The sequence below is a fragment of the Phascolarctos cinereus genome, unplaced genomic scaffold (assembly GCF_003287225.1).
Source record: "Phascolarctos cinereus isolate Bilbo 61053 unplaced genomic scaffold, phaCin_HiC Scaffold_9;HRSCAF=440, whole genome shotgun sequence".
In the NCBI taxonomy this organism is placed as follows: domain Eukaryota; kingdom Metazoa; phylum Chordata; class Mammalia; order Diprotodontia; family Phascolarctidae; genus Phascolarctos; species Phascolarctos cinereus.
Genome location: NW_027556402.1, coordinates 18,446,765 through 18,518,853, shown reverse-complemented (window position 1 = coordinate 18,518,853; position 72,089 = coordinate 18,446,765). Strand labels below are relative to the sequence as shown.

At 37.8% G+C, this 72,089-nt stretch overlaps 1 protein-coding gene across 1 annotated transcript; it reads right to left on the bottom strand.

Annotated features, from left to right (window-relative positions):
- Window positions 1-27,559: 27,559 nt before the first annotated feature.
- EREG (epiregulin) lies at window positions 27,560-55,470 on the bottom strand. The gene is made up of 7 exons (XM_078148836.1): window positions 55,464-55,470; window positions 54,104-54,513; window positions 53,835-53,952; window positions 36,434-36,520; window positions 30,255-30,378; window positions 28,843-28,992; window positions 27,560-27,781 (listed from the first exon to the last, which is right to left on the bottom strand). The coding sequence occupies exons 1-7, from the start codon at window positions 55,468-55,470 to the stop codon at window positions 27,691-27,693; spliced, it is 987 nt and encodes a 328-aa protein (XP_078004962.1). The 3' UTR covers window positions 27,560-27,690.
- Window positions 55,471-72,089: the final 16,619 nt, after the last annotated feature.

The window sequence follows — 72,089 nt, the reverse complement described above, 5'->3', positions numbered from 1 at the left end:
TCACTTAATTTAATGTAAAGCCTTGTTTAACTCTAAGTATAACTTTAGCTTCACTCTTTCCTTGCTATTTATTTTTTCCAATTACATATAAAGATAGTTTTCAACATTCAACTTTAGTAAAGTTAGATGTGATAGACCTCTGGAGAAAATTGAATGGGGATAGGAAGGAATATACCTTTTTCTCAGCAATACATGGCACCTACACCAAAACTGACCACAGAACCCTCACAACCAAGTACAGAAAAGCAGAAATATTAAATGCATCCTTTTCAGACCATAATGCAATAAAATTACATTCCATAAAGGGCCATGGAAACATAGATTAAAAGTTAATTGGAGGGGCTGCTGGGTGGTGCAGTGGATAGAGCTCTGGACTTGGAGTCAAGAGGACCTGAGTTCAAATCAAGCCTCAGTCCCTTGACACTTACTAGCTGTGTGACCCTGGCCAAGTCACTTAACCCTGATTGTCTCACCAAAAAGCAAAAAAAAAAAAAGTTACTTGGAAACTATATAATCTAATCTTAAAGAATGATGGGTCAAAGAACAAATAATAGAAGCAATTAATAATTTCATTAAAAAGAATGACAACCATATACCAAATACCAAAATTTATGACATGTAACCAAAGCAGTACTTAGGGTAAATTTCTTTTCTCTAAATGCTTACATCAATAAAATAGAAAAAGACCACATCAGAGAATTGGGCATGCAACTAAAAAAATAAGCTAGAAAAAGAACAAATTAAAAATCTCCAGATAAACATCAAATTTGAAATCTTGAAAATCAAAGGAGAGATTTAATAAAATCAAAAGTAAGAAAACCATTAAACTAACAAATAAAACTAGGAGCTTGTTTTATGGGGGAGAACAACAAAACAGACAAACCACTAGATAATTTGATTTTTAAAAAAGAAAACCAAATTACTGGTATCAAAAAAGAAAAGAGTAAATTCATCACCAATGAAGAAGAAATTAAAGCACTTATTAGGGACTATTTTATTCAATTATATAACAATAATTCTAACAATCTAAGTGAAATGGAGGAATATTCATAAAAATATAAATTGCTCAGATTAATAGAAGAGGAAATAGAATTCTTAAATAATCCCATCTTAGAAAAAGAAATAGAACAAGCCCTCAATGAGCTCCATGAGGAAAAATCCAGAGGACCAGATGGATTCACAAGTGAATTCTACTAAACATTTATAGTGCAATTAGTTCTAGTACTATATAAACTAGTTAGTAAAATAGTCCTACTATTTTATACAAAAGAGTCCTACCCAATTCCTTTTGTGACACAAATATGGTACTATTACTTAAACAGGAAGAGCGAAAACAGAGAAAGAAAACTATAGACTGAGTTCCTTAATGAATATTGATACAAAAATTTTAAATAAAAGACTAGCAAAGAGATTACAGCAACATAGCACCAAGATTATACACTATGACCAGGTGGGATTTATACCAGAAATTCAGGGCTGGTTCAATATTAGGAAAATATCAGCATAATTGACCATATCAATAACAAAACCAATAGTAATCATATGATTATCTCAATAGATTCAGAACAAGCTTTTGACAAAGTACAATATCCATTCCTATTTAAAAAAAATTAGAGACATAGGAATAAATGGAGCTTTTCTTAAAATGATAAACTATCTATCTAAAACCATCGGCAAATATTGTCTGTAATGGGGTACGCTAGAAGCCTTCCCACTAAGATCAGGAGTGAAGCACCACTATTAACACTATTATTCAATATTGTACTAGAAATGCTAGTTATAGCAATAAGAGAAGAACACCATAACAAAATACTTTTCACATGAAGTCAGATCTGAACAGTATTGGGAAAATATTAATTGCTCATGGGTAGGCTGAGCCAATATAATACAAACGACAATTATTTCTAAGTTAATTTGCTTATTTAGTGCAATACCAATCAAACTGCCAAAAATATTTTGCAGTTAGAAAAAAATAACAACATTCATTTAGAAGGACAAAAAGTCGAGGGGCGGAGCCAAGATGGTGGAGTGAAAGCAGTGACTTGCTTGAGCTCTCCTCCAAACCCCTCCAGATACTCATAAAGAATGGCTCCGGACAAATTCTGGGGCAGCGGAACCCACGAAAAGACAGAGTGAAACAAGTTTCTAGCCCAGGACAACCTGGATGATTGATCGGAAGGGTGTATCACGCCGGGCTGGGAGCGCAGTGCAGCGCGACGTGGGGGTGCAGGCCACAGCGAACCTGGAGCAGGCCTCAGAGGACTGAATCTCAGGCAGCTGTGTCAGTTTCCAGACTCCTCAATCCACGAATGCCAAAGACAACTTAGAAGGACCTGCTTCGTAAGCTGTGGAAACTTCTAAGAAAAAGAGAAACTGGGACTTCCGCTTCCGGGAGCCAAGATGGCGGAGTGAAAAGGTAGTCGCTCTCACTCTCCCCTATCAACCTCTGAAAACCCAGAAAATATCACCCCAGAAAAAAAAAACCCTGGAACACCTGAACTAGAAGAAAGACAAGGAGCAGCAGTGCAGCAGCCCAGCAAAGGTCTCCCAGTGCCTCAGCAAAAACAAGGGGCCCAGGGGATAAGTACCCTGTGGCATTCATCTGAAAGGAGGTGAAGAAAACAACCTAAAGGCTTCCTAAAGCCCGTCTTGCTGATTCCAACCCAACACCAGGTGAGCTGTAGGAGCCCTGAAGCCTCCAATTGTGAAGAAATCCTGAAGCCCAGGTGGTAGAGCAGGCAAACACCAACACCTGGACCTCCAGTGCCTCAGTGAGGGCGGGGGAACGGTGGAAACCAGCTCAGAAAACCACCAGGAGCCTCGGCATCCACTGCAAAGGAATCTCCCAGTGCATTAGCAGAAACGAGGGAGACAACACTGCAGGGGGCCCCAGGCAGATAAACATCCTGCAGCACCCATCTAAAAGGAGCTGAAGAAAGCTAAAGGAAAGGAAAAGCAGGCAACCTAGAATTGCCTGAAAGTTCCAGCCTTGCTGATTCCAGCCCAACACAAGGTAAGCTGCCAGAAACCTACAGCCTCCAATTCCCAGCATAAGAGGCCCCAGAACACAAAGCCAGTGACCAAGACCTAGGCTCCCAACACAAGAAGCTTGGGTCAGTACCCTCTGTTCCCCAGCAGGAGAGCTCAATCTCTTTAAAGGCCAGGGAATAAAGAAACACCATGAGTAAAAAGAAACGTACCATAGATTCATATTATGAGAAGAGTGAAGATCAAGACAGAAATTCTGAAGAGGACAACATTGTCAACAAACCCACATCTGCAACAACAAAAGGGAATATGAACTGGTCTGAAGCCCAAAAAGCCTTCTTAGAAGAGCTCAAGAAGGATTTTAATAGTCAAATGAGAGAGGTAAAAGAGTCCTTCAAAAATACAATTGGCCATTGGAAAAAAAATACACTGAAGAAAACAAGTCCCTAAAAAACACAATTGGCCAATTGAAGAAGGAAGGACAAAAACTAACAGAAGAGTACACTGAAGAAACAAGTCCCTAAAAAACACAATTGGCCAGTTGAAGAAGGAAGTACAAAAACTAACAGAAGAAAACAATCTGTTAAAAACTAGAATTGGACAAATGGAAACTAATGTCTCTATGAGAGAGCAAGAATCAGTCAAACAGAAACAAAAAAATGAAAAAATAGATGAAAATGTAAAATACCTCATCAGTAAAACAACCGACCTGGAAAATCGACTCAGGAGAGACAATTTAAAAATTATTGGACTACCTGAAAATCATGATGAAAAAAAGAGCCTGGACAGTATCTTTCAGGAAATCATAAAGGAAAACTGCCCAGAAGTCCTAGAACCAGAAGGGAAAATAACCATAGAAAGAATCCACCGATCACCACCTGAAAGAGATCCCAAATTGACAATGCCAAGAAATATAATAGCAAAATTCCAAAATTACCAGATGAAAGAGAAGGTGCTGCAAGCAGCCAGAAAGAAAGAATTTAAATATCATGGAACCACAGTCAGGATTACACAGGACCTTGCAGCTTCTACATTAAAAGACCGCAGGGCATGGAACATGATATTCCATAAGGCAAAGGAGCTTGGAATGCAGCCAAGGATCAATTACCCAGCAAAAATGAGCATCATTTTTCAAGGGAGGAGGTGGATATTCAATGAAATAGGAGACTTCCAAACTTTCCTGATAAAAAGACCAGAGCTCAACAAAAAATTTGATCTTCAAGTACAGGACTCAAGAAGGACTTAAAAAGGTAAATGGGACAGAAGGATACAATATGTTGTTAATAAGGGGGGGGCTGTTTAAACCCCTACAAGGGAATATGAGACTTGCAACCCTTGAGAACTGTATTGTTATTACACCTTGTTAAAGGAGTATACATAAAGAGGGTGGATATTAGTTGACTTTGATGTAATGATAAAAAAAAATCTAATCAAGTGGGTTAAATGGATCCAAATAAGTGGATCAATCTGATCTTAGAAAATGTACTGAGAAAGGAGGAGGCAGACAAGGGTAAATTACATTACAGGAAAAGACACAAAATCCTATTACAGCAGAGGGAAGGGGGGGAGCATTGTTTGAACCTTACTCTCATCAGATTTGGCTCAAGAAGGGCATAATATAATCAGTTAGGTATAGAAATCTAACTTGCCCTATAGGCAGTAGGAGGGAAAAGGGGAAAGAAAAGGGAGGGGGAAAGAAAAGGGAGGGGGAAAGAAGGGAGGGAAGAAGCAGTAAGATAAAGGGAAGAAAAGGGAAAGGGATAATAAAAGGGAAGGAATAAAAGGGGGAAGGGACTGAAGGAGGCTGGTCAAAAGCAAAACACTAGTGAAGGGGAGAAAGGAAAAAGGAGAAAGAAAAGCATAAATAGGGGGAAAGGATGGAGAAAAAGACACAGATAGTAATCATAACTGTGAATGTGAATGGGATGAACTCTCCCATAAAACGGAAATGGATTGCAGAATGGATTAAAAACCATAATCCTACAATATGTTGTTTACAGGAAACACATTTGAAAAAGAGTGACACATACAGGGTAAAGGTAAAAGGCTGGAGCAGAATATATTATGCGTCAGCTGAAGTAAAAAAAGCAGGGGTAGCAATCCTGATCTCAGACAAAGCAAAAGCAAAAATAGATCTAATCAAAAGAGATAAGGAAGGAAACTACATCCTGCTAAAAGGCACCATAGACAATGAAGTAATATCATTACTAAATATATATGCACCAAATGGTATAGCATCCAAATTCTTACAGGAGAAGTTCAGGGAGTTACAGGAAGAAATAGACAGCAAAACTATACTAGTGGGGGACCTGAACCTCCCCCTCTGCACTAGATAAGTCTAACCACAAAATAAACAAGAAAGAAGTTAAGGAGGTGAATAGAACATTAGAAAAGTTAGGTATGATAGACCTCTGGAGAAAACTGAATGGGGATAGAAAGGAATATACTTTTTTCTGCAGTACATGGCACATACACAAAAATTGACCATGTACTAGGGCATAAAAACCTCACAATCCAATGCAGAAAGGCAGAAATATTAAATGCATCCTTTTCAGATCATGATGCAATAAAAATTATATGTAATAAAGGGCCATGGAAAGATAGACTAAAAAATAATTGGAAACTAAATAATCTAATCCTAAAAAATGATTGGGTCAAACAACAAATCATAGAAACAATCAATAATTTCATTCAAGAGAATGACAATAATGAGACAACATACCAAAACCTATGGGATGCAGCGAAAGCAGTTCTTAGGGGAAGTTTTATATCTCTAAATGCTTACATAAATAAAATAGAAAAAGAGGAGATTAATGAATTGGGCATACAACTAAAAAAACTAGAAAAAGAACAAATTAAAAATCCTCAACTAAACACCAAATTAGAAATATTGAAAACCAAAGGAAAAATTAAAAAATTGAAATTAAGAAAACTATTGAACTAATAAATAAAACTAAGAGCTGGTTTTATGAAAAAACAATAAAATAGATAAGCCTTTGGTTAATTTAATTAAAAAAAAGAAAGAAGAAAACCAAATTACTAGTATCAAGAATGAAAAGGGAAGCTACCACCAAGGAAGAGGAAATTAAAACAATAATTAGGAATTATTTTGCCCAACTATATGCCAACAAATTTGACAATCTTAGTGAAATGGATACATATTTACAAAAATATAAATTGCCCAGATTAACGAAGAGGAAGTAAAATACTTAAATAACCCCATCTCAGAAAAAGAAATTGAACAAGCCATTGATGAACTCCCTAGGAAAAAATCTCCAGGGCCAGATGGATTTACATGCGAATTCTATCAAACATTTAAAGAACAATTAATTCCAATACTATATAGACTATTTGGGAAAATAGGTGAAGAAGGAGTCTTACCAAATTCTTTTTATGATACAAATATGGTGTTGATACCTAAACCAGGAAGAGTCAAAATAGAGAAAGAAAATTATAGACCAATTTCTCTAATGAATATAGATGCAAAAATTTTAAACAAAATACTAGCAAGTAGATTGCAGCAACTTATCACAAGAATAATACACTATGACCAGGTAGGATTTATACCAGGAATGCAGGGTTGGTTCAATATTAGGAAAACTATCAGCATCATTGAGCATATCAACAAAACCAACAGAAACCACATGATCATCTCAATAGATGCAGAAAAAGCTTTTGATAAAATACAACACCCATTCCTATTAAAAACACTAGAAAGCATAGGTATAAATGGAGTCTTCCTTAAAATAATAAATAGCATATATCTAAAACCTTCAGCAAGCATTATATGTAATGGGGACAGGCTAGAAGCATTTCCAATAAGATCGGGGTGAAACAAGGATGTCCATTATCACCACTGTTATTCAATATTGTACTGGAAACCTTAGCTTTAGCAATAAGAGAAGAAAAAGAAATTGAAGGCATTAGAATAGGCAAAGAAGAAACAAAGCTATCACTCTTTGCAGATGAATGATGATGATATACTTAGAGAATCCTAGAGAATCAAGTAAAAAACTACTTGAAATAATAAACAACTTTAGCAAAGTTGCAGGCTATAAAATAAACCCACATAAATCATCAGCATTTCTATATATTACCAACAAAGCCCAACAGCAAGAGATAGAAAGAGAAATCCCATTTAAACTTACTGTAGACATTATAAAATATTTAGGAGTCTACCTCCGAAACAAACCCAGGAACTCTATGAACACAATTACAAAACACTTTTCACACAAATAAAATCAGATCTAAATAATTGGAAAAACATCAGTTGCTCATGGGTAGGCCGAGCTAATATAATAAAAATGACAATCCTACCTAAGCTAATTTACTTATTCAGTGCCATACCAATCAAACTACCAAAAAATTATTTTATAGAGTTAGAAAAAATAATAACAAGATTCATTTGGAAAAACAAAAGGTCCAGAATATCAAAGGAACTAATGAAAAGAAATGCAGGGGAAGGTGGCCTAGCAATTCCAGATCTTAAATTGTATTATAAAGCAGCAATCATCAAAACTGCTTGGTACTGGCTAAGAAATAGGGAGGTGGATCAGTGGAATAGGTTAAATATGCAAGACACAGTAGTCAATGACTATAGTAATCTATTATTTGATAAACCCAAAGACCCCAGCTTCTGGGATAAGAACCCACTCTTTGAAAAAAACTGCTGGGAAAACTGGAAAAGAGTATGGCAGAAACTAGGCATAGACCCAAATCTCACACCATATACCAAAATAAAGTCAAAATGGGTTCAGGACTTAGATATAAAGGCTGATACCATAAGTAAACTGGGAGAACAAGGAATAGTTTACCTATCAGATCTATGGAGAACAGAAGAATTCATGACCAAACAGGAGATAGAGAACATTATGAAAAGCAAAATGGATAATTTTGATTACATTAAATTGAAAAGTTTTTGCACAAACAAAGCCAATGCAACTAAGATTAGAAGGAAGGTAGAAAATTGGGAAAGAATTTTTACAACCAGTCTCTCTGATAAAGGCCTCATTTCTAAAATATATAGAGAATTAAGACAAATTTATAAGAACACAAGCCATTCCCCAATTGATAAATGGTCAAAGGATATGAACAGACAGTTCTCAGATGAAGAAATTAAAGCCATCTATAGTCATATGAAAAAATGCTCTAAATCGTTATTGATTAGAGAAATGCAAATCAAAACAACTCTGAGGTACCACATCACACCTATCAGATTGGCCAACATGACAAAACAGGAAAATGATAAATGTTGGAGAGATGTGGGAAAATTGGAACACTAATACATTGTTGGTGGAGTTGTGAAATGATCCAACCATTTTGGAGAACAATTTGGAACTATGCCCAAAGGGCTACAAAAATGTGCATACCCTTTGATCCAGCAATAGCACTTCTAGGGCTATATCCCAAAGAGATCAAACAAATGGGAAAAGGACCCATTTGTACAAAAATATTCATAGCAGCTCTTTGTGTGGTGGCAAAGAATTGGAAATTGAGAGGATACCCATCCATTGGGGAATGGCTGAGCAAGTTGTGGTATATGAATGTAATGGAATACTATTGTGCTGTAAGAAATGATGAACAGGCTGACTTCAGAAAAACCTGGAAAGACTTATATGGTCTGATGCTGAATGAAGTGAGCAGAAGCCAGAGGACTTTGTATACAATAGCAGCCACGTTATGCAATGACTAAGATTGTTAAACTGAACCCTTCTCAGCATTACGAGGATCTAAGACATCTCCAGAGGCCTCGGATGGAAAATGCTGTCCACATCCAAAGAAAGAACTATGGAAGTCGAATCGCTATCACTTATTTTTACCTTCTGTTGAGTTTTGTTTCATCTTTCTGATGGTTCCTCCTATTGGTTTTAATTTTTACTTACAACTTCACTAATGTGAAAATATGTTTAATGGGTATGTAAATGTAAAGCCTATATCAGATTGTGCCATCTTGGGAGGGGGAGGAAAAGGAGAAAAATTTTCAACTCAAAAGCATATGGGAAAAAAATTTAAAAAAAAAAGAACAAAAAGTCAAGATTATTAAGGGACTTAAAAGAAAATCTCAAGGAAGCTGGTCTAGCCTTACCAGACCTCAAATTATATTATAAAGTGGTAATCATTAAAACAATCTGGCACTGGCTAATAAATAGTGTGGTGGATCGGTGGAATAGATTAGGAGCTTATATTCAGCCAAAGGAAAAGAAGATGTATGTGTGTGCATATATAAATGCATACAAAAGTATAAAGTGATTTCGAGAGGAGACATTAGCAGCTGAAGAAATCAGGAAAGATGTCATGAAGGAGGTGACTTAGGGGCTGAGCTTGGAAGGAAATCAGCAATGCAAAGATTTGGTGGTGAGGAAGGCTTGCATTCCAGTATAGAGGGCAGCTTGTGAAAAGGCAGAGAGATGAGAGAAGGAATTGTCGTGTGTGGGGAATAGTATGGCTGGATTAAAGAGTACATCAAGGGAGGAAAGTATGCTATCTGGAAAGTTAAGTTAGAGCCACATCATAAAGGACTTTAAGTACTCAGAGGAATTCATATTTGAACCTAAAAGTAATGAGAAGTTCCTGTAATTTATTGAATTGGGGAGGTGACATGGTCATACCTTTGCTTTTGGAAGACTACTTTTGCAGGTGAAAGGAGAATGGATTGGAGAGAGGACAGATGAGTCAAGAGAACTTAGGACCTATTACAGTAGTCAAGGCCAGAGGTGATGGGGGCCTGAACTAAGGTGGTGGCTGTGTGAGTGAAGAGAAGAGGAAGGATTTTTGAAGGATATTGTGAAGGTAGAAACAACAGAATTTGACAGCTGACTAAATCTGTGGGCTAAGGGACAGTAAGAGTCAAGAATAATGTTGAGGTTATGGATTTAGTTGATTGGAAAAATGGTGGTGCCCTGGACAGACAGAAAAATTTGGGAGAAGGGAGAGAAAATCTGAGTTATGTTTTGGACTTGTTAAGCTTTAGATACCTACAGGAGATCAAAGTACAGAAGAGATGGTTGACCTCTGTGGCTGATCAGTGTAAGTAATCTAACACAGTCATTGAGATAATGGAAAATTCCAGTCTGTTTCAAAAGTTTCTTTGGAATTGATCCTATAGGAAGACTGAATCAAATGGCTATTTCATATGATGCCACTAGGTGACTAGTTATTAATCTGCAGCATCCATAGCCTAGGACTGCTGCCCATGATTATCTACCCTAGAGTTGTGTTTGTGTCTCCAAAGGTTCCTAGTTTATATGCCAGGAGTAACTTACTCATCCAGGAGATTCTGGCCCATTAAAAGCTGGCAGGAGGCAAACAACTACCTCCTCATGCCCTACCCAATGTCATGCAAGAATGTCCTTCCTCCCATGTCATTATCTGACCTACAAATTCTTGTTCTTTTTTTTCTTTCCGACAAGAGATAGGAGTTTGCCCAACCTTACTTTGGAAGGATAACAGTGGTTTTATACCAAACAAAAGCTGGTTGAACTAGTAGAATATTTCTCAATGTTTCACACGCAGTTCTCAGAATTCCCATAGTCATTGTGTTTAGGCCTCTGTGGATGCCAAGAAAACATTTCAATGGGTGGAATGGAATTATATAATGATGATTATGTCTGTCTGCCTACCTCCTATCTACCTGTTATTGAGACTACCAATTGGTTTATGCCACCAGATGCTACTCAGGAGTGAGTCTCCCTGTGAGACGGATAGTGGTGAATATCGTTTCTCAGACTACAACAATGATTTCAACTAGATCTTTCCTTACGGCCACACTCAGCCTAAATAGTTAGTCTGCAAGTACATCTGTTCATGCTTTCAATATATTTCAGTCACTCTGATGGTAATAAAATACCCCCTCACTCTGGCATTTATTAATCATATGAGAAATTGGACAAAAGTCTGCACGGAGCAGGCAAGTGGATTGGGACAATTCTATTGAAATAGGTCAATAGCATCACTACATATAAAGAACAAAACTTATGTATATTTACATAAAATGTATACCTGTGCATCATTGTTATTGTTCAGTCATTCAGATTCTTTGTGACCCCATGGACCATAGCACTCCAGGCCCTCGTAATCCGTGGGTTTTCTTGGCAGAGATACCGGAGTGGTTTGCCATTTCTTTCTTTAGTGAATCACCTTTTGTTGGAACTCTCTACTATGACCTGTCCATCTTAGGGAATCCTGCACAGTGTAATTCATCATTTCATTGAGCTGCACAAGCTTCTCTGCCACAAGGGGATACTCCCACCCACATATACAGGTCTCAGTGCAGTTTTATTATAAAGCTTTCTAATTTTACTTAAGTCGTATAAAATTTTATAGCCTAAAACTGCTTGAAGACTTTTGGGATAACTTGTATGTGTTTATCTGTTAATCGGGAAGGTTTATGAAGAAACTGCGGAAAAGACAAGAAAAAGGTGAAGAGAAACCTCTCCTTTTTGGAACTATCTTGACTACTGTGTTATAAGGCAATTTTATAAGTAATTTTAAGAAGAGTCCATGAGGAACTAGTGGGACACTATATTTTATGAATACTGTTTTCTGTGCTTATTGAAGAGAAGATAAGGATAATGCTGAAGAACGAGATGAGGAAAATACTTAGTAGGGTTTAATCATTATCTGAACGAACTGAATGATTTGAGACTGTTAGCAAAAGTGGAGTCAACTACTGATGTTTAAAGGGTCTGAGTGTCAGTGACAGTGACACAGATTATAGCCAAATTACTGTAAACATACACATATGTGTATATATCTATACACACGGAGACATACACACATATTGCTGTCTAAGCATAATGACTATGGGAATTTGGGGAACTTTACATTTATTATAGATTCCATTGTTTACAAATCACATATACTTTGTCATTTTAATATTTATTTAAATATAAAGAAAGAAAAGAAATTACTGGAGTTAATTTAGATACTCTAGTCACTGAATAATTGATAGTTAAACAACTGGAATCAGATCCTGAGCTAATTAATTAATTTCTTTCCCTCTCTCCCTCCCTCCTTCCCTTCCCTTCCCTTACATTCCATTTCTTTCTTCCTCATTCCCTCCCTTTCTTCTTCCCTCCCTTCTTTCCTTCCTCCCTTTCTTCCTCCTTCCCTCCCTACTGTGCATCCTTATTGCGGGCATCAGTGGAACTGGGATGATTTGAGTGAACCACAACACTTACCAAGCATTGCCATTGTAAACCAAGACTTTGGAATAGACCTGGGACAGTTTTAGTTAATTTTGCCTCCAGATTGATTTGCCCAAGATCCAGCTTTGGGCCCTTTAGGCAAGGATAATGTAAAGACAGGTTTAGAACCTTGACAGAAGCTCCTAAAACCTCAGGGACTCTTTTGTTTTCTTTTCTTTTGTTTTGTTTTTTTTCCCCAGATAACTTTTATGTTCTTTTCAGCAGATTTTACCTTCAGGTGGAACTTTCACCTGGGGGGGTTAGTGAATGTGTTCTTACTAATAGAATTGCTTATCTAAACCCTCTGGCTCTAAGTAATCCACTTCACCAGAGATGAAAATGCATCAGAGACACTCCCCTTCCCCTACAATCCTCCTCTAAGGCCTAATTGGTGCATGATGACCTTAGTCTGACTCCTGGAAGCAGCACTAGTGGAGCACAAGTTCTGACAGGCCCTACCAAGCTGGAAACATTTGGAGTTTAGACCTGAGGATAGACTGTATGTCTGTTGCCCAACGACCAGAGATGCCCATCACATAGTATGATTTTTCTACCACAGCAACTTTAAAAGACCATGTGTAATAAGTACAGTCCCTGTCTCCATGCTAATACTACTAACCCACAGATTGGAGAGTGTTGGGACATGATGTTCAACTTCTACGAAATAATCCTTTTACCACAAGGTTTCATTCACAAGAACAGCTGGGTTCCACTTTAAGATTCTAACTCAAGACTGGCTTGCTCTCCTACCAAGAAATCTGAGACTTGAAGTCTCCTAGGTACTTTGGCACCTTCTTACCATTTCCTCATTTTCAAGCACATGTTCTGAAGTGTAATGCCACCTTAGAAAATTGAAGATGGTGCCCAAAAGGCACCCAAAAGCTCATAAGATGGGTAAAAGTTCAGGGATAGGATTTATGAATGTGAATAATAGAAATGATGATGGTTATGATAATGATAATTATAATAATGATAGTGATTGTCTCCAACAAGCATGTAGTTAAGGTTTCCAAAGTTTCTTTTTTCAAATATTATCTTATTATCTTAATAATTTGGGAGATACTACAATTGCTATTTTCCAGATGAAGAAACTGAGGCAAATAGGGCTAAGTGACTTGCCCAGAGTCACAAACTATTAATTGTCTGAGGTCAAATTTGAGCTCAGAAATTCATTCACTCCATCACCAAACTGCCAAATAGCAGTGGCATCCTGATGTCTTTTAAAAAAAATATTTATTTTTAGTTTACAACATTCACTTCCATAAGATTTTGAGTTCCAAATTTTCTTCCCCCTCTCTCTCATCACCCCACCTGAAGACAGAGGGCAATCTGATATAGGCTATACATATACATTCATAGTAAGCATATTTTCACATTAATCACGTTGTAAAGAAGAATTAGAACCAATGGGAGGAACCATGAAAAAGAAGAAACAAGCAAGAGAGAGACAGAGAGAGAGACAGAGAAAGAGAGACAGCAAATAGTATGCTTCAAGCTGCACTCAGACTCCAGAGTTCTTTCCATCACGAGTCTTTCAGAGTTGTCTTAGATCCTTGCATTGCTAAGAAGAGGGAAGTTTATCAATGTTAGTCATTGCACAATGTCTCTATTACTGTGTACAATGTTCTCCTGATCCTGTTCATTTCACTCAGCATCAGTTCATGTAAATCTTTCCAGGTTCTTCTGGAGTTCTGGAAGTTCACCTGCTCCTGATATCTTTTAATAAGCAAAACTCAACATCATAGTCATTTTACATTTTTATATTAAGAAATACAATTGAACCAAAAAGCTGAGGTGCTTCCCATTCCAAGGGTGATTTTAGTATGATTTTTACTCTTCCTCTACAAAAGGTCTGGATTAGCAACTCTCTCACTCCATTTGCGGTACAATTTATCTCTTGTTGTTTGAGATCTTTTAGGTCAACATAACTGTTTCTGTTAAATCTGCTGCAGTTTTCACAGGAGAGGGCAGGATTAAATCTACTACACACCCATTTAATGAATAAGACTGGTTTTAATCTTGAGTCTCCAAGTCTTAAGAGAATTGGCCAAAACAATCTTCTAGCTTCTGCAACCATGTTGAGAAAAATGCGAGAAACAAATATTCAGTGTCCATTTGGGTAAAGATTGTTGCATGGCCAGAGGTACTTGTAAGCTACATCGTAACATGTTCCATGTACTCTGCAAGAAAGGATAATCTCCACACTATGCATTTATATGTTTACTGTTGACATAGACATTGTTTCTGACAAAAGAGTAAAGAGGTTGTCCAACAGGCTTTGTTGACAATTGATTGTTCTTCCCATAAATACTCAGGAAGGTAGGTCAGTCTTGTTGTTTGTCCTTCATTTTTGAAGAGGACCAATGACATCACAGGTGATGTCTTGACTTGTGTGTGAATTGGGTTTAAGTGAGGCATGGTCAGTCTCCCTCTTTCTTCCTGAGTCATCAGAGTCCAGTGGCAAAACAAAAGTCAAGACAGATGGGGATGGCCCAGGGTGCAGTGGCTGACCTTGGTGACTTCGATGTCTGAGCAAGCTCTAAGCACTTTGGTTGCTTTGGCACAAATTGTTCTCATCCTCCTATTCCACCAGGGAAAGTCTTCATATTATTGAGGTAGACACCTCCCTAACTCACCAATAGGTTTGAAGCCTGTCAATTTCCCTCAACCTGGTTTAGCCAGTCTGTTGAGATGGTTTACCCAAGGATGGTTGCTGCATATGCTACAGCTTCTTGGAGCGACAGATGAGAGTTGGGTCAAGGCAGACACCAAAGATGGATGAACAGCCCTGAAAAGGGCTCAGCAAGGCCTTCCAGCAGAGGTGCTAGTTCTCTCTGAACATCTCATACATCACAGGTATGGAAATATATTTCACTCAGTAGGGAAACAGGAAGGAGAGGCAGAAAAAAGAAAGAGCAGATGAAGGGACAGATTAGTCCTGAGGAACATAAACTCTAAGGATGTACAAATATATTTATAGCAATCTCTTTTTGAAGTGGCAAAGAACTGGAAACTGAGGGTTGTTCAGCAATTGGAATGACTGAGCAAATTATGGCATAAAAAGGTGATGAAATACTATTATGTTGTAGATGAAGGGAATGGTTTCAGAGAAACCTGGAAAGACTTACACGAAGTGATGCAAAGTGAAGTGAGCAGAACCAGGAGAAAAAAAATATGTAATATTGGGAAAAAACCCAACTTTGAAAGATTTTGGGACTGTAACCAATGTGATGATCAAATATGATGCTAGATGACTCCTAACAGAGAGGTGATAGCTTTGGAGTATGGATTGAAACATTTTTGGACATGGACAATGTAGGCATTTCTTTTGTTTGGCTATGTATGTTTGCACCAGGGGTTTTTATTTTTCTTTCTTTCTCGAAAAGTGGTTGGAGGATGGGAGTGCGAAAAGGTGGATTTTTGTTGCTTATCAGGTTTAGTGTTTATGTAAGTGGAATAAAGGAGAAAGATGCAAGAGATGTAAGAGAGGGTCAACAAGATTTGGTAGCTGGTGAGACACAAAGGGTGAAGGAAAGTGAAAAGGAAAGCATGATTCTGAGGTTGGCCACCTGGATTACTAGAAGAAGGGTGGTACTCTTGATGGAAATAGAGAAGTTAAGAAAAGAGTATCTAGGGGAAAATATGAGCTCGGTTTGGACATGTTTAGTCCAAGAAGTCTATGGGACATATAGTAGGAAGTGTTCTAGTGATATGACATGGGAGCTCAGGAGAGCTATGTAGCTCTCAGAGTCACCTACCTGGAGATGACAGATGAGCGCTCGGCAATGAATATAAAAAGAGAAAAAAGAGCTTAGGACAAACCTGGGATACAGATGATGGTTCAGCAAAAGTGATTGAGAAGGAACAGGCAGGTAGATAGGAAGTGAACCAGGTAAGTCCAGGGAAAAGAACACATAGGGGCTGGGGAGATGTTATCATTGCTAAATGTTATAGAGAGGTCAAGAGGGATGAGTACTGAGAAGGGGCTCTCATATTTGCCAGTTAAGAATTGTGGTGAAACCATTTCGATGAAGGAGCCTCCAGGAAAGCACGACGTGTAGCACTGGGCACAGCAAGGAGCAATGATCAGTTCCCATAGCAGGGAGAGAGAAGCATGGATCAGGACAGGTAAAGAAGACCACCACAAGCACAGCATACTCTTATGCTTTCTTCATGAGAATCTGCCAAGAACAACACAAGGACCTACATCAGGGGTGGAGAATTTGTGGCCTCGAGGCCACCTGTGGCCCTCTAGGTCCTCAAGTGCAGCTTTTTGACTGAATCCAAACTTCACGGAACAAATGAAGTTTGGATTCAGTCAGAGGTCCACACGTGAGGACCCAGAGGGCCACAGGTGGCCCCGAGGCTGCAGGTTCCCCGCCCTTACTAGATACTCCTGTATACTATGCAGAGTTCTCCCAAAAGTGTTTTGAGAAATGGAAGACCATGTCTAAAAAAGAAAAATCAAAATCTGAAGACCTTGCAAAAAGTAACAAAGTTCATTATGACCTGGAGATGAAAATTTATATTTCTCCCAAAGGTGATAAGGAAGAAAAAGAATCCAAATGCCCCTACAATGATCATCACCCTCATCATTCTTCTGCTCTAAACATTGTTCAAATATCAAAGTGTAAATCCAGGCCTACCTATTAGAGACATTTCTAACTGGGTGAACCATGACATCTAAACAGTCAGAGAAAGACAAGTGAAAATAACTAAACAAAAGGAAAAATATGAAAAGAATACTGCAGCCAAGGACAAGGGAGGTATCAAAAAGCAGAGCCTGACAGATCTAAGAAGAATGGAACAGATGAGGATAAAGAGCAAATTAATATGTTGCCAGAAAGATTTTTTTGTGTATGTGCAGCAAAGGTCATTTTGAAGAGAATATGAAATCAAATACAACTCACTGTTAGCTTCAGCATAAAAATTGTGCAGACTTGTATATAGGAGAGGTGATTGATGCATTATAGGCAGAACCTCTAGCCTTTAAAGTGGGACCTTTTGAGGGACCACCGCTGATAGAGTTTAAATCTTCTGATGTTGAAGCTTCTGCATATTCCATAGTTCTTTTTGGGTTTCCTGTCAGTAACTGTTCTAGCTCAGTAAAGCCCTAGGGAAGTAGTATTATGGTAAATCTAAAGTTTTGTAGAATGTTGCATTTTGATTTAAAATAGAATTATTATGATTAAATTTATAAATTTAAGTCTGAAATAAATTTCCTAAAGGTGAAGAGGTGGAAACCATGTGAACCTTGGGGAATTTTACTGTCCCTGAGCTTAAATCAGCTAATTAGTATAACAAATTGTAAAGACTTTTAAATGCTAGAGGATTGTCTATTTGATCCCAGAAGATAACGAGCAGCCACTGGAGTTCATTGAATGGAAGGTTCCAACAGACATAATTGAGCTTTAGGAAAATCACTTTCACAACAGTGGGGAGGATGGGTTGGAATGGGGAGAAATGTGAGACAGGGAAACCAGTTAGAAGATATGGCAGTTTATCAGACGTGTTAAATGGGCAGGAAGGGTCAAGGATGACAGTGAGGTTGTAAACTTGGGTGGCTAGAAGGATGGCCATACCCTTGATAATAATAGGGAAGTTTGGAAGATGATCTTTTTTTTGGGGAAAGATAATGAGTTTTGTTTTGGACATGCTGAATTTGATATGGGACATCCAGTTCAAGATGTCCAAAGAGAGTTGATGATGCAGAAATAGAACTCCAGAGAGATACCAGGGAATCATCTGCATAGAGATGATTGTTGCATCCATGGGAGAGCGTGAGATCACCAAATGAGAGAGCATAGAGAAAAGAAAAAGAGCTATGCTGATCATAAATTTTGTTATAATTTAGAGAATTATCTGGAGTACTGAGAGGTTAAGTGATTTAAACACACACAGTTACATAGAAGAGAATTCAATAATTTCTGGCTCTGAGGTTATTCTTCAGTGCACTATGACATGATAACTATTACAGGACAAGAATGCAGAGGAAAATGAAAGAGATAAAAAATTGAAATTGATCCTGTGTTGTTTTCTTGTGGGTCCTATTTACAATCAATTGATTTTGTCCTGTAACTGCCTAAGTCACGGTTCTCGGTCTCTGAACTTAGTTCAGAATTCAAGCTAGCCTGTAATGGGTTAAGTTTAGAGATCCAGTTCTCTTGCTAATTCCCATTCTACTCTTGCCTTAAGGAATTCTGCTAATCTTGAAGAATATGGCTTGCATAAAGGAGTCAGACCTAGTATCTTTACATCACCAAGCTATCCTTGAAGGATGTCTGGTTTGCTGTCAAAAGATGTATGGAGCCTTATCTTTGGCCTTGTGGGTGGATTCAAATATCAACACTTCTTCATCTCAGGAGAGAAGGAGGGTGTTCTTACTTGCCCCCCCCACAAACTTCTAACCAATCATATTGGTCCCTTCCCCTATGTTACCAATCATGTTGCCCTCAAGCCATGATGTCACTTACTCTGTTCTGGTCTTTGTTTTATGCTCCTCAAAACCCACAAAAGAGGAGAGATCCTTTTGCTCAGGGCCTTTGGCTAGAACCTGAGGTAGCCGTTGTTCCTTTATTAACAGGTGTGGTGAGTAGAGCAGGCAAGACTGTGTGAAAACAATGAGAAACATCTATGACATCTAATCAGATTGAGAAGAAAAGGTAGAGACTAATGCCTTTTTAGACAAGTGATTTAAATATCAGGAAGTTTCCAACAAATGTCTCTTCTGATGGAGAAAATTGTTGAGGTCTGAAGATGCCTAAGAAACCACATCTACATTAGCTAGCCCTTTGGGTTTGCAAAGTGCTTTACAAATATTATCTCATTTTATCTTTACAACAATTCTTTGAGGCAGATACTATAATTATATCCATTTTACATATGAGGAAACTGAGGCAGACAGAATTTAAGTAGCTTGCCTAGGGTCACACTGCTAGTAATTATCTGAAGCCAGATTTTTAACTCAAGCTTCTTGACTCCATGTCCAGTGTTTTCTGTCATCTTGTACCATGATTACAACCAAATCAAGAGACTTATCTCTATTAGCTCAAATACAGGCTGACATCATGTGGCACGAAGGTTCCTAGCCAACATATAACAAAAAAATTGTGGGCAAGAATAGGTACTTTTTGGTGTCTTTGGTTTCATGCACTGTACCCTAGAAGGGAAATTTATGAATCAAAAGTTCAGTGAACTTCTAATAATGTCTGATTTCCTAGAAAGCCGTAAGATGAGACCTTTAGCAAGAGGTTATCTGATGCCTCCAGAGGAGGTCTCACCCTTATGAGTGTCTGTTATTGCAAGCCATTTCCATGTCCTCAATTTACTAATATCCAGAAATGTTAAATTATTCATGTAAAACCCAGACCATCTATCTCCCTATAAATCTACCATTCTTTCTCTTACGTTGATTTGAGTATTCCTAAGAAAAATCATTTTGCATAGTTACAATTGATTAGGAAGTAAAATATATATGTATTTTGAGTTCCATGAGGCTTTTTTTTAACAACAAAACTCTGTCAATTCTCTTATCATCTAAAGATATTAATAAAGGCAGGAAGTAGGGTTTTATTTATTAAGCCAACAGAAAGCATAAGTTTAGTGTCACCTTCGAATTTGCCAAGCATTTATCTTTGCTTCAGATTTTCATTGTAATATCAGCATGAATGATTTTTGTTTGCTTGTTTTGGAAGCAAAGTATTTTCTTACGGAAGTTTAGCTAGTAGTATTTGTCTTAGTGGAGTCAGTCTTAAACTCAAACTCATTCCCCCCAAAATCTTTTCTTCCCCGTTGATTTTGGTCACTTCTCTTGGTGTTCCATATTCTCTTCCCTTATTCTCCCTAAACAAATTCACACAATTCTGCAGGTTGTCTCACAGATATCATCATACAACCAGCAAATGGCAGGCTTTAGCACTGCAATGGAGAGGGATTCACGGTCCGTGGAGATAAAGAAGGCCAGAACATTCCAATCGTACAGTATATAATTGGCTCCAGCTACAAACAAGAATTTTTTGAAAAAAATCTTAGTATTTTATTTTTTCCAATTGCGTGTAAAAACAATTTTAATCAATTTTTTAAAATAATTTTGAGTCCTGAAATCTCTTTCATTCTGTCTCCCCTCTTGCATCACTGAGAAGGCAAGTAATTTGATGAAGGTTATATATATGCAGTCATGCAAAACGTATTTCCATATTAGTCATGTTGTGAAAGGAAACACAGACCAAAAAAAACCTAAAACCCGAGAAAAATGAAGAAAGTAAAATAACAGTATGTTTCAATCTGCATTCAGATTCCATAAATGATTTCTCTGGAGGTCCTTCAGAATTATCTTGGATCATTGTATTGCGAAGAATAGCTAAGTCACTCCCGGTTCATCACTGTATAGTATTGCTGTTACTATGTACGATGTTCTGGTTCTATTTGCTTCATTTTGTGTCAGTTTGTATAAATCTTTCCAGGTTTTTCTGAAAGCATTTTGCTCATCATTTCTTATAGCACCATTGTATTCCAGCACAATCATATACCACAATTTGTTCAGCCATTCCCCAATTGATAGACATCCACTCAATTTCCAATTCTTTTTGACACAAAAAAAGAGCTGCTATGACTGTTTTTGCACATATAAGTACGTTTTCTTTTTCCTTTTTTTAAAAATCTGTTTGGGATACAGATGTAATAGTGTTGTTGCTGGGTCAAAGCATATGGGTCAAAGCAAGGGGTGGGGAGCCTATGGCCTCAAGGCCACATGTGGCCTTCTAGATCCTCAAAAGTGGCCCTTTTACTGAACCTAAACTTCACAGAACAAATCCCCTTAATAAAAGGATTTATTCTGTGAAGTTTGGATTCAGTTAAAGGGCCACACTTGAGGACCTAGAAGGTCATGTTTGGCCTTGAGGCAGCAGGTTCCCCACCCCTGGAAAGGTTTTATGGCCCTTTGGGCATAGTTCCAAATTGCTCTCCAGAATAGTTGCACCAGTTCACAATTCCACTAACAGTGCATTATACCCCAGTTTTTGCACATCTCCTCCAACATTTACAATTTTCCTTTTCTGCCATATCAGCCAATCTGACAGGTGTGAAGTGGTACCTCTGAGTTTTTTAATTTGCATTTATCTAATTGATAGTGATGTAGAGCATTTTTTCATATAACTATATATAGCTTTGATTACTTCATCTGAAAACTGCCTGTTCATATCCTTTGACCACTTATCAATTGGTGAATGAGTTGTATTATTATAAATTTGACTCATTTCTCTACGTATTTGAGAAATCAGGCTTTTATCAGAGACACAATGTAAATTCCACACACCCATCCTCCCAACCCCAGCTTTCTGCTTTCCTTCTAATTTTGGCTGCATTGATTTTGTTTGTTCTAAAACTTTTAAATTTAATATAATAAAAGTTATCCATTTCATATCTTGTAATGCTCTCTATCTAGTGTTTAGTCATAAATTCTTTCTTTATCCATAAATCTGACAGGCAAACTATTCATGCTACCCTAATTTGCTTATGATGTCACCCTACAAACAACAATTTGCAACTTGATGGCCTCAATCCTTATGATTCCTTTTGAATACCTCTACCCTCTCACATGAGGATCCTGGAGTGATCTTGCAGCCTACTTGAAAAATATTGGCTTAAGCCAATATATTTTAATGTTCTGAGAGCAGAAATCAAGTCAACACTATCATTCCTGAAAAGCATGTGTCAATTGTCTTCTTTCTGACTTCCCTGCTCAAAAATACCCTTCCCTGGCCACCATTCCTTTATATATGTTGTCTTTCTTTATTAGAATGTGAGCTCCTTGAAGTCAAGGGCTGTCATTTGCTTATATTTTTAATAACAGTGTTTACAGAGTCCCTGGCACATAAGCGGTTAACGAATACTTATTGATTGATCCATTCATTCATTCAATTCATTCAGTTAGTTAACTTCATTTCCTGGGAAAATTCTAGAAGGGATGATTAAAGAGATGGTTAGCATATATTTAGAAAAGGAAGCAATGATTAAAAAGAACCAGTTAGGCCTCACCAGAATTTATCCACTTAACCTAGTTTCCTTTCTTAATAAGATTCCTAAGAGAAGAGGAGAATGCCGTAGATTTGGTTTACCAAGATTTTAGCAAAGGCTTTGATAAAGTATATATTATTCTTGTGGAAAAGATGGCAAGAGATGAACTAGACAGTAATGCAACCAGGTGCATTCAGAAATGGAAGGATGGTTGAACTCTAAGAATTGTAGTTAATGGTTCAATGTCAACTTGGCAGGATATTTCCAGGGGAATAACTCCATGGATCTGTGCATAGTCTGTGCCCTTTAACATAACTGGGGGGCAAGCACATCATATTTGCAGATGGCACAAAGCTAACTCATGGCATCAGAAGCTAAGAAGATCTTGAAACCCAGGAGTAATGAGCTAATTATAATCAGATGAAATGTAATAGAGATAATGTAAAGCCCTGAACTTGAGCTCAGAAAATGAACTCCAAAAATTCAAGATGGTGGAGGCGTGGCTGGTTAGTAGTTTATCTTAAAAAAAAAGATTTTGTGTTTATGTGTGTGTGCACTCTAAGCTTAGCAAACAGAAATATTTTGCCAACTGCATACACTGCTAATGTCTCCCTTCATATGATTTGGAATTGAAACTTAAGTACCCGATCTCTGGAGAGACTGCTCTGTTCCCTGAAGGAGTTAATTAACTCACCTTTGGAAATCCACCCCAAGGCTGAACTCTTTGAATTCTGTCTGAATGAATGTCAGTCCAAATTCATCTAATCCACCATATCACTTTGTGTTTTTCCCCCTTTCCCTACTCTAATTTAACTACACACACACACACACACCACACACACACACACACACACACACACACAGTGTCTTTAGCTGTCCTGGTCAGCTTTGGCTCATTTTGAGAGTTAGCAGTTCTGACAGACCTTATCACTCTTTTGCATTTATTCTCTGTTACCTGCCCCAGCTTCACTCTTCTTTACAAATAATCCAGTTTGATTTTTGAGTTCTATGGATATAAACATCATTCAATCTGACAACTTCTTTTCCTCCTCATTGGAATTGTCAGTACATAGGTTTTTGCCTGTCCTTTCTATGAAACCTTTGAAATCTACTCTGTCACAAACTAGAGTGCATGTCAGACTATGTTCAGGTTTCCTTTATCGCAAATTCTAAGATGAAATGGTTCCTTCCTCAAAAGATTCTCCTCCTTTCCAATTCAACAACTATCTATCTATCTATCTATCTATCTATCTATCTATCTATCTATCTATGGCAGACACACATATTTTATACATACATACATATATATATATACATATATACACACACACATATATATAATATATTTGAAATATATATAGATCATATATTTGAAATATATATATAATTGTACATTGTAATACATACATATACAGACACACACACACACACACACACACACACACACATATATATATAATATGTAATTGAAATCCACCATCACTACTATCTCATACTTTCATCATAGACTTGGAATTTGTGTCCTGAACCATTTCTATTTTCTGTCCTAGTGTTCTATCCTTCTATGATATTGCTTCTATTTCTGACCACCTTGATTTTTCTTCCTATTTTCTCCATCCAGTTTTTCCCCTGGAAAAATCATGGATTTCCTCACCTGGCGATGTCTTCTTAATATACAATACTAGTGAACCCATCTTCCCTCACACTCATTCCTCAAGATTTTACTCCCACTCTATAATACTCAAATGTTCATTTGAGCTCTCTTCCCTCTTTCTCTTCTATTTCTTCCCCCCACCATACTACAAATGTGTAATGTGTCATTCTAGACTCACCTGGGTGAGTCTTAAATCTTAAAATCTTAAATTGCCACACCCAACAACCCTCTGTGGAAGGAACATCTGGTTACTCTTTTGTCACCCAGGTGGTAATTTATAATTGTAGACTCCTGTAATATACTGTCTTCCTGGTATCTGTCTTTTCCCAGGGTTCTCAATACTTGGGGACCTATCTCAATATTTCAATATCCCAATACTTGGGGACCTATCAATATCAATGGGAAAATGCATTCAATATTCCAAACAAGAAACTTATAAAAACAAAGGACAAAATGATATTTAGAACAAAGACCATGAATCAATATTGGTTTTATGTAATATATTTAATTATTTTTCTCCCAATAGATATGTTTAAAATGTACAATGGTATGTAGTCTTGACATTCTCCTTCAATACGTTAAGGTACACTACTATCAAAGCTGATACTGTTCATAAACAACAAATTGATACAATTCAGTAGGCTTTTACTGTTCAGACAATCATAAGCAATAAATTGCATACAACACAATTTTTTGTTTAATAGGATTTTAAATATAAACTGTATCCTAGAATGTTTTATGGAATTAAAAACATGCAATTACAATGTTTGCAAACAAGGTGAGAAAAATATAGAATCTTATATACAGTATGTAACATTTGAAAGTCAGATAGTATTCATGGATTTTTTGGGGGTGAAAACATTAAGACATGCTTTAAGGACATAGTTGGCCCAAGACTTGTCCTCTCCCCTAATATCACTGAAATTGGGAAAAACCAGTAAATGTTTAGAATGAGGTTTTGGTACTCTAAAACTAATGAACAAAATGGACCTTAAAATAATAATGAAAAAGTGGGTTAAATTTAGATACCCCTCCCAAAGTGAATAGCATTCTTTGAACTAAAGAGAAATTAGGTATCGGCACTGTAGCCACTGTAGAAAGTATGATTTAGTTTCATACAACAAATAGCTGGAATTCAGTTAACTATCGTCCTTAAGACCATAAAAGGTTACTGTGAGTGTGTCATGCTGGGAGATGACATAAGACTTTAGGCCACTCTTTAACATTGTCTTACATCCAAAGAATGAAACTACTTACACAAATAGGAATGGATTCTATTAAATTAGCAATTAGTGAAAATCAAATGTTATATGTTTTCAGCAAGACCTTTTAATGCAATTCCAGACCTTGGTGTGTTGGTTATTTTAGGATTTTTTTTTCCATCCTTCAGTGTTAGAGTGAACAGTAGATTGTTACAGCTTTCTGGGAAATCATGGGTTTAGTATTGAGCTTTATAGACTTGTCACCATTCATATACTCATGTCTTTGATGGACACAGCCCCTTTTAAAGTTTTATCTCTGACACTCAGCTTTTTTAAAAAAAAATAATTACAGGAAGCAAAGGTGAGGAAAGACATCCATAGTGAACAGCATAACTACTGAAGGCACATAAAAGGTGTTTTATGGACATCTTAAATGTGGGATACTTTCAAACCATATGGGAAATGTGAAAACAGCACTGCCCAGTGTGGCTACTGTGACAAGTGACTTTTATCTGAAAATAAAAGCCTTAGCTATGTTGATTCACTTTCTGTCCTAATACCGGTTCCAGTTCATATTTCTTTCTTTTGTGTGCTTTCTCAAGGAAAGCTCCAACTACTTATGGAGGTTAGTTATTTGACTGAATTTTAAAGCTGGGATGGGGGTGGGGTAGGGAAAGACTGGGAGGTGTTAGAACCAAAACAAAGATCAATCAGTGTTGATTTTTCACTTCATTCTGAATTGGCTTTCCTATAGTGAATTTCATATAGGTCATGTCTATAAATTGAATGAATGGATCGCCATTGAGCAATTATTTCAGTGAGACCCTGGATTAGAAATAGCCAAGGCATGAATATAGGTGAAAGCAGGATAACCTTGACTGAAAATATGATGCTCAGTGTTTGCATAGATGATGCTCAAATCTGTTGAATGAATGAAACACTTAAAGAATTTGGAGCACGATTTGATTTAATTTGTGCAACCAGCTATAGCTATGGTGCTTGGGATGTCACTGATTCTTATTACCCTACCTTTATTTAATTTATCTTTTAGGTAAGTGTCTAAGATTTTTAAAAACAGAAACTTATTCAAAACCCAAGTCACGATGCATAATTCCACAAGAAATAGGCACTATGTCCAAAGTACAACTGTCTGCTTTTGTACAAACACCATGGTACAATTTATAGCCACCAAAGGACAAAAATTCTGAAGCTCCTGGAGAACAATGACTGTTGTCCCACAATGACTGTGGTCCTGTCTGTGGTCCCATACCTCAGAAGGCAAAGAAAAATCTAGAGAGAAAAGAAGGAAACTCACTTGGCCTATGATCCTGAGTAGCCCTACCCTCAACTTTTAATAATTTTTGACATTTCAAGGCTTGCTGAAGGTATCAAGTTGCTAAAAGCTCTTCCCAGGAACTAACTTGAGATTCCTATAGACTTAGTTTAGATACAAAAGAAGATTGTTGCCTATTACCTCACATGTGGCCCTTTGTGACTAACATTCATAGGAATGTGTCATAAGAACTTATGACTTACCAACTCTAAGACTGTGAAATTGCTTCAAACAATGTTGACAGGGCAGATAAACCACTGGGGAAAAGGGACAGCTTGGCTATATGTTTGCCTTATCTGGCCAATGGTTGTTACCTGTCTAGCCATCAAGTTTTTAAGTAGGGAAAATGTTATATATCATTAAGGACTGTTTTATAATACTCATCTGGCCTCTAGCACTTTGGGTGGAGCCCTTATGGCAGACTTATAAGAGAAAAGACAAGAGTCATCCAGGATGGGGTATGGTTTGCATCTCTGGAGGACATTTGCAAACTGATGACATCCTAGCTCCCTTAGCATCTTAGAGTATCAAGCCTTGAAGAATTTCATCATTCTGCAGAAAGCATTAGGGTAGCATTCACTTGGTAGATAAGAAAACCAAAGGTATGTACACACATTTAGAGACTTAATATCCCATGGTAACTCTAGTGCACTGCTGGTGGGAAATCATTTTGGACTGACTGAATTTCTGCAGTTATTAAGCCCTAAAATGGAATACTGTATGTAGCCACTTGTGGTAAATAAACATTCAGTTCTTGCTAGAGAGCAGAGAAAAAAACAAGTTTTTGCCCAGACCATTCCCATCATCTGTATAATTTCATTTTTGAATGTTTTGTTTGTCAGAGGACTCCAAGGCAAATTGTATCTTCACCTTCTGGTACCATTCCTTTGATGTCAATTCTCATGATGTTTTCCAACAAATTATTATCTAAGAAATGCATGCTGTTATTTGTCAACATTTACTTGAGTATCCTGGATGCATTACAAGAGCTGGCTTCGGATTAGAATCCTGTACAAGCTTGCAAGTTTTGTTGCTTTCAATAAAGCACTTAGCCCAGGAGTTTGAATTTCTTACAAAAATTGGTTTTATGTATAAAATACTATATGCACTTTATACACTAGCAAATGTTTCATCATACAAAAATAATAAAATAAAAAATAAAAATAAAATCTTCTCCGTGGACTTCTTTTAAAAGAAAAAAATATATATGGCTTGACCTTTTTTTTTGAACATAAATATTATTAATAAAACAAAACTATTAACACTAAGAGGTTGTCACCAGGCAGGTAGTAGGGCATGTGCCATTTGCTTCTTTCAGACTTGTAGCAATGTTGAGTTCCTTTCATCATTCAAAGTCACCCTTTCGTATTCCTTTTTTGATTCTTTGCTTTTTCTGTTTTTATACCTGGGAACATGCAAAGATAAAAAAACAAACAGTAGTACATCAGTCAGCACAGGCAAGAGTCAAGTAAGTCTGCTGTATTTGACAAAAGAAATAATTATGTGGCCTCAAAAGCTGCATGGACCTCCATCTCACATAATCAGTGCTACCAGACATCTATGGCAGACTTTTTACAGATGGTCTTGACCAAATTCAAGTTATTTTCAGTGCAAGATAAATATGTAGGACTTCCCCGTTTGGTGATTGGCATTGACCATGGCTACATGACAATGTTTCTTGTTGTTGTTGTTGACTTTATATGACCAAAACCAGAACTATACCATTGAATGACAAAGAGACATGCCCATCAAACCTTCCTTCAAGAATCCAAAACTTCATAGGACATATGGTATGGTGGGGTTTTTTATTTTTTAATGACAAATCACTTAACCTGTGAGATTTTAGATATAGAGTTGGAAGGGACCTTAGAAGATGTCTAGTCCAGTCTCTTCATTTTACAGATGAGAAAACTGAGGCCAGATAGGTTAAGTGATTTGCCTAAGGAGATACACACACACACACACACACACAATCACACACACACACATACATACACACATATGTATATAGACATATACATATATACATATACATGTGTGCATGTGTGTGTATACACATGCATACATATCAGACTTTGGATCCAAACCCAGATTCCATGACCATAGACTCACACCCCAAATTCAAGGAATTTTCCCCATTAGCCTCTGGCTACCCTTATGCTTTCAGGTCAGCCACCAACACTTTCATAAATACTACCAATATTGTTCTTCCTTCTCATCAGCTATATAACAATATTGTACTTGGTGGCAGCAGCAAATATTCATACCCTGAAGGAGTATCATCGATGAAGGCTAAAATCATGAGAGAGAGAGAGAGAGAGAGAGACAGAGAGAGACAGAGAGAGACAGAGAGAGACAGAGAGAGAGAGACAGAGAGAGAGAGAGAGAGAGAGAAGAGAGAGAGAGAGAGAGAGAGAGAGAGAGAAAAGAAAAAGGAAAGAAGAGTGTAAAGAAATTCTGTCTTACCACCTGAGGAAGTAATATATAGAACCAGCCATGATGATCAGGAACAGAAGAACAAGGATGACAGTCAGCACCACGTATTCTTTGCTTAAGGGTTTTTGAACAGTTAGCAAAAAATGCTCACACCGGCTGCCTGTGTAGCCCACTTCACACCTAGGTAAAAGTAGAAAAGATGAGCATAGTTATTTAACACAAGAGTAACCTTGGAGGGAAAGGAAACCAGGGAGGCTTTGCACAGCAGAAACCATGATGTTGTGGACATGCTGCGCCCCACTCCCCAGTAGAATATAAGCTCCCTGAAGGCAAGGATTTGTTTATTTTTTTATCTATCTATCTAATCTTTTTCTTTTATATTTCTGGTACTCAGCAGTGAATAGTCCCTTAATTTTTTAAATTAAAAGAACACAAAACAAACAATAAAAGAGAGTCATTTCTGATGCACGTGAATAGTTATAAAAGAAGTCACCACTGGCTGTCAAAAGCTAAATGTTCTATTTCATACACTTGTCTTAGGGGCAGCTAAGTGGTATAGTAGTTAGCTTGCTGGATCTAGATTCAGGAAAACCTGAGTTTAAATCCGACTTCAGCCACTTACTAACCATGCGACCCTGGGCAGGCAAGTCTCTCTATTGTTGTCTGCCTCAATTTTCTCATCTGTAAAATGGAGATAATAACAGCCTCTATCTCACATGATTGTTGTGAGGCTCAAATGAGATAATATTTGTAAAATGCTTTGCAAATCTTAAAGCACTGTATGCATGCTGGAACAAATATCATGGGTTTTTTTTTTAAAATCCTCTCAGTTGCCATTGCAATGTCTGAAGTAAATTGTGGTTTTTATGGAGATAAGTGGCATCATCCAATAGTGTAATTAACCGAATACTCTACAATAGGGCAGTAGTGGATAAAGTGCCAGTTCTGGAGTCAGGATAACCTGAGTTCAAATCCAGCCTCAGACACTTATCAGTTGTGTGACCCTAGGCAAGTCACTTAACCTCATTTGCCTCAGTTTCCTCATCTGTCAAATGAGCTAGAGAAGGAAATGGCCAACTGCTCCAGTATCAGAAAACCCTAAATGGGGTGACTGAAATGTCTCAACAACAGCTCTAGAAAACATTTCTGCCCATTTTCCTTTTTTATATTGACTGAAAATTTCTTAAATTCCTACAAGGCGCACACAAAATACACATTAGTTCAATTCAACCCAATAAGCATATATTAAGTGGCCTTCATGTGCCAAGCACCGTGAGCCCCTGGAGAATGTAGAGCAGGGGAGGAACACGGTCAGATTTAGGAAGCATTAGGAAGATTACTTTGGCAGAACTGCAAAGGATGATTTGGGAAGGGGAGAGCCCGGAAGTCGGTAAAACAATTAAAAAGAAATTATCCCACAAGAAGTAATGACGGCCACTTACCTGCAGAAGTGTTGACTCATATCCACCACGTAGATGCATTGCCCATGTAAACAGTAGCCTTGCATGTCCTCTCCGCATTTTGTAATTGCTACCTGAGCAACTCGAGGATTATTTTCCATTTGAACTGTGGAAAGAATGGAAAACAAATGCATTATTTTGCTTCAGTCTTTTAAAAACTGAGTGTCAACTTTACTTATAGTGACACATGTCATCAAGCTACCATTGCAAGCAGATGAGGCAGTTTCCCAAGATGCCAGGCCTCTTGGACTTTTTTTTTTTTTAATAGAAGCATAGAATCTCTGAACTGGAGTGACTTCAGAAGTGAGGGAATGGAGGTGCTTAGCCATGGCATCCCAAAGGAGGGACAAGAAAAATATACAAAATATACAAAAAAATACAATATTTATCTGCTTGGCCAAGCATGCCATGGCCATGGGATAGGAGAGTACAATCTTATATTAGCCAATTCAGGTCGTGTTCAGGGGCCTCCACTCCAACCCTTGAGCAAGAACCCCCACAGGTACACTCCTCCCTACTGAGTGGTCCTTCAGCCCCTGCCTGAAGAACAGCATTGATGGGGAATAAAAGGGCACGTAAACAATGCATCCCAGTCTTCCCTGCCCCTTCTCATTTTTAGGAAGCTTTTCCTGATGTTAAGTAGGCCAGCTAGGTGGCACAGTGGATAGCCACTGGAATCAGGAAGACTCATTTTCATGAGTTCAAATCTGACCTCAGACACTTACTGGCTGTGTAACCCTGGGCAAGTCATTTAACCTTGTTTGCCTCAGTTTCCTCTTCTGTAAAATGAGCTGGAGAAGGAAATGACAAACCTCTCCGGTATCTTTGCCAAGAAAACCACAAATGAGGTCACCAAGGATTGGATTGACTGACAAAGTAACAGCAACCTGAGTTAAGCTGAATCTGTTTCTGGGCAATGTTGACCCATTACTCTTAGCTTAAGAATAGTGGAATTTATATGCTACTTTATGTAACTTTCGCCTATTACTCGTAGTCTCCCTTTTTAATTGGACCTGTGATTTCATCAGTGTAAAGAATTCCCAGGGAAAAATTCCTTTTCTGTAACTTAGAGTCTGGAACACCAAGAGGACTTACCCAAGACAACCCCACTAGTATATGTTAGATATGAGACTTGAACCCAAGCCTTCCTGATTATGAGGCCAGCTTCCTAATAACACTACATTATGCTCCTTCCATAATGTGCATGAAGACCCTTTGAAGAAGAACAAAGCCTGATGGAAATGAGCTATTGTATGATTGGTAACATCTGGATTCTTCCAAATGCCCCCTCCCCCAAGGCATGTGGGGAATCTTTTTCTAGAGAGAGAGGAAGAAGGGGCAGCAAGGTGGCACAGTGGATAGAGCACTGGCCCTGAAGTCAGGAGGACCTGAGTTTAAATGTGGCCTCAGACCAAACACTTGACACTTACTAGCTGTGTGACCCTGGCCAAGTCACTTAACCCCAAGTGCTTAATTAAAAGAAAAAAGGAGAAGAAGAAGATGCTGCCCACATCTCAATACAGGAGGGATGGGCTCAGAATGCAGAAGGGGAAACATCTTGGGGCATGGCCAACCTGAGAATTTGTTGTGTTACTAGGACATTTTTTTTCTTTTTCTTCAGCAGGAGGGAGAGAAAATCAATGCTTATTAATTGGAAGCAAAAGTTGATTTTCAAAAAGAATGCAGGAGCAGACCTTCCTCCTTTCCTCCCTCCCCACAACCTGTAGACATTGGCTTTGGGCAGTGAGGCTTTCCTACCTGCAGCACTCCCCATTGTCATCCCCAGTGAAGAGATCCTATGAGCAGCTCCCGTGTGCTGAGCCCTGGGTGGAGCCTGGTATGAAGCAGAACGGGAAGGACCTGATTCTGCAACACAGCACCTAGGTTGTTGCGGGCTAGTACTTAGATGCTGCTCTGTGAGGAGAGAGGGGGAGGGGAGCATGCCCGACTGACATTGACCTGAAGACTTTGAAGGGACTTTTTCTTTGCCGTGGCCGTCGGCATGAAAATACTGTGAGGTATTCCAAGTGTGTGAGTAACCGAAATTAAGGGAAGACATATGGGAGCCCAGCTGCCAACTGTCCTTAAGGTGTCCACTCGGGGGTAGCACCATGAGGACGATTGAAAGGTCCCAAGGTGTGAAGGAATTTTGGCAGGTCCAAGCCAAGAGCCACAGAGATTCAGGAAAACGGGTGATATGAAGACAAGAGCCCTGAAGCCCCAATTTCCAGTCCCAATTTCCTCTGCCAGAGCTATAAGGGAGTGTGATGTGGGGTCTTTGTTTATTTATTACCTATATGAATGTCCACAAGTCATTCCCCTTCTCTGAGACTCAGTTTCCTCAGTTATAAAATGGGTACTAAAAAATATTGAAACTAGCCACTTATGAGGGGGGAGTGGAGAAGTAAGTGCTTTGTAAATTAACAAAAGTATTTTTTCATAAAGGATACCAGATTTAAAGTTGTAAGGGACCCTCAGAGATAATGATAATGGTGATGCAGGTGATGACAAAAATAGCTAGAATTTATATAAAGCTTTAAGGTTTGCAAAGAGTTTTACAAATGTCTCATTTTATCCTCACAACAAATAATCAAAAAGTATTTATTAAATGCCTACTATGTGCTGGAGGGCAGCTAGGTGACACAGTGGATAGAATGCTAGGCCTAGAGTCATCAAGACTCACCCAAGTTCAAATCTGGCTTCAGATACTTACTAGCTGTGTGACCCTAGGCAAGTCACTTAACCCTATTTGCCTCAGTTTCCTCATCTGTAAATGAACTGGAGAAGGAAATGGCAAACCACTCCAGTGTCTTTGCCAAGAAAACCCCGAATGGGCTCACAAAGGGTCAGAAATAATTGAACAACAATAAAACTGTGTGCCAGGGACTGTGTTAAGGTCTGGGCAGACAAAAAAGGCCAAAAAAAAAATAGTCTTTGTTCTCAAGGATGAGGACAAGCTTATTTATGAAGTTCCTACTGTGTTCCAGGCATTGAGTTAAGTTCTTTTCAAATATTACTTCATTTGATCCTTGTAACTACTCCAGCAGATAGGCATTATTATTGTCTCCATTTTACAGCTGAAGAAACTGGCTGAACTAGAAGCTTGTTGGCTTGCCCAGGGTCATGCAGCTAGTAAGTATCTGAGGTTGGATTTGAGTTCAGGTCTTTCTGACTCCAGGCTCAGCTCTCTAGGTGCTATGGAGCCATCCGGCTGCCTCCTTTTTGAAAGACAACATAGTCTAATGAGGGAGATGGCATACAAACGACTATATGCAAAGAAGATATAAACAGGATAAATTAGAGATAATAATTGAAGATAATAATCCTGGGAAGTAGGTGCTATTATTATCCTCATTTTGCAGATGAGGTAACTGAGGCCCAGAAATGGAAACAGTGTAAATACAGTGGGGACAGCACTGGCTCTCCATTCAGAGGATGTAGATTGAAATCCTCTCTCTGAAGCTTTCCCCCTGTAAAATGAAGGTGCTAGACTAGGCAGCCATTGAGATCCCTCCCATTCCCATATCCTACAATCCTATGAAATTAAGTGATGGGCAGGAAGATATGATTACAATTATTCCCACCTGCTTTGTGTTAGAACCTGGTTTAACATTCCCAGTCTGTCTCCTTGGATCTGATCCCTGGCCTGCTAGAGTTGGATTTCCTTTCCCTGCCTCAGTTTGCCTTCCTGGCTCTCGGACTTGCCAGACTCCAAGATCTTACTGCTGCTGGTTGGGCTACCCTCCCCCCCCCCGTGTCTGTGGGGATCACCTCTTCCCTCATTATCAGCTTTGTCGCTTGTTAATCCTTCAATTTCCTGGCTCTGCAGGTTATGACAAGTTTTATGAAATTCGAGAGCCTCAAAGGTGGTTAAAGTTGAAAACAGAAATAAGGTTGAGAAAGGCTAATCACACACACACACACACACACACACACACACACACACGCACACACACACACAAAGATGTACCAAGTGCTTAGCATGTGCAGATCTCCCCTTTCCCAGTTTTACCATTGACTTCTCCCAAGAGAAGGTTTTCTCAGAAGAGTTCTGCAGCAGAGCTCCAGTATATGACAGCATAGACCTGAATATTTCTGAAGTCTTTCTAAGGTCCAATTCCCTTGCTGAACCCTAGGCAGTGTCCAATTTTTACTTTTCCATTTTTTCCCCTATTTTCCAAAATCTATCCCCTCTCAAAAAAATTCTTTTTTTTTTGGTGGAAATCCAGGGTTTTCCTTTTTCATTTCACACACTCTGCTCCCACTTCTGAAAAATACTGGCTGTGTGACCATGGACACTTAACTTCTCAGTACCCTCAGGTAGCCCTCCAGGATTCTAAGTTAAAAATAAAATGATACTTGAATTATTGGTGGGAGTTTCCTCCTTCAGGAGTCCCCCATATCTGAAATCACAGGCTTAGTTCTTATCTAATCCCTATACTAGAATCAAAAGAGTGATTCTATGACCAGATTTGGGGCAGCTAGGTGGTGACCGTACAGAGCTCCAGCCCTGGAATCAGGAGCATCTGATTTCAAATCCAGCCTCAGACACTTTCTAGTTGTTTGACCCTGGGCAAATCATTTAACTCTGTTTGCCTCAGTTTATCTATCTGTAAAAATGAACTAGAGAAAGAAATGGCAAACTGTTCCGGTATCTTTGTCAAGAAAACCCTGAATGGGGTCACAAAGAGTTGGACACGACTGAAACAACATGACCAGATTTAACATCTGTCATAGATCATACCTTAGAGCTAGAAGGGGCTCAAAGGCCATTATGTCTAATCCCTTTATTGTACAGGTGAGAAAATGGAGACTCAGAGAATTTAAATTATTTGTTCAAGCCCACAGATTTATTAGAAAATGATCAGGGTTGTAATCCAGGTCCTGTAACTACACCACACTGCCTCTGTCTCTGTCTATCTGTCTCTCTCTCTGTGTATATGTGGGGATATGTGTATATTATACATGTATGTGTGTTTGTGTGTGTATATATATATATACATATGTGTGTATATGTATATATACACATATACATATACATGTAAATGGAGTCTTTTTGAGTTTCTGTTGTTCTTCAAAATGGTTAATTCTTGGGAATGACATTACTAGAGATGAGCATACTTATAAAACTTGTTGCGAGGGCTGTGGGACAATTTTTGTTTTTGTGTTTCTTCTTCAGTCATTTTCAATCATCTCTGCCTCTCCATGACCCTGTTTGGGGTTTTCTTGGCAAAAGTACTGGAATGGTTTGCCATTTCCTTCTCCAGCTCATTTTACAGATGATGAAGCTAAGGCAAATAAGGTGAAGTGACTTGCCCAGGGTCACACAGCTAGTAAGTGTTTGAAGCTGGATTTGACCACATGATGATCAGTTCTTGATTTCTGATTCCAAGCCCAGTGCTCTCTCTACCTAGCTGCCCCACATAGGTACACTTTTGGTGGAGGAGTGAAGTGGTCTAGCCATTTTGGAAAGCAATTTGGAGCTATACTCAAAAATGTACTATCCTATGCTTCTCCTTTGTCCAAGTGATACTACTTGGCCTATACCCCAAAGAGATCAAAGAAAGAGGAAACACACACACACACACACACACACACACACACACACATGCACACACACATGCACAAATATTTATGGTGGCTCTTTTTATAAGAACTAAAATATGGAAACTAAGAGGCTGAATTCCTATTGAGGGATGGCTAAACAAATTATGGCATATGAATATAAATGTAATATTATTGTGCCACAAAAGACAGGAGAATTTCAGAGGAAACTGGGAAGATTTCTATTCATTGATACAGACATAAGTGAGCAGAGCTAAGACAACAATTGATACGATGACATCAACATTGTAAAGAAAAGTAACTATGAGAGTCTTTCGGGTCAATGCAATGACAAACCATTAATCCAGAGGACTGAAGATGGAACATGTCACTCATCCCCTGATGAAGAGATGATGAATTGAAAATATACAGAGAGATGTACATTTTCAGGGGAAGGCAATGTGGGAATTTACTTTGCAGGACTACTCATGCTTATGATGAGAGGGTTGTTTGGTTTTTTTTGGGGGGGGGAGGAGTTGTTTTGGCTCCTTAAGGGAAGGGTATGGGGACAGAGAGATTAAATGCATGCAGAAATATTTTTAAAAAGATGACCATACCCAAAGCTGTGCAATTTTCATTTGATTCTCCTGGGATACACGAAGGAATCACTGTTGTATTATGAGCATCTTGCAAAAGGCACACAACTGTTTCCAAAGAAGAAATGACAAGAGATTTCAATTAATGTTTCAAATAAAAGCCTTGATAGTCTTTTAAATAATTACAAATTTCATAGAGACTTTTCGAGCATAAATCTCATCTCAAGGTCAACAAAATTAATGAAAAGAGACACTCAATCCTTTAGCATAACCATACAATTCATTATGTTTCAGTAGTTGCATATATATTATTTTGCTAACTAATATGTCATAAGTGACCTTTTCAAAGACAACAAATTAAGACACAGGAGTCAAGTTCAATAGATTTAAAAGCACAAATTGAAGAGAGTATCTCTAGGAGTGGAGGAGTGAGGAGAGGAGGGTTGAATTCATAAACTATAAGTTCAACTCTAGAAACTTCATTAATTCTATCAAAAGATGAATGCCTGGGACAGCTAGATGGTGCAGTGGATAGAGAGCTGGCCCTGGAGTCAGGAAGACTCACCTTTGTGAGTTCATATCTGGTCTCAGACACTTGACCCTGAGCAAGTCACTTAACCCTGTTTACCTCTGTTTCCTCATCTGGAAAATAGGCTAGAGAAGGAAATGGCAAACCACTCCAGTATCTTTCCCAAGAAAACCCCAGATGGGTTCACTAAGAGTAAAACATGAATGAAAACAACTCAACAATGAAATGAATACCTCTTTATTGGAGTCATATTGTAAAGCTAAGAGAGATATCAAAGAAAGACAAAAGTATATATATAATCTTATGTGTACTGGGGGAAAGGACTTAGCATTTATGAAGGATCTACTACGTACCATGCTTTGTGCTAAGCCCTTTACAGATATTATCTCATTTGATCTTCTTAACAGCTCTGTGAGGTAGGTGCTGTTACTTCCATTTTACAGTTGAGGTAACTGAGGCGGAGGTTAAATGACTTGCACAGGGTTACATGGCTAGTGAGTGTCTGAGGTCATATTTGAACTCAGGTCTTCCACTGATAACTGACATGGAAACTGAATTTTTTAAAAAAAATCAGTATTCTTTTTAAATTTTATATTAGCTTACATTAAGATAATTCAAAATTATAAAAAAAAATCACGCAATCCAAAATTTGAAGTGAAATTCAATACCCAGATTATTGCATATAGGAAATGCCTAAATAGATACCTTAGATAGATCAGACTTAAGCATTCTAATACTGTGTCCTAACTGTCTGGAAGTCTGAGAAGGCCATTAAACTTCCTTTACCTGAGTCTCCATCAGAGAAATAGAAGTAGTTATAATGCCCAGGATGATGATTTCCACAGGGCATTGTTTAATCCTGGGGTCTTCCAATCAGAGATCTATAGAACCACTCAAGGAGGTGCCAAAACACAAGAAGTGACAGGAAAAGACAGGGTGCTCATTCAGCTTGGTACTCACTTACTTAACAAGGCCGGGGGGGGGGCAGAATAGAACCGTTTTTGTTCAGTTGGAGACCCAGATGTTAACCTCGTGACTAGTTCCACTCCACAGAAATAGTCATTAGGTAATGGTCACGGAGTTTGGAAAAGGGCAAAGTTAATAAAACAAGGTGTTTTCTTCTCTTATCATATTGGGAGTTAGCAAATTGCGTTAAAATCATGATTTTACTGCATGTGTGTCAATCATTTAAATGTCTAAGGCTTCAGTCTCCTCATTTAGAAAATGAGGGATTTGAATCCTAAGATCACCAAGGCCCCTTATGAGTTTAAATCCTATGAACTAAATCAGAGCAGGGTCAAATGATATGATGCCAGAAGTTATAACTGGAGGGAGAAAGGCCAGAGATAATTACAAAGTAGCAAGACAAATCAGAAAACCAGCTCTACAACACAGAGATTCACAGCTTTGTAAGCAAACCTTTCCTTCTGTTCCTCAATATGTATATGGATGTATTCATTTTATTTGGTGTATGTGAAGTTTAAAATTTAAAAAACAAACAAATTAAAGTTATAACTGGGATTTCCTTCTTAAGGATTCTAGCTAGTTATGTTTATTTAAGGATTCATTCACTTATTTATTTATTTAGCTGTCTATTTGTGTGTGTATGTATGTATGTATGTATGTATGTATGCACGCACGAATAAATGTATGTAGGTATGTACGTATGTGGGCAGGGTGTGCTGAGAGTGCCCTCTACTGTCAGATAACAAAATTAGTATGATCTCATTCAAGAGGAAATAACCCCACAACTGCCCACCCAGTATTCTATTTGGCATTTTAAAAGTCATGTCTATGACTGGTGGATGGATATTCTCTCTTCTTGAAATGCCAGGTGGATAGACTTGTTAAGCTGAATGCTTTGTTTTTCACTCACTAAAACTATATGGAGCACGTCCAATCTCCTGAACCCAAATGGTGTTAGGACCGACAGAACACTGGATTATCGGCTACAGTCCCATGCATTTCTTGCACTCCAATGATTTCAAAGGTGTCAAGAACCATCTAAGCCATCTATGCCAAAATTTTCATTTCTGTAAGTGAAGAAACTGCTGCCCGGAGAGCTGAAATGCTTTGTCCAAAAGAAAGCACAGTTTGTAAATGGCCAATAATTAAATCTTTGAAGTTTGAAAATACCACTTAATTTGAGGGTTAGGAAACAGAAGCATATCTTCAATCTGTCTTCGTCAAACAAAAAATAAAGCTAATGGTTTCAAAAAAGATTAAGATTGTCGATCTGGATTTCTCCTTTGAGTAGGCTAATATTTTGATATTTATTACTTTCTTTGAGGATAAAATATAGACACATGATCTTTATTGTCTATTGTCATCCAAATAGACTAATTGACTCTGATCCACATTGCTCATTGCAAAGGACAATTTGAATTCTCATCTATTTCAACTTTTGGCCAATTTCCCAATATAATACTCCTATGGGATTGTGCCATCTCTGTTAGCTCATATGGTCACGTGTATTTAAATTGAATGCTTTTAGCTATATTGGTGTCTATTGTCATTTCAACCTGCCCAACAAATTATGATTAGTTTAAGAGGGCCTATTACCAAGTCTTCCCACAAGAAATAACATGTCTGAAACACACACATTCACACACACAGAATATCTAAACTCTTTGTACTTTACAGAAACCAGATACTAGTCTTTCCGTTGTTAATTTTTCCACCGTCAGAAACTTGGTTCCAGTTCATTCAGGCCACAGGTGAAATATTTGTCTTTGCTAATTAAAGAATGTTCAGTTCAAGGTGTGCCAGCCTGAGAACTGGGCTTTCCTTACCCGCGGACCCTCCCTTGGAGCCAGTCCAGTGATCAGGAAGATTTCCGTGAGACCTGCCGCTGAATTGCTAGATTAATATTGCAGCAAAGATTTCATTTTTGAATCTAATTTTAAATGTCAATGTCATGTCAAAGGTTCCTCTCATCAACTGCATTCAGGTTGCCATCTTTCACTTCCTTGGCTGTAGTTATTAGGAAATGGTGACACGAGGACAGAATTGTTTTTTAATTTATCTTTTTATCTCCCCTAATACCTAGCATGGGACACGTGAGATGACAGTCTTTGGAGCTGGTAGAAACATTGAAGATGATCTGGTTTGGCATCCTCATTTTACAGATGAGAAAACTGAGTCCTAGAGAGGTGAAATGAATTTGTGAGGTCACATAGTGACTAAGTGGTTGACCTGGGATTCAAATCTAGGTCTCCCGTAGCTCACATCCGGCTCATCTTCCATTACCTCTCCAAGCAGATGCCTAATAAACATGGAACTGAACCAGTTATATTACATTACATAGGCACCCCAGTGCCTTAAACTAAAATTCAGCCAATTAAGGGTGGCATAAATGCTTTACCTATGAATTTCCTGAATAGTTCAGTTCCTCTTGATTTTGGGAACAGACCAACCATTCTACAATTCAACGATTTATGTGGTGGTAGAACTTCCAATCCTTGCTTGAAATAGCTTGTGCTGTGATTTTTCTCCCCTAATGGTGTATGCAGACTGTGATTCAACACACCGGTCCAGCTGCTGCTCTACTGGGATAAGCCAGACTTGTCCGATAGGGTCACAGAATCATAGACTGAGAGTAGGAAGGGACTTCAAAGGCTATTGAGTCCAACCCTACAACCCATTACATAGATGAGGAAACTGAGGCTTAGGGAGATTATGTGACTTGTCCCAAGTAACACAGGTTTTATCTTTACTATGTACTGTACCATGCTGCCTTCCAGGGGTAATTAATAAATAAAAGTATCATGTGTATGCATCATATATACCTAAATGTGTATGTGTATTTATGCCTATACAAAGAAAGCCTCTACAATATGAAAAAGAAAAATCCTAGAGATAGTGTAGACACTTGCCCAGGCTAAGCAAATCTGCTCTTAAAATCAAGTTCATGCGACATGCTTCTTTCCCCCCAACTCCCTCCACCCCCCCCACTCGATCTTTTTTTCATATAAACTTAGTAAAAGCGTGCCTGGGTCTTGACCTTCTCAGGTCTCAAGAATCTGATGGGTACAAGCTTTTGAATGGTTCTACATCAGTGAAAACTCAGGTCCAGCAGCAGGAAGTGGGGTGGGTGACTCACAGCAGACAAGCTACCTCTTCCCTCTGAGTCAGGACTCTACCCGTGTGGGAGGCATGAGTGCCATCCTTTGGAATGGGGGCAAAGCCCTGTTACTAAACATTGACTTTCCTGGAGCATTCACTATGTTAGAAGGTCCTAGCCCCATCGTTCACAGGAATTCTGGGGGTCGGAAATGCTGCTCTTAATTGTATAAAGTTCTCTTTAACTTTGTTCTTAAAAGACACAGTGTGTAGCACAATTAGTAAAGGAAATAATACTGGAATGAGTTAAACTAAGCACAGCTGGAAAAATAATTGTGGCTCAGGAATAATTGTGGCACGGAGGGGAATGGGTCTTATTTTGCTCAATTAACCGAACTGAATGCCCGGTACTACAGTCCTCCTCTGCTGCCTTGTTCTGACTTGGAGGCTGCCCATGACTGTCAAGGGTAATGGCCATGGAGTGCACAGTCTAGTCTGTCCTCCCAAATTGGAAAGACTTCACTTACAGGCCCAGAAACGGATTCTAGGCTTGTCATCTCAAAAACAGCAAGTCAGATTTAAAGAGGCTCGTCCTCAGAAGACTAGTCACTAGGTCCAGGTATTTTGGCCACACCAATTAAATCACAGAAGGGTTTCAGTCCACATCAGTAGAAAGAATACTCACCCCAGATTCCTAAAGTATTCAAGTATGTAAGAAACATTCAAAACCCAGCCCAACCAGGTCACAAAATCTTCTTTCTTCACACGTTTATTTTCTATGAAAAACCAACTCCTGACCTATTGCTAGTTAGTAATAATTCTTCCACAGAATTATATGATTTTAGTATGTGCACAAAACAGCAGAGAGTTTTTTTGAAGGGAAATAGGCATAAGTCCTCAATCTGTTTATTAAATTTCATAAACAGGTAAGGTCATACTTTGCTTACTAAAAACAATGAAACTCCCCTTCATATTAGTTATGAATAAGCACTGTTTTCTGCTAGCACTTTTCAGTTTGCAACATGTTTATTTTTACAGAAGAATGCAAATGTAAGAGTTTTTGCAAGGCTTTGATTTGGCTATAAATGACTCCTATTTCTACTCTTTGCCAACAAACATATAATTATGTTTCATTAAGAGTTGAATACAAAAAAAATGCCTAAGAAATGTTTAAAATGAATCTAGATCTTGATAAGAGTAAGAGGAAACTGCAGATATTTGCATTTATAATCTAAGACCTGAAATAGTTCTTATGCAACAGGGCAAGGACTCTCCATATATATTGCTCTTTCATTCAGAGGTAGGATAGGATTACCCGGAATTGGCCCTTTTGAGACATTTTGCTTTATTCCTATAATTTACTAGTAACTTACAACCTACTTCTACATATATTAAAACCTTGTATTTTTATTTTCATAGTTTCATGCAATGTCAGGCTCACACATTCAAATAAAACACCAGCACATTTTTAAAAATGAAGTTATATTGTAACTAACCATGGATGCATGGAAATATGATAATACACGTATCGAAGGGCAGCCTTGTTGTATAAAATGTACTATTCAAATGCACACAATTGTTTTTGCTGTTGTTGAATTGTTTCAGTTGTGTCTTACTTTGTGACCCTTTTTTTTTTGGCAAAGATACTGGCATCGTTTGCCATTTCCTTCTCCAGCTCATTTCACAGATGAGGAATTTGGGCAAACAGGGTTAAGTGACTTGCCCTGGGTCACATAGCTAGTAAGTATCTGAGGCCAGGTTTGAATTCATGAGGATGAGTCTTCCTGATTCCAAACCCAAGGCTCCATGTAATTTACCACCTAGCTGCTCTAATTAGGCTTTTTTAAAAAGTTGTTTGATTCTATGAATCTTTCCATATTTTTTCCTTTCATCAAAATCTCATTAAATACTGGTTAGGTTCAAGGTCAAAATAGCGTGGCATAGTAGATAGGGAGCCAGCTTTGGAACAGGGAAAAATACGGTTCAAACCCCACTTTTGAAACATACTGGTTGTGTGATGGGGCAAGTCTCAATCCCTCAAAGTTCTCAGCAACTCTCTAAGATGCTAAGTTATGGAAGAGTGGCTGATCAATATTGGTAGAGGGAGTTTTCTCACCAAGAAGACAAAAAGTAAAAGCGATTCTTGTCGTCAGTGAAAGGTCATGTGGTATGAGATAATAGAGGGCTTGGAATCAGGAAGATCTGAGTTCAAATTCCACTCCTGACATATTAACTTCATAATCAAGGGCAAATCTTTAATATCACTTAGCTTTGAGTTCATCATCTGTAATACAAGGGCAATGCTTTTTGTTGTGTGGTGCAAATGATGTAAAGTATATAAAATGCTTTGCAAATGCCAAAGTAATAAAGAAAGTTCAGGCTTTGTCGCATTCTACAATGCAGGGTGTCCCAAAAGTCTCTGTGCATTTCAAGCTTTGATAGCTTGATAGGCTTCTGGGATAGAATGTATAACATTCACATAGGGATATGGGCTGGACCTCCAATTTCATTGAAACCGAGGTCTCGATAGAGGGAATTCCTCTATCAATGGAGAATGAGGAAATTTCCTCAGTACAGGTTGGTGCCTTCTCCAAATTATCCTCTTGTCTGGGACACCAAGAAAAGTTAAGTGGGTTGCCCATGGTTCCCCAGGTAGCATCGATCATGTCTTCCTGCCTCCAAGGACAGTTCTCTACCCACTGCCAGTAAACATAATAATTCTAACAATTATTGGAATAATACTCTGAGACTTGCAAAGCACTTAGTAGATATTATCTCATTTGGTTCTCACAATAACCCTGGGAGGTAGGCACTATTATTATTTCCATTTTACTGATGAAGAAATTGAGGCAGACAAGTTAAGTGACTTGCCCTGGGTGACATAGGGGGTAAATGAGTCATAGTTTGAACTCAAGTCTTCTTGACTCCTTCTCCAGAGCTGTGCTATGGTCAGATTCCAGCTTTAAGATTGTTTTGGCAGCTGAATTTGGAGATGGCAGATATTAGATATAGGAGAGAAATGGGAAACTATTGTAGCAATCCATGGGAGATGTAATAAGGGCTTGAATGATAACAATGCCATATGGATGATGGGAAGGGGACAGATGATAGAGATGTCTTGGGAAAATACGTGGTAACTCAACAAGTCAACAATCATTTATTAAGCACCTGCTAGATACCAGGCTGCTGTGTTAAGTGCTGGGAATACAAAGAAAGGCAAAAACAGTCCCTGCTCTCAAGGAGCTCAGAGTCTAATGGGAAAGGCAACACATAAGAAACTATATACAAATACAGACAGGATGAACTGGCAGGCACTAATCAACAGAGTGAAGACCTAGCATTAGGTGGGATCTGGAAAAGCTTCTGTAGTAGATGGATTTTAGGTGGTACATGAAGGAAGCCAGGAAAGCCAGGGGGAGAGAAGGAGAGAATTCCCAGCATGCAGGACAGCCAGTGAAAATGAAGATGGAGTATCTTGATTGAGGAAGAACAAGGGGGCCAATGTTGCTGAGTTATAGAATATGTGGAGATGAGTAGGGTGTAAGAAGACTAGAAAGGTAGGAGGTGACCAGGAAAAGTAATAGATGACTCTTGGCTTCCAAAGTTGGGTGACTGAAAGAATAGTGGTGGCCCCAACAAAAATAAGGAAGTTAGGAGGAAGACAGGTTCAAAGACGAAGAAAGTGAATTGCGCATGTAGACCTTGAGATACCTATGGAATGTTCAGGTGGAGCTGTCCAATGGGCCATTGGTGAAGTGAGAATGGACCTCAGAGGAGAGAATAAGGCTGGATAGCTGTGGGCATGACCCCCACAGGGCAGGTACATTCTGTTCGAAGTCCTTTTTAAAGAACGTAGACGGGTAACACTTTGTCCCCTCTCTTTCCTCAAGCCCAATTCTGTCACTTCTCGAAGACTGTTGCCAGCAGACTAGTCTGGGTTTGTGTCTCTGGGGATTTTAGGTCTTAATAGTCTTTTCATTGTCTTCCTGATATGACTGAATCTCTGCATGTTGCTGACAATGATTTTTTTTCCCTCTCTCTTAGAAACAATGGCTAACATCTCATTGTAGAAAATCAACTGTAATCAACACAGACAATTGACATATAGAAGTAAAAATACCAAAATTCTCTCTCTCTCTCTCTCTCTCTCTCTCTCTCTCTCTCTCTCTCTCTCTCTCTCTCTCTCTCTCTCTTCTCTCTCTCTACACACACACACACACACACACACACACACACACACACACACATACACACACCCTCAAAGCCATTTATTTTGCCAGTCAGAGAATGCAGTAAGCACATCCATCCTTCAAAAACTGTGAAGGCAGCTTATAATACAAGACTTCAGGAGATAAAGAAATTGTGCCGAAGAATTAGTGCAGTGAGGTCTATATATTCCATAAACAGGGTAAGTAAAAACTACGTGGCAGAGGTAAAAAAAAAATCTGAGTAGAGGGTTTAGATTTCCAGAGCACTTTACATGCATTATCATCTAACAACATGGTGAGGTAAGGGCTGGTATTATCCTAATTTTCCAGGTTCATGGATGAATCAGCCAAAGCTACGTAGACTTTTAGGACCTCAAATCTCAAATTTAGCTACCATCTACATACCCATCATTAACAAATAGAAAGTATCACCAAGGGATATGTGTATATCTTCACCTACTTATATGTTAATCTAGATGTTACATAAAATAATTTTTAAAAAGACTTGGATTATAATGATAGATTGTTTTTTAATCTTATCTGCCTATAGGACTGCAAGCTTCCTGAGGGCAAGGGCTGTGTCTTATCTAAACTTTTTGGCTCCCCTTGTATCTAACATTTGGAGATAGAAAACATGGATTTAAATCCCTCCTCTGAGTTGTCAATATCACTTAAATTCTGTGTCTTGTCCAATTCACCAGTTTTGTGAACTTCTCACTTTTAATTCATCTTCCAAACAACCAGCAAATTTATATTCCTAAAGCACAAGTAGGGCCATGTCATTCTTTCTATGAAAAAGCTGTTTCCCCCTATTGCTCTTGGAAAAAATGCAAACCTGTCTCCAGTCTCTCACAAACTGGCTTCCATGTGCCTTATAAACACATTAAGCCCCCAACCCCACCCCCTACACAAAGGCTCCTCAAGGGCTCCTCCGTGTTAGAACTGGCATGTCCAGAGAAGCCTGGGTTAGCCTATACCTATTTATCTCTATAGGTATTGTTTCCCTCATGGTAAAATGTAAGTTCTTCCAGGGCAGGCACTTTCATTTTTGTTTTTGTACCCTCTGTCATGGTCATGTAGTAGATACTTAATATAGCTCCTAAGACATAAATGGGCTGATATCTGCACTTGAGAAGAAAATTTTCACACTCTGAATTTCCCACAATGGTAAAATCAGAGATCCTTCCTGAACCGACATTAAGATTAACTTCATTTCCCAGTATAGTGACTTTTCTAACACCACATCTCCCACTATCTCCTTCCTATACATCCCACAATGACCAGGTCCTCATCACCTTTTATGAGGACTACTGCAGAAGCTTCAGTGTTGTACCTGCTGTATCCTCATTCTCTCCTCTCCTCAATCTATCCACAGGTGCCAATTTGGTGTTTCTAAAGTTCAGGGCTGTCCACATCACTCTTCTTTGAAAGCTTCATGGCTGCCTATTGTAACTAGCATAAAATACAGACTCCTCTGTTTGGTGCTGAAGGCCCTTTAATCTGGCTCCTTCTAGACTGACCACATAAATCCCCCTTCACACGCTCCAGATTCCCACCCTACTGGTCCATTGGTCATTCCCCAAGCATGACATTCTGGTTTTTGCCTCTACTTTTCACACGTATTCCCCACATCTAGATTACTTCTCCTCCACATCTAAATCTCTTCAAGGTTCAGATCTCCCTCAAGAGATCTTTCCACATTAGTGTACCATCCCCCACCCCATCACTTTGTATTTATTTTGAAAATAACTTGCATTTACTTCTCTGTGAGTACGTTGCACTCCCCTCTGGATGTCAATTCCCTGGGCACAAGGATTGTCTTACTTTTGTCTTTATATTCTCTGTTCCTAGCACACAGTGAGCCCTTAATAAATGTTTGTTGTTTGTTTGCTTGATTCCAGTTACTCTGGGGATGATTATTTAGCTGGTGGTGATTAGGTTTTGTGCTTCTCCACTCTGTGACTATTGTGCAGGTCAGGAGTATCACACCAAGGGACCTAGTCAGATTTGCTACTTTCTAGTAGCTCTTGTGAATATTTTTTCCCGGCAGGGATGGGGTGCAGTGTTACTATAATTCTGATACTTCTGTCACAGGCAAGCGACTCTGTAAAAACATTCCACATTGGAGGATTCCATTAAAGGGAACGTGCAGAGGTGGGTTGGGGTCTGAAAAATTCTCTTGGTTAGTACAAAATTGGGGCACAACCTCCAGTTAATAATTGTTGTTATTATTATTGTTGTTCAGTCTTTTTCAGTTGTGTCAGACCCTTTGTGATCCCATTCAGGGTTTTCTTGGAAGAGATACTGGAGTAGTTTGCCATTTCCTTCTCCAGCTCATTTGATAGATGAGGAAACTGAAGCAAACAGGGTTAAGTGAATTGCCCAGGGTCACATAGCTAGTAAGTGTCTGAAGCTGCATTTGAACTCCGGAAGATGAATCTTCCTGACTCCAGGCCCAGCACTCTACCCACTGTGCCACCTGGCCACCCAGTTAATAATCCCCAATATGGATAGGGCACCAGCCCTGAAGTCAGGAGCACCTGAGTTCAAATCCAGCCTCAGACCCTGGGCAAGTCACTTAATCCCAATTGCTTTAAAAAAAATAGGTATCAAGTTCTGTATGGGGCAGCTAGGTGGCACAGTGGATAGGGCACCAGCCCTGAAGTCAGAAGGACCTGAGTTCAAATCCAGCCTCAGACCAAACACTTGACACTAGCTGTGTGACCCTGGGCAAGTCACTTAACCCCAATTGCCTAAAAAAAATTTTTTTTAATTAAAAAAAAACACAATCCCCAATATGCTGGTTTTGTGCTCATTACTATGACAAGAGTAAGAGATAGCCTTTGACTTTGGCTATAGGCTGAAAACATCGGCTAAAGCTAGATAAGACCACAAAATCTATCTGGGTTAACTCCCTTTTCAGTTTACACATGGGAAACTAACATCTATAGAGGTTAAATGACCTGCCCAAGGTTGGAGAATTCCTTTAATTTCAAACACATTCTTAGACATCCACTTGAATTGATCCTTTGAAAATAGAGGTAAAATGAGTTTATTGATTAATTCATTCTAGTTTTCAAAATCAGTTCCTAGCCTTGGCAGCAACTACAAAAATGTTGGAAGGAAATGGTTGAAATAATTGGAAAACAATAGTAAATAAAACTCAAAATCCGCACCCAACGAAATAACTGGAAAGGGCCACACTGCATATCCCTTTCTCTTTTCTTCCCCATCATGGGCCTCAGTTTTCTCATTAACTCACTTAAGAGTCAATGAGAAAAGCAACCTAAATCTAAATTTAGAAGGTTCACTCCATGACCTCTGAAAGGGCTAGTCATTAAAACATATTAACTATAAGCAACTTATTATTGTAAATTCAAACTGTTTTTCCACTGGAATGATCTCTTCAAATCTATTCCCTACTACCTAATCTCAAGCTTCTTTGAAGATGTATTATTTATGACTACGTGGATTATGAGGATTGGAATATTTCCATGAGAAAAAAACTGCTGATCCCTATAGCTTAAGTACCAAAAGACCCTTGTTTTCTAAGGAATATACTTTTAGTTTGGCTCCAATCAATAACATACACAATTAAATTTAGCTTCATGTTCATATTGAAATTGTAGACAGACTGTAGAATCTGAAATGGGGAAAGCAGGAAGCATGTGGAATATTAAAATGAACTCAAGATATCAGGATTTAAGTTTCAAATAAAATACACTTCTGACTCATTTGCTTCTTATAAGGACATTTCCAAAGAGTAACTGGTTGAAGTAAAACATTTAAACATAATAGAGGGATTTAGAAAGTGTTCATTAGAATCTTGCAGCATCCAGGATCTTTCCTTCATCTGAGAAAAGTATTTATAAGCCCCTATTCAACTCTTATTTCATGTTATAAAAAAGTTCACTAATGTCAGTGATAGCATCCTGAAAATCTATAAATGTAGATCAGAGATGCAATATGAAATTTCCTCATGGAAATGTGATTCTAAGAAAATACCTCCTAATTAATCAACCATAGGGGAAATTGCTTTTTCTAGGCAAGCTGTGTTTATTTCAAATCATTTCTCTCATTGATGTCCCCAATAATGTCACTATTACCTCATCAATATCCTGTCAGTATTAAAATTGTTTGATACCTCCTAAGTAAAGAGATACCTGCAGATATTTTTGCTTTAGTGCAAAGTCAATTTAATTAAGAAAACATTATTAAACACCTAATGCATACGAAACATTTCACTATGCACTGAGGAAGAAAGAAGCAAAGTTTGTACCAGATACAAAGTTGAGATAAGAAGTCCTTGCTCTCACGGGAGTGGAGGGGTGGATTGTATATACAAATTATTACAACATATGATAAATTCACAGGAGACGTCATAGGGATCTGTTGGGAATAAGCTGACCTGAGAAGCAGCTGAAAACATTTTTTTTTACTTTTAAATGGTGTTTAAGTTAAGGAAATCATTAACATGGAATTTTGTGAAATATATTTGGCCAATAATGATGCATATATATACAAATTCATAATAGACATATTATGAGATATCTCTAATATATGAGAGAGATTATATGGTATATATTTTATATTCATATGTATATGAATATATAGATACATATGCTTTTATTAGGCAATATTCACTCTGTTGCATTCTTTCACTTAAAAAATAATCTAAATTTCTCATACTAGTCATTAGTTCATCATGTTTCTCCTCTGCAAGTACCTCTGGGATTATATTTTAGAGTAGAATTTCCTTTGTCATCCATTAGAATGGCCTGATTAGAAGTTAGATTTGTAGCAATCAGATTATAAATAAATTCGTATTATATATAAATATAAATAAATAAATTTGAATTTATTGGGATCCATGGGCACAGAAACCTCTTCTTCATATCAGATTTTTTAAATGGGATTTCTGATGGGATATTTGTATAACTACAAATGGTCATTAAACAGGAAACAGAAGGTCCTAATGCAAAACAAGTTTAAAAGAATTCAGTTTGGTTTTTGTTTTTGAGAGAGATGGCACAAGTGAACAGAGTGATGGACATGGAGTCAGGAAAACCTGAGTTTAAACCCTGCTTTAGAAATTAAATAGCAGTTGTGACCCTGGAAAAGTCACTTAACTACTGTCAGCCTCAGTTCCCTTTCCTGTAAAAATGGGAATCATTTCTAGTAGACCTACTCCGTAGGATTGTTGTTAGAATCAGAGACAACACAAATGAAAAGCTTTGCAAATCTTAAAGCATTATATGCGTACGAGCTAGGAATATTGTTATGTTTTCTTGGAAAATATTTTCCCTTAGTATACGTATTTCAACAAGGTGTTATAATATGTAACACAAAGAAAAAAAATTGCAAGGTTCTTGTTACTTGATTTTGAGTGAAATCAAGGCCCAAGATGATCCCAAGACAACTCTAGTCTATAAAGGTCCTCCTTTCCAAAAGTGGATTAAATTCCTGGAACATAACTACCTTCCTATGTTAATGTGATATTAGAGCCAGCCAAAGGCTCAGGTTGGTCTGTTGGGAATGCTTCAAGTTGCAACCACACCCTCTGACTCTGGACATAATTCCAGGGCAAGCCAAGAGTGACAGGGTGGGTGCATCTTAGAAACAACAATTCTTTGGAGACTTTCCTTTTGGAAGCTTTTTAAGTAAAGAAATGCTCCCAAATGTTTGCTTGTCAGTTTCATGAATTGAAATTCTCTGCTCTAGCCATGCTGAAACTTAAGATAACAATTATTGAAACTTCTCAGGTTTAAGAAGGCTTTCTTCTTTTTGATGCTGGAATGGAATCTTTTTTTTTTTTGGTTAAAGCTCATGGCAAAACTCTTTTAGTTTAGACCGTGTTCATTATCTTTACGGCATCAATAAGAATTGGATTTTAAGGCTACAAATTTGGGCAAATCTTATAAAAGTATTGGGAAAGATTTTACCTCACATTTCTGGGATAATCACCAAAGCAGTATTTGCTCAAACACAACTGATTTGGCCAATCAGGGAAACAATTTCTAATCTTTAAGCTCTTCAAGATCCTTTCTTATCCTGTTTGTGGCTGAAGGAAATTAAACAGAAGGAGTCTGATTTCTTTCCATTGGTGTACTTTGAGAGTTTAGGTAAATTATCTGCTTTCCCTGTGAATCAACGTTCAAATTTGTACAGTGGGGAAATCAAAGCATATAGAATACACACACATGCACACACATATGCACACACACTTACATTTTGCAAAAGCAAATAAAGTAACAAAGGAACACCAAATGAAAAGGGACACTAATTTAAACCTAGAAGCATTGATTTATACATTGAATTCATCTTGACAATATTCTATACATTTTTTTCAAGAATAACATTTGAAAGGAGTTTTCACAACCAGCAGCAAAAAGCTTGATAGGCCCCCAAAAAAGTGTCCCTTTTTAAAAAAAGTGTCCTTTTAAAAAGAAATTTTTATAGTATTCAGCAACTTATTCCAGCATATAACAAGAGCCAAAGAAATGTAATTTCCTCCTGACATTTGAAGTGAATTTTTTTGGGTTTTACCTCAAAGACCATTCCAGTTCTGATACTTCCATGATTCTACCCACTTACTCTGTAATTTATCACATTAAAAATAGAGATCGTATCTTTAATTCTTAGGTGGCATTGGCTATTTCATTAACTTTGGCAACCACATTATTGTAAGTGACTAGAATAAAAAGAATTGAGCTTCAAATTTTCCAAGAGGCATGGACATATCTAAACAAACTGGGAAAACAGAAACTGAAGTGGCTTATTTGGAAACAGGCTTGGGTAGCTGATGAAACAGGTCAACTATAATTAATTAAGTAGTGCAATAAAATGGTTAAGCACTTTCATGACAACAACAAAAACACACTTCATAGATATTAATCAGTTTATTTATAGGTCCTTAGAGCTTCAAATTTGAATATTGAATTTTTAGTTGCTGAACAGCCACCTGCATTGTAAGATATTACATGAGGTGTAAAGGCAGTGCCAAGAGATTTTGGCAGGTTAATTTCCTAAGTCCACTAAAAAAAAAAAAAGAGCAACAACAAAAATCTTGACAATTGAAAATTTTGTATTCTCCCCCCCCCAATGGTTGTCAATATCTTGGTGTTGAGTTGCGTCCGAATCTTTATGAGGCCATTTAGGATTTTCTTGGCAAAGATGCTGGAGAGGTTTGCCATTTCCCTCTCCAGCTCATTTTACCGATGAGGAAACTGAGGCAAACAAGGTTGAATAACTTGTTTAGGGTCACACAGATAGTAAGTATCTGAGGCCATATTTGAACTTAGGATGTCTAGCACACTATCCACTGTGCCACCTAGTTGCCCTGGTTGCCAATATACAGGGGGAGAAACTATTTGATTCGATTTGATTTTTCAATTCCTTAGAATGTAGCAGCAGAAAGTCGGGGTGATTATAGTATCTTGTTTCCTTCAGGAAGCATTCTCCCAAACCTAGTTCCTCCCTCAAAGATATAGACCCAGTCCCTGCCCTTGTAATGTAAATTAGAAATATGCGTAGCATGCTTTTCAACTGGTCTACCTACTTCTGAGGCCAAGGTGGCCAAACGATGATTTAACTTCGGTCTGTGGGCTCGGAACATCAGAGGAATTCCACTTGAATCTCAGACAGGAGGCGAGAACAAGAACAATCGTGCTCCTTTTCAGCAAGTCTATTGGGAAACACTTGAGCCTTCTACTAAAACTCAACCTGAACCACCCTGATTTTTTTCCTAGAGGAACTCTGTAAGGAATGGCCTTATCTCCCTAACCCCCTAAAAAATGATGATTAATCCATAAATCCATTCAAGAAAAGCCCAATTCTAAGTGACACATTGACCACACCGGACAGGAAGCAATGAGCACTTGGCTGGGAGTAGCTACCTGAAGAGCGCAGGTGAGGAGGCAGCTCGAGGGAAGCCTCAAGAGAGGGAAGCGTTGGGGGGGGGGCGGGGAGGAGAACCCACACACTTCCCTTCTCGCTCTCCGGCGCCTGGAAATGCCAACCAATATTTTACAGGCATCCTCTCTGGTAAACAGGCAAAGTGAGAACTCGCCCAGCACCTTTAACTGCGTAATGGTTTTATTTTTCCAGGTATTAGAAGGGAAAGCAAAGATCTTATTTTCCCTCTTGGTCCTATTTTCGTCCCCGAAAGGCTCCTTCAGATGTAGGCAATGAGCAGAAGGTGACAGATTTCTGTATCTGGGGAACCTGCGTTCAGATAGCTATTCTGCCACTTCTGCCTGATCGACTTTGGACAAGCCCTTTCAATTATCTAAACTTCACTTTCTCCTTCTTTAAAAAGATGGGGTCGGAGTTTTTTAGCGGTTTTTTCAAAGAGAGGTCGGAAAACTCCTGGGAGTCCTCGAGGTTAAAACTGTATTCACAAATAGTGCTGACATTTTGATTTCCAATACAGTAAATAACGACAGATATAACTCACATAGCCAAAAATTCTTTGTAGGGTCGTCAATTTTCAGGAGTGCAAAGGGGTCCTGAGAACCACTGGATTACATTATCTCTAGTCTCTTCCAAGCCTAAATCCAACATTCTATAATCTAACTCCATTAGAAAGAGAGAAGAACCGAAGAGGCCAAGCAGAAGACCTTACCAATGGTGAGCAGCACAACGGAGATCTTCCAGAAGTAGCTGTCCATCTTGGGGGAGCGTGTCCACGCCTGTGCTTCCTGGATGAGAATGAATGGAGGAACTGGGACGTCTGGTCCGGGCTAGCTGGCCTGAGTAGAGTGACTCGCCGGCGAGTGACCTCGTGGCTGATCTTTTGGGGGCAGGCAGATAAGGTCGATCCTGAGTAGCGATGGGGCGGACTGGCTAGCTGAGGACTGGTGCGACGGACAGTCAGGCTGAGGTGTGCCTTACCCGGACGATGTGTGGGACAATGCAGCCGGTCCTGTCCGACGAGTGAGGTGGACCCGACCAGTGCCTTTCTTTTATAAGTCCAATGGGAGGGGCCTCGGTCCAGTGGATAAACTTCCCAAAGTGTCGTAACAGTTTTGGGGACAGTCGCTGTGCCAGATCGCGGGTTTGGGGGGGGAAGAGAGGAGTGGCCGAGGACACTGCCCTGGACACTGCCCTGGACACTGCCATGGCCAGGATGGAAGGAGGTTGCGCTCCTCCCTCTATTCTCGCCCACCTGGACCTGGCTAAGGCGAAAACAATCTGCTTCTCCCCTTGGGGTGTAGGTCCTTCTCTCCGGTTTAGGAATGAAGGGCAGGGACTTGGAAAAGCCCGGAATTCCGCCGCTAGTGAAGACGCAAAGGTCTGGGCTCCTTAGGGAAAGAGCAGTGACTTGGTGGGAGGAGCGGAAACAGGGGGCGGCCCCCGATGAATATCCAAGTCTTTTGTCTGGGCTGGCTGCTTTATTCCAGGGGTGGAGGGGGGTGTGTGTGTGTCACGCTTAGCAGAAGCTTGGAACAGTTAAAGGGGACTTCGACTACCCATGAAGGGAACGAGTTAAGTTCCCGAGAAAGAACATCTTTCCCTAGAATATATGCCCATTGCATGGTTTTAGGGGATGTGGATGTTTGTATGTGTGAGACCACCAAAAATAAATGCCCCACCTTGTTTGGGCTCGGTGGGGTTTCGATCAGCAAATCAGTCAGCCAAGGGCAATCTCTAGGAGGTTTTTTTTTTTTATCCTTTTCTATCTTTTGCTCCCTCTTCTAATCTAGGTGGTCCTTTATCATCTCCTAACTGCTCCCTGCATCCAGTTTTTCTCCCAACCCAATCTATCCTGCGTTCTGTTGCTAAATTAGCCTTCGGAGAAGTCCAGTTTTGCCATTTCATTTCTGTATTCAAAAACCTAGGTGGCACAGTAGATAAAGTCCCAGAATCAAGAGGACCTGAGTTCAAATTTGTTCTCAGACACTATCTGGGTGACCCTGACCAAGTCACTAAAACCTCTGTCTGCCTCAGTTTCCTCAACTGTAAAATGGAGATAATAAGAACACCTGTCTCACAGGATTGTTGTGAGAATCAAATGAGATAAAATTAGTAAAGCACAGAGCAGGCACTTTGTGTTTATTCCCCCTCCTTAGCTTGACATTTTATTTAGGATCACTCTCTTTTTCCAACATCAACTCCAGTATTCCTTAATACAAACTCTCCAGCATAAACTGGCACATTTACTCATTATACCTTGGCATTTTGCTTTGTTCATTCTCACCTTTGTGTCCTTGAATGCATTTCCCACTTTGACAAAAGATTTGGCAAATCTTACCATCCATCCTTCAAGGTCTGCTTTTAGCTTCATAAAGCAGCCCATGACTACCCCAGCTTACAATGATCCCTTCTTTCACTAAAATCTTTCCAAATGTATATACATATTATATACACACACACACACACACAAACACACACACATATGTGTGTATATATATAAGTATACATATACATATATTTGTATAAAAGTTTGGAAAAATAAAAATCCAATCATATGGTGTCATTTAATACTATTTAACTTTTCATTTGTATATATGTTGTTTTCCCATCTAAATGGTAAGTTCATGAGGGCAAGTACTCAACTTCATGTCTCTCAAAAGGGTGTGTATTGAATAAGTAAACTGATCAGTATTGATGATGCCTATTTCTTAGTTTCTTCTTTCCTCATCTCAGAAATTTCTTTTCACTTTCAACAACCTTACATTAAACAAAAACTGCCTTACGTTCTAAAGCTTAAGTCCTCAAACCACCATCTGGAACCCCGAAAACTGTATTCATCATCAAATTCTTACACTGGACTATGTTCTTTTGTGACATGAAACCGGAGAATAACAAATCGATTGAGGCATGTAATGGGTTAGAATATGATATAGGCAAAGGAAAACTGCTTAATGAATTGATGCTCTCTCTCTCTCTGTCTCTGTCTCCCTCTCTCTCTGTGCCTATCTGTCTGTCTCTGTGTGTGTGTGTGTGGGGGGGTGTATGTGTGTTTGTGTATGTCTGTCTGTCTCTGTCTCTCTCTCTAGAGAGAGCCAACCTTGGAGCCAGGTAGAATGTAGTTTAAGTCCTTCCCCTGACATATTCTGGCTGTGTGACTACAGGCAGGTCTCTTAACTTCTCAGTCTCCCACCACCACCAGGCAGTTCTCCAAAACCATAAATTGCAGAGAAGGTGCCTATTTGCACTGGTAAAGGAACTCCCTACATACCAATAAAATCACCCGATCTAGGTTTTTTGTTTTTTTTTTAAAGAAAGCTAGGTCTCTCTTAGTTTGTGAAATTAGACAAAAAATTCTACTGCTGCCTTATCATGACTTTTGGTACTATATATTTCAAAAAGCAGGATAAATAGCCATGAACAAAAATGTTTGAAAAAAAGGATACAGACTATGAAAAGTATAGTGTGTCTGAGGTGAATCTGTCCTTAGATTTCAGTGTGAAATCTGTCAAGTCTTTACAAGCAGTGACAAGAAGGAAAAATGCATTCAATTTGAATATATTTTAGTTAAGCTAACCCAGAGCCGGGCTGTATGTTTAAGAGAAAGATGATACAGGGGAGGAAATGAGGAGAACGGGTTCAAGGCACAACTAGTCAGCGTTATAGTATAGATTTGGAGAAAAGAATTATTTCATCCTTGGTTAAGCCTATAAACATAGATCTTATCATCTGTTTCAAAAAAAAATTCCAACCTTGATTCCAAAATTTTCCGTAGCAGAGTCTGATTTCATATGGTGTGAATGCACATTTCTTTTTTGAGCTCTATGTTTACTCAATCTTTTAGCCATGAGCTTTTACAAATGGCTTCTTCATGACACATTTAGAAGCTCTTTGGCCCTTGACTGCACTAGAATTACATATTATTTATTCCTTTGAGAGTTTTTTCCCCTCTCAAACCAAGAACTATATATAAATCATGGATTTGTATCCAAGTACATGTATAGGCAATATCATCTTGGCCAATCTTGAAGAACACAAAACCCATTTAAAGAAATGATTGTGTCAGAATTTTGGAGATTCAAGTTATAAGAAAGGTGAGTTTTGGGAGGGACCTTAAGATCATCTCAGGGATCCTCAACTTTTTTGTGTCATGGACCCCTTTGGTAATCTGGTGAATCCCATGGATTTCTTCTTTTAAAAAAAAGCCAGCCTGTACTCTCTCTGGTAGGTGAAATTAGACATAAAATTCTGCTGCTACTTCATCATGGTTTTGGTACTGTATTTCAAAAAAGCAGGATAAATAGCCATGAGCAAAAATGTTTGGGAAAAGGATACAGACTGTAAAATGAGTGCTGTATCTGAGCTCTGAGTATGCCCTGAGATTTCAATGTGACGTATTCTTAGCTCTTCTTAGAATAATGTTTTTAAATGAATAATATAAAATAAAATACATAAGACTAGAAAGCAAAACAATTATATCGAAATAAGGACATTGTTGCTGGGGTTTTTTTTCATAGATGTTCACAGACTCTCTGAAATTTATGCATGGGCTCCCTGAGAGTCTGTGGACTCCAAGTTAGGAACTCCTGATCTAGTTCAACCCTATTATTTCACAAATGAGATTAAAACCAAGAGATTTTATTTGACTTGTTCAAGGTCACACGGTGTTAGAACTAAGACCATAAGTAACAAGTATACAAATAGCCGCATTTCCCATTCAAACACCCATAACCCCAAACAAAAAAAGATTACTCTAGCAGATATTACGTTTCTACTTTCCAAGGCCCATTCAATCTTTTGGCGGTCCATCAAGCTAGGGTCAGTTATATCTGGAACTTGGAATGCCCCCCCCAAAAGCTATTTTTCAATAAGAAATAAGTATACTTCACAAGGACTGCTGGACTTAACCCTGCTAATGAATTTGAATTTAAATCACGAGATGATTGTGAAGAGTTGTTAGTTGGTTCTTGAGATCAAAGGAAATAACGTATGTAAAGCACTTTGAAATCTTAAAGTGCTACATAAAGGCAAGTTATAATAATATACATAATTATTATGATTATATTTATTATTGCTATTACTGCATCCCTCTAAGATAAATAGATTAACATTGGATTCCATTGTTATAACTTGAGTTTTGAAAATTTTGGTATCTTGCCCAAAATCAAGATTCTAAGGATCAAGATCAGATTCTAAGGACCATGACAATGAGGGAGAGAGTCATTGGGAAGATTTTCTTCAAAGTCATCGGAAAGATTTGGTTTCAAGTCCACCTCTGGCACATTCTAGCTGTGTGACTACCAGTAGGCAAGGCACTTCATCTCTCAGTGCTCTAAGTAGCTCCCTAAGCCTTTAAGTTGTAGAGCGAGTACTGTTCTTCATTGGAAGACAGAGTTACTTCACCTGGGGAGTTCCCTAAAGCAATAAAGTCGCAGGTCCTGTCTCTCCATCCTTGTACTCTGACTATCTTGAGCTGTTAAACACTACCTAGTATCATCAATCACCTTTTGCCTGTAACCTTTCCTTTAAAACAAAACAAGACAAAACAACTTAAGAGACTTTGATGATCTCTAGGGGGAATTCATACGTTTGATTTCTATTTCACGCAACACTTGAAAATGACTGAATAAATTGTGGTAAATAAATGTGAGGAAATTGATGATTTAAACAAGAAATAGAAGGACATGAACTAATGCATTGTGAAGTCAATAGAGCCAGAGCAATGTATACTATGACATCAAGATTAGAAAAGGAACAATTTTGAAGAATTTTATAAAATGATGAAGAGTGAAATAAGCAATTTATATAGTACCAGTAACACTGTAAAGATAAATAACTTTGAAGGCTGTAAGAACTACAATCAATATGCCGTGACCAGTCATGATTTCAGAGGACAGAGATAAAACACATTATGCATTACAGATAACTGATGGATTTAGGATACAGAATGAAACATATATACTTCTGCATAACTTATTTTCTTAACTATGCATTTTTGTTATGACACATTTTCTGTTCTTTCTTTTTTTCTTTTTCCAATGGGGTGGGAGATGGAAAAGAGGTAAAAATAGATTGGTTATTTTTTTAGTAGAAAAGGGAGATGCAACAGATGTGAACTGTTGCATGTACTTTCAGATGAAGTCATTGTATTATTGCTTTTACTCAACTGTTTTATTTTGTTACAAAAGACCTCTAACAAAGTGGGAGTGTTGTGTAAATGTTTGTAATGCAAAAATAAAACATATCAATAAAACTTGGAAAAACAGCCCAAGATTTCTTATGAGAAAGAGCCTCTGCAGTTTACTTTTAACCTTTAGGTGGAAGACCATTTTCATATTCCTAGCTCTCCTCTCCTCAGAATGTATTAAAAGGTATTTTTAAATTTTTCCCAAAAATTTTAACATTTTTATTTAAAACTTTGAGTTCTGAATTCTATCCCTCCCTCTCCTCCCCCCTCCTTGAGATGGCAAGCAATCAGATACAGGTTATATATGTGCAATTATGTGAAACATTTCTATACTACTCATTTTGTACAAGAAGACTTGAATAAAAGAAAAAAATGAAAAAAGAAAGTGAAAAAAATAGCATGCTTCAGTCTGTACTCAATCAGTATCAGTTCTTTCTCTGGAGATGGATGATATGCTTCATCCTTAGTCTTTGGGGTTCTCTTGGATCATTGTATTGCTGAAAATAGCTTAGTCATTCACAGTTCTTCATTGAACAATATTGCTGTTACTGTGTACAATATTCTCCTGGTTCTGTTCACTTTAATTTGTATAAGTTCATATAAGTCTTTCCAGGTTTTTCTGAAATCATCCTGCTTGTCATTTCTTCTAGCAAAATAATATTCCATTACAATCATATACCTTAAAAGGTAATTTGGCACATAAGTGTACATCCTCCATCTGTAAAGTCATGCTTGAGTTGAGGCCTATGGAAGGAAGGAAATCTGAGGGTTACTGGGCTTTTATCTAAAGAGAGAAATGCAACGAAATGATCTAATAGTATACATGTGCAATATAATCAAGTATTTTAAAAGAACTAACAACATACTCCATCTGTGTTATGGCGGCAAGTCATCCCTTGAAAACACGATTTTGTTTATTTGCAAATAGTAATAACAGTTAGAAAGTGGCACATCCAAAGAGCCAGTCCATTGGGCTTCATCACATATACACATGCTCATAATCTTTAAATTCCTAGATAGTTTGGCTCATTACATGATATATTGATTTTGATACTTCTTGGAAACTATTATTCAACATAGCACTAGTTGTGACTTTATAACAGTCTCTATCTGAAAGCTGAGTTATGAATACTCATAGAATATTAAATATAAAGATGGCTGGGATATTCAGATATCACTTGAAAATGATACAGAAGGGGTGTTTAATTGACAATCTCTCCTTCAAGTTTGGAATGTCTCTGTCTTTATTGAAACGACCTTTGTTGGATTTTCTAGTCGTGTCCGGGAAGCATCAATGTTCATATCACCTGCTGCTTCTTGCTAATTCTTCTGTAATCTCCTAAAATAAAAAGGCTACTGTGACCAAAGTCTTTGCACCAAGAATTGGCAGCATTGAAGAATCCATCTTACAATACTGCATGCATCTTTAACACAAATATTAATGTGATTTAGTCTTGGGACTTCATTTCAGCAATCTAATTTTGGGTTGGCGGACAAAGAATAAAAGGGTTTTTTTTTTCTAGAAATCTGACCACAAGTGCGGTGTCAGGGAAAGAATCCTCAATGTGGCACCATGTGAGCTGGTCTTCAGTTTCCTCATTTATAGAATGAAGCCACTACAGTAAGTAGCTTCTAAATTCCTTCACACTGGGAAGTCTTACCCTTTTTTTTTTGTCCCTTCGTCTCTTTGGCAGTCTAGTGAAGCCTATGGTCACCTTCTCAAAATATTTTAAAGTGCATAAATTAAACACTTTGATTACTAAGTCAATTTATATTAAAATAAAGACTTTTTTCCCATCCAATTTCACAGACCTCCTGGAATCTTTCTGAGGGCCCCAGGTTAACACTTCCTGCCCTACAGCTTCAGATTTTTGATCTTTTGACCAATCTTGAAAAAAGAGAGCTACAAGAATCCCTGAAGGTTCCTAGACCGCCCCAAATCGTCTCCCTTCCTCTGAACTAATTCAATTTACCAAACACCTATTAAATGCGCAGCAAGACACTGCCCTAGGCATAGAGCCCAAAGTAAAATGAATATAATCCCTGTCTACAAGAGACTTCCTTTCCACTGGGCTATCCAACATGGAAACAGATACCAGTATCCAGGGAGACAGGGAAAAGCTTCCTGTAGAAGATGACACCTGGAATGATCTTTGAAGGAAGCCAGGGATTAGACGAGGTGAAGAAAAGAAAGGAGTCTGTGCCAAGCCTGTACAACATCCAGGAGGCAAGAGATGGAATGTTGAGTTTAATTGTTGGTAAGTAGGCCAGGCCAGATTGTCTGGAATGCAGATTGCATGAAAGGCAGTGATGTGAAATAAGTCTGGAAGTTGAGTATTACATGCCAGGCTGAGGAATTTTTGTTTTACCTTACAGACAAAAGAGACAACTGAAGGTTGGCAGGATCAGATCTATGCTTTAGGACTAACTCTAATCATATACCCACATGTATGGAATATTGTCATGAATTAAAATGAAAACTTAAGATTTTCTTGTAAATTAAATTAAAATATCCAACCTCAGGAGTTACAAGTGTTACTGTTAAAGAATTGGCATAATTCTAAATATTGATTTAAGCAAATGATAGATCAGTATGTATTCTTAGTTTCTGTGGAATTTGGCCTCCTTTGTAAAGAAAGATAGAATGGAAATAGAGAGTTTGGACCTGAAAGAAAAAGGCCTGAGTTAGGCTTAGCCATTTTTAAGGTGGGTAACTTTGTTAGCCCTCTTTAAGCTTTCATTTCCTGTAAAAATAAAATGTGAGTAATAACACTTTTAATATTTGGAGGGAGTGTGTAGAAAAGTCTTTTGTAAATGTAGATATCACTAAATCTCTTTAAAGTGGTAGAAATATTCTGCTACCTAAATATATATGAACAATATCCACACATATAATAACGAAAAATCCATGAAAAGGATCTGAAGACTGAGACGATGAATTCGGAAGTCCTAGGAAACGTTTGCACCACTGGGTTCCCTCTCTTTCTAGCCTTGACATTTTGTGCTACTATTCAGTTGTGCCGCATGAGCCATGACAATGAACAATTGCTAGTAAAAGTATAAAATAATGAATCAGTAGGACCTAATGTATGTCTACTTGTTTTTGTTGACTTGTAGCATGTCAGCAATATCACTTTCAATTAGGAGTACATGTTTATGCATATGTACATATATAGGCATAAAGGATATGTGTATATCCTAATATATATTAGGATACTACTTATAATAGAGTATGTGTGTATGTATACACACATATACATGTACACATACATACACTCTATTCTAAGTAGTAGTAGGATACTACTTAGAATACATTAGAGAGAATATATTATATAATATGTGTGTGTATATACTCTCTTTCTCTCTCTCTCTCTCTCTCTCTCTCTTCTCTCTCTCTCTCTCTCTCTCTCTCTCATAGAAAATACTGGGGTAGCTAGGTGGCAAAATGGATAGAGCACCGGCCCTGGAGTCAGGAGGACCTGAGTTCAAATCTGGCCTCAGACATATAACACTCACTAGCTATGTGACTCTGGGCAAGTCACTTAACCACAATTGCCTCACATAAGAAAAATAAATACATAATAGAAGATATTCTAGTACGGGGTGGGGAACCTGTGGCCTTGAGGCCTCATGTAGCCCTCTAGGTCCTCAAATGTGGCCCTTTGACTGAATCCAAACTTCACAGACTTCACAGAACAAATCCCCTTAATAAAAGGATTTGTTCTGTGAAGTTTGGATTCAGTCAAAGGGCCGCACTTGAGGACCTAGAGGGCCACGTGTGGCCTCAAGGCTGAAAGTTCCCCACCACTGCAGTAGTATCCTAATACTACTTAGAATAGAGGAGAGAGTGTGTACACACACATACACACACATTTGTTTATATATACACCATATATTATGCTAGTCATAAGTAATATTAGTAATTAGTAGCTAGCAATAAACTTAGTAATGAGTATTGTTAGTATTAGTATCATAATTCCACCTATCAAAGATTAGATTATATATAGGTATATCCATATCTATATATACACATATGTATATGTGTATCTAAACTATACATACACACATACATAATACTTATACCCTCTCTAATCTATTCTAAATAGTATTCAGGCACTACTAGAGTTTCCTTCATACACAGAGAGGATATATGTCTCACATATATGATCTCTAATCTATTCTAAGTAGTATATACTATATATGTGTGTATATAATATACACACATACTTATAACTCTCTAATCTATTTTAAGTAATATCCTAATTGACTCTAAAAGAAATTATTCTCATTTATCCTTAGTAATTATTTGCATAGAAATTCTACTCTGATGCCTCACTGGGGCATGGAAGGTCTTTGAAGGCTATTCCAGGGATGGTGACAGGTTTTACTTGGTAGGAAAGTTATAAAGCATGGTCCTGGTGACAGGCATGTTGTTTGGAGACCATTATAGCTAAATAAAAAGTAAAAGCTCTACATTGGGGATGAATTATTTGGCCATGACATCACATGAAACAGATAAAACTACAAAATGTCCTTTAACGTCACTCAATCTCTTTTAATGATGGCAGAGGAGGAAGAGTGAAAAAAAAAGGTACTGGGAATCAGTTTTTCAGACCATCTACTCACATTAGTTTAACTTTGGATATTTTAAATGGGGGATATTTGTTCAATGATTGCAGTCTAATAATGAGAGTAAATGAACCACATTCAAATGAAGCACATTCTTTCTTGATCAAAGTAAACCAGAAGTAATGAAAATCTCATGGCTAACTGGAAGGATAGCTTGTGAGTTCCTCTTGGTAAGGCAAATAAAAGAGTTGGTCCCGTTGGTTTAATTTTGCACCCAAGAGTATCCAGAAGCAAGATTTCCTGGGACACATAGACATCTTGAGTTTCAGTGGCCACTATTGAGTGCAAGCAAGGGGATTGCTTTAGAGATAATTGCATGTTATGCACTAAAATTAGTTGTGGAGGATAAAGAAGCAGAAAAATTATATGAAGAACTTCATAAGATGCTACAAGTGTCAACACATAAATTGATACTCTGATGGAAATGGGAAAGTGGGAATGGAAGAAGACGGTGGAAAAAATATGTTAACAAACATGGTTCAGAGCTAAGAAATAGAAGATACCAATAGTTTGTAGGTTATTCACAGGCCTCCAAGCTGTATATCAATAAGTTGATCAACTGAAAAATATTTATTATGTACCTACTGTGTGCCAAGTCATACACTAGGTATGGGGGACACAAGTATAATTCCTCATGAAAATACTGGAGCAGGTAGTGAACATTGAATAATATCACAAAATAAATGAAATACGTATATCTTGACAGAGAGGAAACAGACTGATTTGTGGGAATCGTTTCCAAATAAGCTCTATATGGGTAGTCAGATCCCTGATGAATTAGGACAAAGGTGAAATTTGATGGCAGATCAGAGGAAGGATAATGATGAGAAGGCTGACACTGAAAAGCTCCTGCCTGTCCTAGTTAAACAAATTGCTGACCCTGAAAAGCAAAGACTCATTATCGTCATATCTTACAGATATTAGCCTACATTATACTTATGATTTCATTCAAGCAGGAGATCCATATAGCATTTAGTTCCTTCATGATTGAGGAGCTCTTTGAGTTGCTATAATTTAAAAGTTAGTCACCTTGAATCAATGCAGTGATAAGTATCTCTGAATTTAGCCAGACTGGTCCTTGGATGACAGATACCCATTTCATCACTGTGTTCATACTCAGCCCTTTCAGCTTTATAGAACCTGCTGTCATAGCCTTCAAAAGTATTGGGTCAACTCCATGCCATGGTGAAATAACAGAGTTAAACTTTAGAGGAGTTTAACCCATGCAAAACAATTAGATACTAAGAAAGTAGGAAGAGTACAGAAATTACCTTAGCATTTTTAAATGAAAGTGGAAGGTTAAAAACAGAGATGTGAAATGGAATTGATTCAACAGTGTCTCTTTAGCAATACAGAATATCTTTGAATGTAATGGCAGCATCATGGTTGAATTCCCAGGAAGAAAGTAGAAATGGCCCTCAAAAAACTGAAGTCAAGAAAAATGACCAGACCAAGTACAATCAGAAGAAATCTGTGCTAGAGGTCACATGATTTTAAGAATTCTCAAAAAATCGGCTTTCAAGAAGAGTTCAAAAAAAGTTTGTGTTTGTGAGGGAGAGGGGAGGGGTGTGGAATGGGGATTATATTGTTACCGAGGAAAAATTACTGAGAAGGCATCACTAGTTACAAATCGATCTATCAGTCCAATAAACATCTATTAAGTGCCTACAATGGACAAGGTATTGTGCTAGGCATAGGGATACTGAGATGAAAATTACAGTCTCTTCCTTTAAAAAACATATTCTATTGGGAAGTCACATATACAGCTGTGTGACCTAAACCCTGTACTTGGGTAAGAAGCCTGCAAAACTCAGAACAGGAGAACAGCAATCATACCATTATCTATAGATTGCATGAAGTGCACTGTTTGTAGCTCACTGGCCTGTACTTCTCCTGGAATACTTGAAGATCACAACCTTCAGTACCCAGAAAAAGTAGCAGCAATAATTGAGATAATATAGTTTAATTGGCTTGGTAGTCAGTCCCCAGCATTCCTTCCAGAAGTATGAACAGTCTGACACCGACATAAAAATCTCAATTTGAGAAGTAAAGTTAGAAAAAATAGTAAACAGAAAATAAGATGAGAAATATGGTAGAACCAATGCACGAGAAATATGCCTAGAAGAAGAAAATAACTTAAATAACTACAAGCAAAGCCTTAAACCAAAACATAGTTTGGATATAAGCTCAACTAGAATTCCTAGAAAAATACAAAGCATGAATTAAAGGGCAGTTAGGCAGAACAGTGGATAAAGCATGGGGCCTGGAGTCAGGAAGATCTTAGTTCAAATCTAACAGATATTTACTAGTTGTGTGACCTTGGACAAATCACTTAACTTCTGTTTGCCTCAGTTTTCTCAAATGCAAAATAGAAACAATAATAGCGCTTACCTCCCAGGGTTGTTGTGAAGATCAAATAAGATAATGTTTGTTAAGTACTTTGTATGGCACCTGGCACATAGTAAGTGTTATACAAATGCCATTATTATTGTTATTATGGTTGTTATCAAATCATTTTAAATGGAATGAGAGCTCTAGAAGAAAAAATGAAAAAGAAATGAGAGTTCCAGAGGAAACACTTGGAAGAAGGATTAATACATTGTTATAATATGTGCAAAACTTTGCTAATGTAACAGACTCCGTGAAAAATAGAATGGATTGAAAATGACTAAATGCTTCTGTAAGACAATAAAAACATTTTTAAAAATTAGAATATTGAAAAAAATAGAAAATATAAGCTCTCTTATATTACAAAAACTGGAAAATAAATTGAGGGGAGAAAAATCTAGAAACCACTGAACTACTTGAAACCCACTAACACACCATATTTAAGAAAGTCAAAACTTCAAATTCCTCAGATGTATTAAGACCAGAAGGCAAAGTAAAAATAGGAAAGATCCATTAGTCAACTCTCAAAAGAAACCCCAAATTGACAACTTCCAGTGACACCTGTAGTCAAAATCTAGAGTCCTTAGGTTCAAATGAAAAAATTTAAATACCGAAGAACCACAGTCAGTATCACACAACACTTCACAACTACTATTAAAGAAGAAGAAAGCTTAAAATACAACATTTCAGAAAATAAAACATAAAGGCTCACAACCAAGAATCACTTGACTGGCAAAACTGAATGTAAATGTACAGGAGGGGGGAAATGGACTTTTATGAAATAGAAACCTTTCAAATATTCTTTATGAAAAGCCTAGAGCTAAATAAAAAAAACTTTGAAATACAAACACAGAAATGAACTATAAAAAGGTAAATATATTTGAGCATTTGGAAAGGGTTATATAAAATATGTAGTCTTTTAATTTTAGTAGGGAGAGAACAACTGTCCCTCAAAACCCTAATGTCAGCAAGGGTCTAAAGAGAATTAAATAAAACCAAAGACCTGCAAGTGGTTTTTTTATGTTATTATGACCTTAAAAGAAGGGGATAGAAGAAGGAATGTGCTAAAGAATAAAAACGGAGGAAGGGAGAACTTACTATACCTTAAAGGTACACAAGAAGATTATAAAACCTACAAGAAAGGATGGTGAGAGTGAGTGTCCCTTGAACATTACTTTCTTCTGAAATGATTAAAGGAAGATAGAAAACAAGCACACACAAAAGCACACAAAGAACGTGGTATACAAACACATTCAGCTCAACAGAGTAATAGGAGAGAACTGGGAGAAAAGAAAAAGGAGATTAGAAGATGGGCATATTCAGGGAGGGATTTGATATAAGTGAAACAAATTCCAATCATAGAGAATGGATTTAAAAGGGAAGCCTTAAAAAAAAAAAAGAATGAGAACATATGATTTGAGACCTGTGCGAGGAAGAAAGAAAAGGGACAAGGGAATGGAAACAGACTGAATCAAAAAATGATCACTAATGCTAAAATTACTTTCCTTTTTCATTGCCTTTTTATTCCTTGTAAAAAGGAGGACATGAAGGCAGGGGAAAACAGAAAGAAAAAGATAGAACGTAGGATAGAATAGAGGGAGATACATAATTAATAATCATAACCAAATGCTAATGGGACAAACCCACTCCCAAAAAGAAAGAGGATATCAGAATATTTTAGAAAATGGATCCCAACATACATGTTGCTTATAAGAAACATGTATGAAACACAAATATTAACAAAATTTAAATAAGAGACTGGACAAATTTTTTTTTGTCCCTTTTAGCTTCCCTTTTAGCTAAATTCAAAATCAGGATAGTAATCATGGTCTCAGACAAAGCAACAAGAAAGTTTAATTAATAGAGATAAACTGGGAAAGTTTATGGTGTGAGACAATGAATTAATATCAATACATAATATGTATTAGCCAAATGATATTGTATCTGAATGCTTAAAGAAAAATTGAAACAAGGTATAGGGAGAAATAGATTGTAGAACTACAAGAATTGAGCATCTCAATGAACCTTTTTTAGACTTAGACAAATCTAACAAAACACGTACGTACATACATACATACATACATACATACATACATACATACATACATATATACATATGAAATACATTAAAAATCTGAATGGAATTTTAGAAAAGTTAGATATGATAAATCTCCGGGAATTAATAATAGCAATAAAATAAGTATGCATATTTCTCAACAGTACATGACACATTTACAAAAATTAACTACTAGAACATAAACACATCACAAACAAATTCAGAAGAGCAGAAACATTGAGCTTGTCCTTTACTGACCCTAACATAATAAAAATTATATCAATAAAGAAGTATTGAAGAACAAAATAAAAATTAGATGGAGATTAAGAATTTAATCTGAAAGAATTGGCAAATGACAGAACTAATCATAGAAACAGGAGATAGTTTTATCAAAGAAAATAAAGCAATTAAACAACGTAACAGAAAAAAAAAACAGATCAATTAATAGACCATACTCCAGCCTAGAAGAGAAGACAAAGGGACTCAAAACATTCTAATCCACACAGTAGGTTGTTGGATAGAATGAAGAACTCCTAAAGGAAAAAGATGTTAGGCTTTAAGGCAGAGGGGATTTAAGATGGAAAATAATAGACTTAACCTTTGTCAGAATGATGGAGAATGGAAGAATCTTAGAATAGAGAGGAAAGAGAAGGAAAGTGCAATTGTATAATTAGGGCTTTAAAAAAATAAGGTTCTTGGGGCAGCTAGGTGGTGCAGTAGGTAGAGCACTGGCCCTGAAGTCAGGAGGACCTGAGTTCAAATCTGGTCTCAGACCAAACACTTGACACTTACTAGCTGTGTGACCCTGGGCAAGTCACTTAACCCCAATTTCCTAAAAAAAAAAATAAAAAAATAAAGTTCTTCCTGAAGAAGAGAGAGCTGACTCCACTAAAGTGAGGTAAGCTATTTTAAACTCACAAGAATGTTAAAACAGATCCACAGAAGCTATCTAATGTGAGATGATCCAATAAAGTGCCAATGGAGAAGAAAAGAACAATATTCATTGATAATTTTCTTATCGAGGTTACTAAGACAACTATTTCTTACCCTTAAAACAGTACCTGGCATGTAGTAATCACTTAATAAAACCTTGTTGACTGACTGATCTTACCCATTGGAGCTGACAGAACAAAATTGCCTACAAGGGATAAATAAGAAAATAATAAGAGAACACTTAACTGCCCTTGATGAATTCAAATCACATGGCCCAGAGGAACTATATCCTCAGATACTGAAAGATGTGACAGATGTAATTACAGAACCATTGTGGTTTTTTTGCTTTTTTATGTGGTGAGGCAATTGGGGTTAAGTGACTTGCCCAGAGTCACACAGCTAGTGAGTGTTATGTGTCTGAGGCCGGATTTAAACTCAGGTCCTCCTGACTTCAGGGCCAGTGCTCTATCTACTGCACCATCTAGGGCCATTGTTGATATTTGAAATGTCATGAAAAATAAGAGAGGTGCTTCTAGATTAGAGAAGGTACATTTTGGCCCAGCTTATTTGAAAAAAAATGCATACTAAAACTAGGAACATATTATACATTAAAAAACAAAATAGATAAACCATTAACTAGTCTGATTTTTTTCAGTGAGGAAGATGTGCCATATCCAAAATGAAAAAGAATTCACAACAAATGAAAAAGAAATAAAGGAAATTTCTAAAAACTTTTTGTCCAATATATATCAACAAAACAGCTTAAGTGAAATGGATGAATATTTTCAAAAACATTAAAATGGTCAGATTAATAGAATAAGTAAAAGAGAATTTAATTAGTTCAGTCTCAGAAAAAAAGATATTGATCAGGTCATAAATGAGTAACCTTATAAAAAGCTCTAGGATTAAATAGATTTATAACAACAACAATGGTGATGATGACAGTAACAATAACAAACATTTACCATAGTACTTTAAGGTTTTCAAAGTGTTTTAGAAATATTTCATTTTATCTTCACAATCCCGAGGGGTAAAGTGCTAGTATTATCCCCATATTACAGATGAAGTAACTGAGACCAAAAAAACCCAGCTAAGTGATTTGCCCAGGGTGACACACCTCCTGTGTGACATTGGCTCTAAGCTTCTCGGTTCCTGGTCCAATGCTCTATACGTAAACAGAACAATTAATTCTAATACTAAATAATTTGCAAAAATATTTGGCTTTGGCAAATCCTTTCTATGATACAAATACAGTCTTCACATATGAACCAGGAAGAGACAAAACAGAGAAAGAAAATGAAAATGAATCTTGATGCAAACATTTAAAGTGAAATATTAGTAAGAAGAACAGAGTAAGATCAAAAGGATTATATAACTATGTTGGTTTTAGAAAAGGAATCCAGGATTTGTTCAGTATCAGGAAAATTATAAATTTAACAGACCATATTAACATGAAGAGCAATAAAGTCACATCTATATTAATAGATTTTGGGTGGGGGAAACTTTTGGCGAATTGGAACACCTATTCTTATTAATCGCACTAAAAGTTATAGGAATAGATGGATTTAAAAAAATGATAAATAATATCTAAAACCAAGATCCAGCATTATATATAATGAGAATGAACTTGAATCCTTTCCATTAAGATCAAGGGTAAAGCAAAAACATCCATTACCATTATCATTATTATATGACATGTGAAAAATGATAGCTATAAAAAGAAAATAAGACAAATCAAGAGAATAAACATAAGAAAAGAGGAGCCACCATTATTATTTTTTTGCAGATGACAGCATGATCTACATCAAGATCCTTAAAAATTACTTTAAATAATTAACAGTTTCAGCAAATTATCAGGATATAAAATAAGCTCACATCAATCATCAGCAGGAAGAGAGTATGCATACAGCATGTATGAAATATTTGGGCATCGATGGATATGATTCCAAAACACTCTATGAAAATTAAGAGGTACCTGAATGGAAAAATAATTATTTTTCATGATTGGGCCATGTCATTATAATAAAAATAACAGTATTACCTGAGCTAATTAACTCATTAAGTACCATGCCAACCAAAGTACTGAAAGATTACATTACTCATCTGGAGAAAAAGAAATGGTCAAGAATTTCAAGAGAAATAATGTGGGGAAATAGAAAGGAAAAAGATCTAGTAGATCATCAAATTATGTTACAAATAGTGATCATAAAAACTATTTGGAACTAGTGAAAAATAAAGAGGTTGATAAATGGGCCTCTGCTTCCAGGGTGGAGGGTGCACTGTCCCAAATTTTAGGGTCTTGTGTACTGTTTTCAGAGATACTTCTAGGGACCTGTAAAATTTCAATTCTTCCAAGATGGTTTGATCTAAGGAGCAGTGTTTACTACTCTCCTGGCATATGCTCTGGCCTGTGAGTGACCACTCCACTGAGGCCACAAGCTGTGATGTGCTAGCGCTCCCCCTTGTCTTGGGACTGCCACCCAGGATTGCGACCTGGATCTGAGTATGGGCAAAGCAACAAAGTCCTGCTCAGTGATAGCAAAGAGACCCCTGTAATCTCCTTCCGACTAGTTGTTTGACCCTGTTACTGTCTATGGACTGAGAGCTCTGGAAGCAGCTGCTGTCATTACTGATTTTCAGTGGCTTCCAAGGCCTGCTCCTGGTTTGCTGGGTGTGGGGCTGTGCTAGTGCAGCCTGTATTGGACTTTGCTCCATTCTCATCTAGGTGTGACAGACTTTTCCTGCTGATTTTCTAAGTTGTCTTTGACTAGAAA

What these genes read in the sequence shown, in the direction of transcription:
- EREG (XM_078148836.1), bottom strand. An exon ending in ATGAGTCAACACTTCTGCAG is followed by an intron (nt 28,993 to 30,254) that starts GTAAGTGGCCGT and finishes ACTTTTACCTAG; the next exon opens with GTGTGAAGTGGGCTACACAG. An exon ending in ATATATTACTTCCTCAGGTG is followed by an intron (nt 27,782 to 28,842) that starts GTAAGACAGAAT and finishes GCATGTTCCCAG; the next exon opens with GTATAAAAACAGAAAAAGCA.